The 72,089-nt window shown below is 35.9% G+C and overlaps 6 protein-coding genes and 1 pseudogene across 12 annotated transcripts; 4 read left to right on the top strand and 3 right to left on the bottom strand.

The window, feature by feature from the left end:
- Window positions 1-13,839: 13,839 nt before the first annotated feature.
- LOC149895268 (glutathione S-transferase theta-1-like) lies at window positions 13,840-36,946 on the bottom strand. The gene is made up of 5 exons (XM_090119249.1): window positions 36,800-36,946; window positions 36,625-36,712; window positions 36,390-36,540; window positions 21,664-21,844; window positions 13,840-14,437 (listed from the first exon to the last, which is right to left on the bottom strand). The coding sequence occupies exons 1-5, from the start codon at window positions 36,909-36,911 to the stop codon at window positions 14,292-14,294; spliced, it is 678 nt and encodes a 225-aa protein (XP_089975375.1). The 5' UTR covers window positions 36,912-36,946; the 3' UTR covers window positions 13,840-14,291.
- LOC149895269 (uncharacterized) lies at window positions 21,863-36,022 on the bottom strand. Of its 3 annotated transcripts, none has more exons than XR_016458507.1 (2): window positions 22,898-23,378; window positions 21,863-22,128 (listed from the first exon to the last, which is right to left on the bottom strand). XR_016458507.1 is itself a non-coding variant. In XM_090119246.1 (2 exons), exons 1-2 carry the CDS (start codon window positions 35,750-35,752, stop codon window positions 22,114-22,116), a joined length of 1,623 nt encoding a protein of 540 aa, XP_089975372.1. In that variant the 5' UTR covers window positions 35,753-36,022; the 3' UTR covers window positions 21,863-22,113. The 3 variants fall into 3 exon arrangements, 1 of the variants encoding a protein (XP_089975372.1); XR_016458508.1 differs by having other exon boundaries at window positions 23,109-23,378; XM_090119246.1 differs by lacking the exon at window positions 22,898-23,378 and adding an exon at window positions 34,145-36,022.
- Window positions 25,515-28,116, top strand: LOC149895272 (uncharacterized). Of its 2 annotated transcripts, XM_090119241.1 has the most exons (2): window positions 25,515-26,423; window positions 27,279-28,116. In XM_090119241.1, the coding sequence occupies exons 1-2, from the start codon at window positions 25,515-25,517 to the stop codon at window positions 27,978-27,980; spliced, it is 1,611 nt and encodes a 536-aa protein (XP_089975367.1). In that variant the 3' UTR covers window positions 27,981-28,116. The 2 variants fall into 2 exon arrangements, with proteins under 2 accessions (XP_089975367.1, XP_089975366.1); XM_090119240.1 differs by having other exon boundaries at window positions 25,515-28,116.
- On the top strand, window positions 28,132-30,733 carry LOC149895271 (uncharacterized). 2 transcript variants are annotated; one of them, XM_090119243.1, is made up of 2 exons: window positions 28,132-29,040; window positions 29,896-30,733. In XM_090119243.1, the coding sequence occupies exons 1-2, from the start codon at window positions 28,132-28,134 to the stop codon at window positions 30,595-30,597; spliced, it is 1,611 nt and encodes a 536-aa protein (XP_089975369.1). In that variant the 3' UTR covers window positions 30,598-30,733. The 2 variants fall into 2 exon arrangements, with proteins under 2 accessions (XP_089975369.1, XP_089975368.1); XM_090119242.1 differs by having other exon boundaries at window positions 28,132-30,733.
- LOC149895270 (uncharacterized) lies at window positions 30,749-33,350 on the top strand. Of its 2 annotated transcripts, XM_090119245.1 has the most exons (2): window positions 30,749-31,657; window positions 32,513-33,350. In XM_090119245.1, the coding sequence occupies exons 1-2, from the start codon at window positions 30,749-30,751 to the stop codon at window positions 33,212-33,214; spliced, it is 1,611 nt and encodes a 536-aa protein (XP_089975371.1). In that variant the 3' UTR covers window positions 33,215-33,350. The 2 variants fall into 2 exon arrangements, with proteins under 2 accessions (XP_089975371.1, XP_089975370.1); XM_090119244.1 differs by having other exon boundaries at window positions 30,749-33,350.
- Window positions 36,947-42,135: 5,189 nt separating the features above from the next.
- On the top strand, window positions 42,136-64,302 carry LOC149895267 (ubiquitin carboxyl-terminal hydrolase 5-like; the record flags this gene model as incomplete). Its single annotated transcript, XM_090119140.1, has 12 exons — window positions 42,136-42,174; window positions 45,296-45,421; window positions 45,698-45,883; window positions 46,071-46,177; window positions 46,542-46,707; window positions 53,957-54,124; window positions 54,402-54,563; window positions 55,688-55,783; window positions 58,914-59,064; window positions 60,084-60,293; window positions 63,020-63,129; window positions 63,794-64,302. Coding segments are annotated over 12 exons (1,584 nt in total), but the record flags the coding sequence as incomplete, so codon positions are not given.
- Window positions 64,303-65,395: 1,093 nt separating this feature from the next.
- Window positions 65,396-66,231, bottom strand: LOC149895266 (large ribosomal subunit protein mL66-like; annotated as a pseudogene). The gene is made up of 3 exons (XR_016458553.1): window positions 66,093-66,231; window positions 65,735-66,021; window positions 65,396-65,598 (listed from the first exon to the last, which is right to left on the bottom strand). The product of XR_016458553.1 is annotated as a large ribosomal subunit protein mL66-like (transcript).
- Between the last annotated feature and the right edge of the window lie 5,858 nt (window positions 66,232-72,089).

Genomic DNA, 72,089 nt, shown 5'->3' with positions numbered 1-72,089 from the left:
GACAGGTCGGTTGTTATAACTGCCAGATGTTATCAAATGACAATTACAAGAAGCAATGTACTGCATTGTTAACGATAAAGAGTAAATAGTCGCAAGCTAGTGATGTGATGTGTTAAAATTTTTCGATATCGTAATACGATGTTTTTTTGCGTAATATGACGACTGATGGAATAATTGGATTATATTTTAATTTGAATTCTATTTTATTTTTATAACTGATATATTATAACTTTTTAAACTAAGTACATCGATACAATCATTTTCGGACAATTTTACTGTCGATACAGAATCACATTAATTAAATATACAATAATGCCATAATGTAAAGGACATTCTTCGCTTAGGTTGACAAAACTATTTTACGTTAAATATATTCTTTGTAGATTTCCACAACGCCGTCCTGACATTAAGGACGAATGGATATCCGCGACTGGGAAAAGAAATTGGTTCCCTACAGGCTATAGTAGGATATGTTCAAAACATTTCAAAGAAGATAATTTCAATGTCACAACAAAAAGACGTACATTAAGTAATTGTTATAACTCTTATGACATTGTTATAACTCTTTGACGACGCGGTTGGCGCAGTGGTAAAGTAACTACCTACTGAGCCGACGGTCCCGGGTTCGATCCCCGGTCAGGGCAAATATTTGTGTGATGAACTCAATTATTTGTTCTTGGGTCTGGGTGTTATTATCTATATATGTATTTATTAAATATTATATTTATCGTCGCCTAGTACCCACAACACAAGCCTTAATTGAGCTTACTGTGGGACTAGGTCGATTTGTGTAATAATGTCCTATAATATTTAATGTCCTATAATATTTATAATTTTTGGTGGTCTGGCGCGGTTCTGCATCAGGTGTTCGAGATTTTCAAATTTAAACTCTCAGTTTCTAAACCCCCTCCAATTTTTTTAAATATATAATGTACAGACACTGTTTTATTATTTGTATATATAGATAAATAAATATTTAAGTACATAACATGTTTTTATTTCTTATACCTATATGTACAGTCTGCCGTGGGCCCACGAGATAAGCCTACCACTGTATTAAAATCAACAACTATATATATTTCTTATTTGTTAACTATCACATAACTATCGATAACAAGGCTGATGAAGTCTTACATCACTAAAGCGTTGAATGAACGTTAATGAAATTTCAACCTTATTTCTATGCGTTGAGGTTAAAAGTTATATCTATCAAAAATTAACGCCCTCTGTTGTCGAGTAGCCGAACTTTTTCGTATTTGAAGTTTCTAAGCAAAAGGAAACAAAACATCTTACGTACCTAGGGATGTTATACTAAAATAAACCGTAAAGTCGTGAGTTAGGGTACATATTAAAATGCGAAATTTATTATTTATGTTAGTTTTCATTAAAATGAAGCTGTCCAATAAAAGGCATAGTTTACTTGTGTGAACTGTCTAGATATCGTTTTAAATGTGTGGATTTTGGCGACAGTGGTTTTCATACTAATTATGACATTATAGCACTTCTATGTGTCTTGTTATTTAGATTTCTATGGTAAAAAATACTTATAAAATTCCAGGCGCATTTTTTTTTCAAATAGATGAATTCTTAAAACTCTATGTGTACAGTGTACACCCATAACAAGCAACCCGCCCGCCCAACTTTGCCACCAGCACGTGAGCTATCATTTAATATTATGTTTTCATAGACAAAATGCTCACATTAGAGAAGCGGTATATACCGGTTGCGCGAAGCTAGAGAAGAAAACATGGATATTCAGGAAATTAGCAAAAATTTTTTGACGTAATTTTGTTGTTTAAGTATTTTTTACGTGATCAGTAGGTATATGCAAAACTACAAGTCCCTTCGCGCTTAGTATACCAATAGTGGGATATAATATAAATAAAAATGCTTCACAATTTATTCCATATCCAAGTCCCCAAACATAATATCGTCTAGCCCAAATTCGTCAGCACTTTGTATCTGTGAAGTTATACCTTTTTTTCGAATTACTATTATTTTTGGCATATTTGTACCATAGTTTGTAATCGGTAGATGTAATAAGAGAAGTATCAATACTATAGATACGTTAAGAAACAGAGCAATTTGACGTTTATTTACATATGTATGAGGTATTGTTTTACACGCACACATTATAGAAGTGATTTATTTTTGAATTATAACTAATACTTTGGACCTGTTAACTCCAATTGAGATATATATATAGACGAAAAACTTAATTTAAGATCGCTGTATAATGATGCTCTTATTTTAAAATAAATTTAAAACCGCCATTTTCATATCCGGAGAGTGCTGTAAAGGTGCATGCAGACGTACCTTGCTATCTTGATGGAACGGGATTCACGCCTTCAAAAGTACCTGTAAATAAATAAATTAATTCTTAAACAAATATTCTTTACTCAAATGTAATCCATCTAATTTGCACTTGAATATCTTCTAGTGTTGATTGATTCTATCCAATTAATTGTATATGTCCCCTTAAAAAGTCTTTTAATCCATCAGTCCTCGGAATCACAGACACAATAGAAAATCTATTGTGTCGCGCCCCGATCGGGCCTTACGGTGGTCAATGGGTTAAATAAAAAAAATAAAAAAATTGTTTTTCGAAACTACCCACCTTAAATCGGTTTGTATTTGGCGCATTCTGGTTGCTCGAAATGATCATAGAAGTTGTCAGTCACGTACTGGCACATTAAGTAGGTGATGTACCGCTTGATGATGGTGATGAAGATGGAGGAAACGACGATATGGTAGTAGAAGCAGGCGAACTTTTTCATGTAGCTGAAGGTGATCGGCAGCTCGGGCATCTTGGTTAACTCTGTTTAAGATTGAGGGAGATTAATCATGGTTTTATAAAATGACCGAAATATTTTTCATCTAATTATAAAGTGCACGAAAATATTAAATCCTTAATTTCTCTCTCTGAATTAAATAAAACCGTTATTTAGCAAGAAAAGTACAAGTCCGATCTTATTGGCCAGGATTAAATCGTCGATCGATATTTAAATTTGTATCGTATCAGTTATTTAAAAAACATAAGTAAAGTTTTTTTTTTATCTGGCAGCATTGTAACTGTCAACATTTGAATCTATTATTTGAATATTAAAATTCGTATTAATAAATTATTTACTGGCGAATTAAATTTTCGTTAAATGATTAAATTATTCGCATCCTGAATCTTCTTCTTCTTCTTCTCTTAAATAATGGCTCCACCCAACATCCTGAATCTAAGTTAAGGGCATGCGCCCGCGCATGTAATATGCTTAATTCAAATTCAATCAATTGATTTGAAATACTTAAAAATCCTAAACTGTTGATATAATATAGGTAAAGTATAATAGGTAGGTATAGGTAGGTAAATATATAAACGCGTACCGTTAGTTATTAATTATTATTCTGTGGTAACGTTAACCACATGAAGTAAACAAATGAGTAGGTAATATTATAATTGTTAGCTATAGGTAATTTCGAATGTAAAAAAGGAAAAAATAACTATTATTAAAATTGCTAGATAAATTGGAAAAATGATTTAATAAAACCTTTATTTAAAAATTAATGGCGTATTCCTGCGCATACGCATGCGTACATTATAGACTCAGATAACAACTCAATTGCTAGCAACCGCTTCGAAACCGTTCTTTCTACCTGGCTGCGCACTGCTAAATTTTAAAACCGCTCCTTCAAAATTTTGTACTAAAATTTGTAGTAATTTTGCCAGCGAATTATGATTTCAAATTTTAGTGTCGGCAAATTATTCAGTTATTGGCACAAATCCAGGTAAAAGCTAAGCATGTGCACGCGCACATTATATAAAACTAGCTGTGCCCCGCGGTTTCACCCGCATTGCTCCGCTTCTGTTGGTCTTAGCGTGATGATATATAGCCTATAGCCTACCTCAATAAATGGGCTATCTAACACCGAAATAATTTTTCAAATCGGATCAGTAGTTTCTGAGATATAGTAGAGATATAGTAGATTAGAGTATAATATTAAGTATAGATTTAAAGTTAAAGTCGCGTATAATTGGAATACGTAGCCAACTGGCTACGCTAATCCACAATTGTCAATTAGTATTTGGTATACCTAAGCTGATAATTGATTTGCGATCTAAAAAAAATGAAAATTGCACTAATTGTATGTAGTGCCCATGTATCACGCATCATGAACCGCATGAAGAAATTTTAAAGTTTCTAGCTATAATTTAAATTGCGCACACGCATTTGTCAAATACAAAGAGGGGAGGAGGGAGGGGGAGTGGACAATTAAGCATTTTTTTTAAATGTAGATAAAAAAATATGAACGCGCGAGAAATCAATGTACCTAATGATTTGATTTCAATTAAATGTAATTTATCTATTAGTTGATACCAAAATAAATATGATTATCATCCTGTTCGGCGCTTGCTAATCAGCAGCGGGTGGGGGGCGTGGAGGAGAAACTTGGTAGGTATATGATCAACTTATGTAAGGAGGAGGGGGAGGAACACAACAAGCAAGGGGGAGGGGGGACCAACAAATTAAAACTTAGCGAATATTTCGCTTAGATTTTTTCAACCCACCAAAGGTCAAAAGGGTGTGGGGGGTAGAGTAGGTAGGTAGGTAGGTATACGATCGACTTATTCAAGGGGGAGGGGGAGGAACACATCATTCAAGGGGGTAGGGGGGACCAACATATTAAAACTTAGCGAATATTTCGCACTGATTTTTTTTTTAAGTCAGTGGGTGTTGTGGGGTGGGGGAATAGATAGGTACATATTTGACGTACTTATGTAAGCGGGAGGGGGAAGGATTACATAATGGAAAGGGGGAACGGGTATATTAAAAACTTAGTCGATTTTTCGCATAGATATTTCAAATGGAAAATTACAGCAGAAGATCGTAAAAGCCTTCATTTTATTTCATTTCATCAAATTAAAGATATAAAAATTAATAACAGAATAATTCTCTCAAAAGGGGAGTGGGCAAGGGGCAATCTCCCGTCACGTCAGAATTTATAATGTTGATTTGCTCTATTCTATACATTTCTTTCTGAGATCAAATTTTGGTCAAAATAATATAATAAATTAGAATTAAACGGTAGCGGAAAGCGCGAAAAAAATCATCGGTCTATATCTTATAATATAAAAATGAATCGCAAAATGTGTTGGTAAGCGCATAACTCGAGAACGGCTGAACCGATTTCGATAATTCTTTTTTTATTATATTCCTTGAAGTACGAGGATGGTTTTTATGTAGAGAAAACGTAAATATGTACCACGGGCGAAGCCGGGGCGGACCGCTAGTAATATATAAAAATTAAACCCGTTTTCCTTGGTCACGGCATCACGCGTGAACGGGTGGACCGATTTCGATTATTCTTTTTTTATTATGTTCCTTGAAGTACGAGGATGGTTCTTATGTAGAGAAAACGTAAATATGTACCACGGACGAAGCCGGGGCGGACCGCTAGTAATTCTATATTTCCTATATTTCACGGCATCAAAATTATGTAACGTTAATATTTTAGCATGAAAAATTAAAGCAGAATTTCACTTATTTCTTCTTTGTTCTTGACACAAAATGTAACGTAATTTTTTGAACCATAAAAAATTTAAGAAGAATTAGATACTAAATATCATATAAAATAAAAATAAATATATTTTTTAGAGAGCTTTTTACAATAATTTTCGGCGGAAAATATTGAAAATAACCTACAGTTCAAACTGATACTTCACGACGTGGTGGGCGTGGCGACTGACACGCCTTACCGCGTTTGACCTGTTGCCTGTTGAATCGGCTTAACTTTCGTAAACATGTTTATATGCGTAAAAACTTTTGTAATTTTTTCGAAAACGCGCTTACTGATATTTTTTTTTACACGGACGAATTTTAAATTAGAGAAAAAAAGTTTAAAAAAATTAAGGTAGGTACGTACGAAATTAAATTAAAATACGTAAAGTACAATTTAAAACTACGAAAGTTTCACAAAAATCGGAGAAATTATATTTTTGCTACAAAATTTGAACAAGAAATTTTTATGCATAAAAAAAAAGTTATTGCAACAAAACATCAAAAGAAAATTACTTATATATTTCAAATTTTATAAGACAAAAAATGGAATAAACAGAATAATTTAATTTTTCCTTCAAAAACGCTCTGAACAAAAATAAATAAAATTTTACAGAAAGAAAATTAAACAATTGAAAATATTAATGAAAATAACGGTAAAAATGAAAATAAAGTAATACTTACCAAATCCTGAAGAACCGGGAAAATTAGAATTTTAATGGACAAAAAACAATATTAAATTTAAATATTTCGCCACAAAAATCGGAGGTTTGCCGCTAAAAAATCGGCAGAAAAAGGAGCGCGAAAATTTAAAATGGAAAGAGAATTTCCGAAATAATGAGGAAAATCAGAAAAATCTGATGAAAATTCAGAAATAATGAAAGCACTGACTCTAGTTAAAATGAACAAGGGGCAGACTAGCAGAGTTTCTTCTTGATTTCAGTGATAACTCTTCGGCGACTAGTCCAGGACTGACGGAGGGCTAAAGCGCGGCGCTCTTATATAGCTGCATCCACCCGGGGGTGGTATGACGCAAGAGAACCCCCCCAACCTGTAGCTGTGTTGCACTCCAACTTTTGGGGAGGAAACCACCCCTGCACCCCTTCCACCCATCGAACTTACAAAGATTATAAAAACTAACAACTATCGCGGATATTTCACAACATATTTTGCATTTAAATTACGTTTAAACTTAAAAAAGTTTATTTTGAGTATTAGACTAGTTTTTCCTTCCGTAATTAGCCACTTATTTATAACTAACCGAGCATTTTAAAAAACTATGTAGGAAAAATTCTATAGTTTTAAAATATTACTACAGGTGATCGAAATCTTTAATTATATGGAAAATTCATTTAATTTAACATAAATTTAATTTAAATATGATATAAATAAAATATTACAACATTATCAAAAAGCTCCAAAAATATCATATAATATAAAAATATATCAAATATCCAATGACAGGTCAAGGTCAAATTGAATGTATAAGACACTCGGAACATTGTATTGATCCTTCGAGACGGAAAAACTTGGAACTTTTCGTGAAAGAATTAAATATTTCTTTATTTTATTATAATGTATGATATTAAAAGAACTTGGATATAGTTTTAGCTATGAACTAAGAAATTCAATAACTCAATTAAATTATTATTACTTTATATAAATTACATGAAGAAAAAATAACGAATATTATTATTTTTTATTTGTAAGGTTATTATACGTGTCCCAATTTTCACAATTATTTTTCTTTTGTAAATTCTTCCTTTAATAATATTTTTATTTATTATATAAAATTCATTTGGTGATATTTTGTGGCATACATTATAAAAAATATATGTACATGTACATGTACATACACATAATGTCTGATAAATTTTGCGCATTAATCTATGGTAAGTCCTTTTACAAATAAATTACAAAATCGATATGCATAACGTACATAATAATACGTTCTATACAAATATCAGTCCGATTTCTGGGAATTTTACAAAGCCCACACAATGAAGGAGGGCGGGCCACGCCCCCTCACAAGCCCCGCCCACCGTACGCCCCTTATCCCACCCGACTGAAATTATATTTTTTGGAATTAATCTCTCCTAGAAATTAATCGATTCGGCTTAGCACCTACGCTTTCGTACTTCCATTTTACACGTGTATTTTGTAAGTACTTTTCAGCGTGTAATCGACTTGTTCTAGTTGTTATAGGTATACGTTAAATTTGACTGTAAAATTAAATAAATGGACACTAAACTTGACCTACATTTGTTAAAAATGACATAACGTCAGCGGCTTTCATGAAATAGGGTAAAAAAATTTAAAGCGACCGCATTAATTATGTTACCTACTCTTACTTTCTGAACGAATACAGGAAAATGATTCAATTATTTATATCTCTAATTTAATTATTAGAGGATTGTTTCGTATTATCATTATAAGAATTATCGTCAGAACCTTTGTTGCTGAGGGTAAATTTAGCAAATTATTATCAGACAGCTTTTAAAAATCGATAGGCTTCGATGGAGAGTTTTAGTAGGTGTTATTTTAGTATATAAAACATTTCTTCAGCTTATTATTTTCCTTATATATAATTGTTATGATTAGTTATTTTTCTTCTGAAGGTCCTAGTTCCCCACAAAACCTTAGCAGGTACCTAAATTAAGTTAATTTTAAACCTATCACAATAGATTATCAAAACTGTAAATTTTTGGTAGGTAGGTAGGTACAATATAGGTAAATCTGTTACAATTAAGTTCCGACGGATTTGCCTTGGAAAACTTTTTAATTATTTTTTTACAATACAATGTCTTAACTCTTAGTTAAGTATCATCAACAATCAAATTTATGCGTAGATAAATCTTATGTTGTGAAGTACTTAGTAGGTAATTATATATCTAGCATAGGGACTGATAAATTTTAAAAAGAAAACTTTCCTGATGCATTAAAAAGTGTCTATTTTATGCAAACGTTCTTGCTTTGTTAAAACAACTGTGAATTTGTGCCTCTGTCTGTGAGTCTGTCTTACTAAAATCATATAATTAAATTGATTTATGTACCTATTTGAATTAAAATTTTCAAAACTCTACATCTTAACCTCAAAATTAACGACTGTTGCAATTTGAATAAACAATGGCTTTTTTCCTTTGCTATAATATTATCTGCCCCCCTAGTCAAGTGGCTTTCTGTTAGCGTAGCGTTCAATAGAATAGACTACGAATGTATGAAATTGACGTAAGCTGACGTTTATCTACAGCCTACGTCAATCTCATACATTCGTAGTCTATTCTATTGAACGCTACGCTAACAGAAAGCCACTTGACTAGGGGGGCTGTAGTTCCTAAACGTTTATTACTTCTGTAAAACAGGACAAAATGGAATAGGATTTTAATTACGGTCCAAAATATGTGGGTGTGGGTGGGTACCAGCTTTGAATATGGTTGTAATGACAACTGGGTCAGATATACCCATAATACTATTTTACCTATTTACCTTGTTTCAATTATGTGTCGTGATTGTCCATCCAAGCTAATTGGATGTGTGTGTATTTATCCCTGTGTGTATGAATGATACAAAATTAACGAGAATTTGTAACACACAAATTAGAACAGGCATTGTTTATGCAGAATGTACAGGATAAATTCAGATTCATGGAACTCTAACATTAATTATGGAGAATGTAATTAATTCATAGTGGATTTCGACACAAATAAATAAGTAGGTATAGATACCTACAACAAATTAAATACAAAAATAACTTTAAGCAAAATGATCTCCAACTCAAGACAGGCTCAAGTAACTAGTTCTATTTTAGCCACACGAAATCTTATATATAAAAATGAATCGAAAAATGTGTTGGTAAGCGCATAACTCGAGAACGGCTGAACCGATTTCGATAATTCTTTTTTTATTATATTCCTGGAAGTACGAGGATGGTTCTTATGTAGAGAAAACGTAAACATGTACCACGGGCGAAGCCGGGGCGGACCGCTAGTCTTATATATAAAAATGAATCGCAAAATCTGTTGGTAAGCGCATAACTCGAGAACGGCTGAACCGATATCGATAATTCTTTTCTTATTATATTCCTTGAAGTACGAGGATGGTTCTTATGTAGAGAAAACGTAAACATTTTTTCAAATGTAGATCGAAATCTAAAGGCTTACCTAGCAATATTAAATACAATAACAATTTACTCACATCCGGAAACAATATTTGTAATGCATTCTCAGAATATTTTTATTCTACATTCCTAGACAAAACTGACACAAATTTATCAAATTATGTATCTGAACTGGAATTAAGTAATTTTGAATCAAATTTTGACCTTTGTTCGATAAACATTGACTTGAAAACGATAAAAAAGGCATTATCCCAACTAGATCCTTCGAAATCTGCAGGTCCTGATGAAATCAGTCCACTGTTTCTTATAAAATGTGCCGACTCAATAGCCATTCCACTAGCCTATTTATTTAAGAAATCACTTACTCTTATGGAATTCCCCTCAATGTGGAAGAGGGCATTTGTTACACCTGTCCACAAAAAAGGTTCTAAGTTGGAAGTTGTCAATTATAGACCTATATCTAAATTGTGTATCATAGCCAAAGTCTTCGAAAGAATAGTATACGACCAGGTTTATGCAGTATTTAAAAACACATTCATGAGTTATCAGCATGGATTTCTTAAAGGTCGATCAACCGTGACTAACCTGGTGCTTCTGAATGATTACATTACTGATGCTATGGAGACAGGCCATCAGGTCGATGTAATCTACACGGACTACAGTAAATGTTTTGACCGCATAGATCACAAGATTCTCTTGCATAAATTATACATAATGGGCATTAGAGGTAATTTACTCAGATGGTTTTCCTCGTATATCAACAATAGATCTCAAGCAGTTGTAATAAGTAACTATATATCAAGTTGGGTGGTAATACCAAGTGGAGTACCTCAGGGCTCCCTTTTGGGTCCTCTTATGTTTTGCGTATTCATAAATGATATTCCAAATTGCTTCACACACTCAAATCTTCTTTGCTTTGCTGATGACATGAAGATATTTAGGACTATTAAATCTTCTGCTGATGCTGCTATGCTTCAAGATGACCTTAATAAATTAGACTACTATTGTACTCAAAATAAATTAGATCTCAATCCTGGTAAATGCACAGTCGTCTCATTTAGTCGTAAAAAACAAACACTGCGTTTCAACTATCGAATAAAAAATCAAGATCTTGGAACTAGCCCTGACATAAGAGATCTAGGAGTGATACATGACCCAAAACTCATGTTTGATAAACATATCGATTATATTCTAGCTAAAGCTTCTAAAGCTTTAGGCTTTATAATGAGAATTTCGTCAGATTTTAAAAAGGCGAAAACGTTTAAAATTCTGTTTTGTGCTTACGTACGTAGCATTCTAGAATATGCGTCGCCAATATGGAATCCGCGATACGATAAATATATAACTAGAATTGAACGAATACAGATGAAATTTTTGAAATTCCTATGTTACCGATTACACGTCCCGTACAAATCTGAGGATTATTACGAGGTCTGCAGCAAATTTCACTTCCTACCCCTAACATATCGCCGGGAGATTTCTGATATTTTATTACTTTTAGGCATTACATCCAATAAAATAGACTGCCCAGAACTACTAGCCAAAATTTCTTTATACACACCCTCAATTTTATCTCGTAAATTTAATCCTATCTTTACTTCCGCAGTCAGCACTAACTATCGTCAAAACTCGTTTATTCTACGCGTAAGCAATAATTTTAACAAGCTATCAAAACAGTTCGATTTTGACTTATTCTGCAGCAGTTCTTACTCCATTAAGCGTCAGTTAGCTAATGAGTTCTTCCGTCAGTTTGGTGGTCAAGTTGATATGTAATTTGATTAGTGTTACAATAGCACTGGTTTTAAGCATTTGATTCGTGTACGTAATCGCTCACATTTGTAATTGTTTTATATTAACATTATTCTAGCCGTGAGAATCTGTAAATGGCTTATTGTAAGTATTATATTATGTGACTATCTTTAAGGATACAGCTGTAGATTCTCCTAAAATATAAATAAATAAAATAAATAAATAAATAAACATGTACCACGGGCGAAGCCGGGGCGGACCGCTAGTTAAAAATAAAAATGAAATAATAAATCATGTACCTACACTAAACACCTACATAAAACAAACGAGAATAGTTATCACGATACAATAGTTCCTTAAAATCTACCTTTATATTATACAAAGAAAATAATTTAGTCTCTCAGTCAGTCTTTGTTTCTCGGAATACTACTACTACCTAATGGAAAAAATTAAAATCAAAATAGGGACAACAATTATTATTGTTAGAATTTATTTATTTTAAATATTATCTAGATATATGCTTATCAAAAAGCACTTATATTATGTTATATTACAAAGCACTGCATAGTACAAGGAGATAGTACAGGTATTTAGGTACCCTAATTTTAATTGCGATAGTCGATATCCATTGCCTATTAGGCTAATAGGGCTGCCAATTTGAATAGTTTGAACCTACCATAATGATGTGATGTGATGCTGCTCTATCTTGTTTGTATTACCTACCCTCATATTGTAATATCATTATTAATAGATCGGTAAACATGGATTTAAAGTTTATCTCAAAGTTAGTTACTGATTTTGAATCTCTTCAGACATGTTTATTACAATTTATAACTTTGAGCGCAGTTTCATGAAGTTTTAAATTACCCGTTAATACTTAAATACCTATTAAATATGAACAGCTTATTTTTACCCAGGTAATTGAAATTCCATGATACATACTTACCGACGGTGACTTACGCCAAAATTAGAAGTTTCTACAAACTTCTTCCTACCTATCAAAATGTTTAAAAATTTTAATAGGTAGGAAGAAGAAAATTAAAAAAATAACAACCTCATATTGCTTGTTGCAAAAGGTTTTCAAATATCGCTTCATTTGATCTATTTTAGGATGTATTGATTTAAGGATTAGCGGATTACCATCAGGTACCTAATATCGCTAATTGGCTAGTTCATAACAAGCTTTATAGAATATTTTTTCTTAAAGCTCTACCAGACCTTAACTACGGAAATTATTTTTAGCTACGGCTTATATCAGCTGAAAAATTTTTCTTGTTCGAGTTTTATTGTTGCTAACTCATTTAATATGTATCTATAATATAAAATGTATATGAATATAGTAGATATATGTAGTTTACCTACCTGTAAACCACTGTAAAAACTTTGTCAATTTGAAGGAACCTACCTACATAGTCTTTTCGACCATATAGGTAGGTACACTCGACATTATACTTAGATATATTCTACATTTAAGTGCCTTTTTATGCTTCCTAGATTAAATTGGCTTTTAATTTACATTTATGATATCAGAATATGGCATTCTTTGTTGAATCTATCTTAACATGTGCCTACCTACCATGCGATCTTTTTGAGAAAAAATTGTTATTTTTCCATTGCTACATTTCATAAGTATAATATATGTATATTATACACAGTTTAATACTCCCAAGTCCTTAGACATAACAATTTACAAGAATGGAATATTGTTATATTTTACGTTTGGTAGTCATAACAATTTTCCCTTAATACTTGCGTGGGTACTAAATAATTGCCCTTCTTATAGAATACGGCCCTGGAAAAACATCCCACTTATTTTCATAGAATTATTCTCAAATACGAATATTATAGCTTTTAATTATTGTTAAAGTCTTTAACAGAAACAATATTATAACTTTATGAATAAGCATAGATAACATAGAATATACTAGATAATAGCACAAAATAGAATTTTTTTTTTTTTTAAAGCTAAAAATTCTATACCAATTACCATAAAATACAGATTTCTTTTTTTAAGCATTGCCAAATTGCCCAATATTTAGGATTCGAATTACCTGCTTGGTTGATTTCGGGTTTCAGGTATTTGCGTTTCTTGTCGAATATCATTGTTGGAAGTCAGTTTAGACAATGTAGGTATTTTGACACGTCCGCGTTAAAATGTAGAAGCCCTTCTGGCTAACATTGAGACACCACACAAAAAAATAGGTATTTTGATTTCGAATGAATCGCTTGCATTCAATAAATTTTATTCGTTGAATTTGATATTTTTAGTTTCATTCTATTCTGCAAATAATTATAATTTCATTCGTTTTTAAGACAAGCCTCAATAAATTTGGTAGGTACCCGAAGATTCTTTTAACTTTTAAATAAAACACAATATTCTTTTTGTGATATAACAATAAAATTTATTATACAATTACATAACACCATTAACTATAAAAAAAGATTTTAACAAGCACCATTATCCTATAAAAATAATAGTTTACAATGAATTTACATAATATACTTCCTTCTACCAATAGTTTATCTTACATACGATTTTAATTTTACTTTACAATGCATTCACTTCTTCTTTTAAGTCTTTGGAATGCTCAGAAATTAATACTATCAAAATTATTCAATAACTATGTAATTTGAAAATCTCTTAAATAATACAAAATGCGAAAAACATTGTAACGTTGAATCAACTGCTTATTATCAAATTATCATCGTAAAAATTGTATCAAAATCATTCAAATCACAGTACATAATATAGTCTCGATAAAAGTTCATAATAAAATCTGATATAAAAACAATAACCTCTACACAAAGTTTATAAAACAATATGCCATTTTCATAATTAAAATAGTCATTGTCAACTGAACTAGTAAATCCTGCTTTGTCTACAATTTAGCAGATGAATTCTTTTTAACAATTTTGTTCAATATAACATGGGCTGCGTCATAATAAGGGTTGAAATGTTGTTTTACTTTCGGCCACCAAGCTGCTATGTTAGGAAACCTCTCAGCGGGATCAAAACCAGCCATTCCTGAAAAATAAAAAGTATTTAATTATCTGTATCTTAGTAATTGTAGGATATATAAAATACTAGCGGTCCGCCCCGGCTTCGCCCGTGGTACCTACATGTTTAAACTATCCTATTAGTCAGGGATACATCGCCCATTTTTGCAAGTGATTACTATCAAGCTAATTTTTCGTGAGTAGCTTTATTTTGATGAGATGCCCAATAATTTCATGTACGAAGCTCTCGATTGTGGTAGCTACCAGAGGAAACAAGGATAAAATATTTTGATTTGATGGTTCTCAAACATTAATTACTAACTGAATGTTTTTTTTTGCTCAATCTCAAGATAATTATCTAAATTATTCGAAAAAATATTTGTCCTACAAAATCTATGGTTTGATCAAAGAGTCCCCCTTTCCAATGTGTATCGATAACGAAGTCATCATAAATGATTACTAACCAGCTGATTTTTTTATTTTCACTTATTTAATACTTATATAATTCAACAGACATATTGTCCTACAAATTGCGTAATAAATATTTGAGAACCGTCAAATCAAAAATTTTTATCCTTGTTACCTCTGTAAGCTACCACTATCGAGAGTTTCGTACATGAAATTATTGGGCATCTCATCAAAATAAAGCTACTCACGAAAAATTAGCTTGATAGTAATCACTTGCAAAAATGGGCGATGTATCCCTGACTATATCTCTCAAGTTGGATCGAACTGCACATGGTGTGCGAATTTTATTATCGGTTAAGTGGTTTAGGAGTCCATTGAGGACAAACATTGTGACACGAGATTTATATATGTCGGAGACGGTCAATAGCGCGGATGTAAAACGACTCGAAGCACGAGTTCAGGGAGGTGGCAGCACAGTGAAGTTGGCGGCTTACTTCATGCTTGTACCGGGTCGAGCCGGTGAAGGCTCGCCCTCGGGACGGCACTTCACATTCGAACATCGAAGAGTTCGGACCTTCCACTACTAGGAACTGTTAACCTTTTCTTTGCTAGTGTTTAATTTAAATGTGTAACGTAACGGTTATTAAGTGATTGTATTTAAAGTGATTGTATTAAAACTGACATGATTAAAAAGAGCAACTATGGAGTTTCTTGCCGGTTCTTCTCTGTAGATACTGCTTTCCGAATCGGTGGTAAATAAAGAAATGATTGAGTTTGAGGTGTTTCTTTGCTCGATTACCCAATGCAACGCCCACAGCTTGAAAATAGATTCACAATCTACATCTTGCTCCGACATCAGAATTGGGATCAAATCGAGCAAATGAGAAAACACGTGGCGATAACCTCGATACGATATACGATAACCTGATTAAAAGTCAAAGCGCCGCAACCACGTGGCACTTCGATCCAGTTTCAACGGGAAGAAGCATCCTACAGATCTACGAGCATACGTGTCACTGAGCAGCCGGTGACAAAGGGAGAGCTCGTTATGTGCGGGCAGGGTGGCAACTTCGCCTCGCGCTGCGCGGATGCCACTGCCGCTCGAATCACCGCGTCGGAAGCCGTGTCATCATGTCGTGCACCGTGCCATCGCGTCGAGCGTCCGGCTTCGAGCATCATGCGTCGATCGTCGAGCATCATGCGTCGATCGTCGAGCATCATGCGTCGAGCGTCATGCGTGGCGCCATGTGGTGCATTACGCATCCATACTGAGCGCCGCGACACCAAGCTGGGCTCCGCGACACCACGCCAGGCGTTGCACATCCACGCCAGGCACCGCAATACCACGCCGGGCGTCGCGCTACCATCACTACCATCAACACGTCGGGCCTGAGATACCAGAACCAGAGCGACGTGTCGACGTGTCGTCCTTCAATCTCATACAAATCGGTCAGTAGATAACATTTCACTTTGAGTGTACAGTTAGGTAAAGTAGGTTTTCAAAATGTAGTAACTTATTTGAAAGAAAAAGAAAGTTATTGCCAAAAACGTTAGTTACAAAATTTATTTTAAAATTAATTGAGGTAAATGGTCACAGCCTCGGCAACATGCTGCACAAAAACAGCGCTAATTTACAGGCTGTACCGAATGTAATGATTACAGATTTTGTTAAAAGTTGTAACCTACAAGACCAGTGTATAGTTTAATCTTATTGCATTACATTTAACTCAACTTATTTACGCAGTGTTATTATTAGGTCGTGCGGTATTGCTTTACGGTTTTGTAGTTGGTTAAAACTTATTCCATTACATTCAGCCCATCTTAGTTACGCAGTGATAAATTAACAGTACCTATTTCACTTATTCAGGGACGGGTTTACTTTAGTAGGTAATTCACGTAATTTAAAAAAAATACTTTGTGGCGTAAGCACTGCCATCAAGATAAATTAAGTAACGAATTGCTTTAATGTTTGTTATTTTGTGAGCTAACACTAACAAAGAAAGCACATTAATTGGTACACTGCATCCAGATCCTTCAATCGAACGTAAACAATAAACATTCACTTGTCCGTGTATCAGAACAAAAACAGTATGCGAATTACTTTCAAATTAGTTTCTAACTACCCGCGTTAGTTTCTTGACTACCCGCATTAATTTCTTAAACTACCTGCGTTAGTTTTTATTTAGGCTATAACCCTTGACAAATAGCAATTAATTGCTACACAAAGACAGCCTTATTGCTATTCGATTAAAAACGAAAAATGTGTTAACTAGTGCGTTAGAGGTTTAAAAACTTTTCATAGGTTTTATTTACGGTGATAGTAATTTCTTAAAATAAAGTTGTGAACAATTCACAGTATAGTTTTACGATATGAAGTTTTATGAAATGTTGCAGATTTAGTTTTATCGAATAAAAGGTAAATCGAGGCATTTAGTTTTGAATTTTTACAGAGAATTTATTAGGTCCTTATTTAGGCAGTTCATAATACAATGTCACAGATAATTAGCGTGTGTTCAAATAAACATCTGGCGTGAGATAAATCTTATAATTGGATCTACATTTGGTTTTAGTACATTAGATTGCTTTAAAATTAAGAACTCTTTTAACTATCCCATCAACGTTAGGGTACGTTAAATGTTAAGATATTAAGACGGTTAAAGAAAAAAGAAAATGAAAATAATCTTAAGGTTAATAGCGCCTTTACAGTTTACATACTGTCGTCATATAATGTCTGTTTAATTGCATAGAGAAAAGAAAAACCCATCCAGGTTTTCTGAAGGTTTTTGAAGTGAAACTTCTTGTAACATTTTTTTCGTTACGCGTGACATTTTTCCGTTACGCACCATTTTTTTTTCTTATCCCTATCACGCGTGATTCGACATATTTCTGTAAAGTTGCATATAGTAAATTATTTTTTGAAAAATAAGGTCATAAAGAAGTTTCATTTCTTATGTGTGTACACGTACGCGTAGTACACGCACATATTTTTTGTTTTTTTTAGCTTCAAATAAGTCCTAAACGTATTCGATAGTACCTAATCGATTTACATCGATGGTACCTAATCGATTTACATCGATGGTACCTAATCGATTTACATCGATGGTACCTAATCGATTTACATCGATGGTACCTAATCTATTTACATCGATAGTACCTAATCGATTTACATTGTGTGCATTTAATGTAATTTCTTGATAATAGTTTTTGTGACTAGCTGCAGTTTAACATAAACTGAATACATCAATTAGGTAGTTGTACAGTAGTTGTTGAGCAGTTCAATCTTATTACGTTGAAACTAAAATTTAGCTCAGCCCTTTTGCCGTTCGATATTAGATTAACAGATGAGTTTAAGCCTACACTTATTGAGCTTTCAAAAGCAAACATACCGTTAAGGAATTTTGCCATATGTAAATTTGCCGATAAAAAAGGGTTTTGAAGTGTTTCTCGCGATTTTTATTTGTAAGCAGATATGTTAACACATGATTACTTTAAATTCAAGTTGGTAAATATTTAGTTGAGAATAAGCTTTAACCACTTTTGAGTGTTTTCTGCGGTTAAGTTACGAATTATTCGTTTTAAACTTTTTAAGGTGTTATTTTTGTGTTGTATTTTGTTTGTCAATGATCATAACAACAAAATAATTTGGAAAATCCAAAAGTGCACGCCTCATAATTTTTTTTTAATAAATATTTATTAATTATTATTTTTGTTTATTTAATAACAATTAAACCACATCGAATCAGACCCTGAAAAATGAAAGGGTTCTATTCCTGAGCATACTCAAGCGTAAGAGAAAAAAAAAGACTCGATTAGTAAAGTATTTCGGTCGCTATCGTGTTAACAAGAAAAAGGATCCGCACATACAGACACACGGACGTCCAAGACAGAACTTTTTTAAACTGTTTTTTAACTAGTTTAAATAACAAAAATGACATCAAAAATATCATGAACGTTAAAAATAGTGTTTTTTCTTAATATGTGTGTGTATGTATTATCTTACAAGTGCAATGTATGATACATAAAGACATTTTAAGTTTGAAAAATCAGATGTTTTGCGCGAAGTGACAGTAGTACCCACCTCAACGCTTCGCTTATGAGGCGTGCAATAAAACTGCTGTTAACATTTGAGCAAGCTGCATAGGCTGTCACTATGATAGGCTTGGGAGGTATAAGTTCAGTAGAGTTGTAGTGGAGTATAGTTGTAGCATACTGATGGTTGTGTTGTCTCGTACGTTGTGAAGTAAGTGTGTGTTGCGTGAAATAATATTGTGATGGTAATGTAGTTCATCGAAGGATTGTGGTGTTCTATCTGGCATGAGGTCCAGGATAGTAGATGTGTTCTGACCGGTCAGGAGGACCGGGGCAGTATGGTTACCCTGTAAGGTCAGTGTGGGCCGAGGCAGGATAGTATGTAGTTATTTTGGTATCCCGAGATGAATTACCGTAGTAATGTAGTGTGAGAAATGGCGTACGGGGACACATGATTGTCAGTATGGCTGTATAGGAGATAACTTGAGTTTATTAAAACGAAAAACGATTAAGAATATTGATTCTGTTGGAAGAGTAATATTCAGTTCAGGTTTCACTTTTTTTTACTGTTGAGCTATTGAATCCTGTAAACACCAATAATCACTTTGAAAAGACAGATTTTGTTTATACTATGTTCGGGTAACTTCACCTTGTTAATATATTGAGGATGCCTGGGGGCCAAGTACCACTTGAAGTTGATTAATGTTTGAAATTTGAGTTTGAGTTGAGTGATAGCGATGAATCTTAGTTCGGTTGGTCAGAGTGTGCCAGTAGTCATTTCGTAGCCGTAGTCCGTTGAAGTCGGTGTCTGCTATAAGGGGTTATGGCTGCTTATAGTAAACCGTGGATGCGCGGTTTTATCGTAGTCCGTTGAAGTGCTATTAGGCGTATCGATAGCTGCTTGTAGTAAACCGTGGATGCGCGGTATTACCGTAGTCCGTTGAAGTCGGTGTCTGCTATTAGGAGTTATGGCGGCTTATAGTAAACCGTGGATACGCGGTATTACCGTAGTCCGTTGAAGCCGGCGTCTGCTATTAGGAGTACAGATAGCTGCTTATAGTAAACCGTGGATGCGCGGTGCGCGGGTGACGCTGGCGGAGGTTGGGTCTTGTAGAGACCATTGGATATGGAATATGGAGTCCGTGGGACTCGGCATTCGGAGGAATGCGTGTGGAACAAACATGAGGTTTGTTGTGGGGCTTAGTGAAAAGCCAGAGTTTGCATTCGGAGGAATGCGTGTGTGTTGTTGGGCTTAGTGAAAAGCCAGAGTTGGCATTCGGTGGAATGCGTGTGTGATGATGGGCTTAGTGAAAAGCCAGAGTTGGCATTCGGTGGAATGCGTGTGTGATGATGGGCTTAGTGAAAAGCCACAGGCCTCGGATAAGATTCATGCTCTAGTTTTTTTGTGATACTTTAATAATGATCTTCTGATGACAATAGCAGTGAAAGTGGTGTTTGGTCGCTTATGCGTTACTTTCTTTTAGTAGTAATTTAATTGAAATGATCAGAATTCAATGTTTCATTGTTTTAATCAAAATGGTTAATTTCAAAGGGTTGAAGTTGGAAATTATTTTAGGATATTCAAATTAAAAAAAAAACCTGTTTTCATATGAACTTAAATTTTGTATTATGAGATTCTTTGCTATAGGACGTTTCTTGTACAAATTTCATGATTCTGTGTTCACAAGAAATATCCTGAAGGTATTGATTCCTCGTGTCCCCTGCGAATGTCTAAAACTGCTATCTTTTGATCGACTGTTATAACTTTTCAAAGCTTAACGGGACGATGGTATGCGATATGAATTTCAAAGGTCTTGATAAATAGACTGATAGACTTACGGACAACTAAGTGATCTTAAGGATTTAGTTTTTTTCAGTTTTGTGGTTTAAAAGCCTAAAAATTAAATATCAGAGTTTAATTGTAAAAATTTGTCAGGATTGGCCGAAGAGCATGTACTGTGCGAGATGTTTTCTGTGTTACAGCACCCACAAACACGAGGACGTGTTCAGCGCAGGATGGCCGTGTCGGAGACGGTCAATAGCGCGGATGTAAAACGACTCGAAGCACGAGTTCAGGGAGGTGGCAGCACAGTGAAGTTGGCGGCTTACTTCATGCTTGTACCGGGTCGAGCCGGTGAAGGCTCGCCCTCGGGACGGCACTTCACATTCGAACATCGAAGAGTTCGGACCTTCCACTACTAGGAACTGTTAACCTTTTCTTTGCTAGTGTTTAATTTAAATGTGTAACGTAACGGTTATTAAGTGATTGTATTTAAAGTGATTGTATTAAAACTGACATGATTAAAAAGAGCAACTATGGAGTTTCTTGCCGGTTCTTCTCTGTAGATACTGCTTTCCGAATCGGTGGTAAATAAAGAAATGATTGAGTTTGAGGTGTTTCTTTGCTCGATTACCCAACGCAACGCCCACAGCTTGAAAATAGATTCACAATCTACATCTTGCTCCGACATATATATTAAGATTAGTACAGCATACTTATTGACAATTAGATGAGGTGTGAATGTGGTTAATTTTTTTGACTGATAATTATTTTTTTTTATTTAAATAATAACATCATTATTTAAACTAACATTCTCAATATTATAACATTCATAATCAATGTAATGTATAAAACAAATATGCTTTCAGCTGTCTGTGTGTCTGTATGCTTAGATCTTTAAAATTATGCAACAGATTTTGATGTGTTTTTTTTTAAATAGATTGAGTGGTTCTTCAGGAATGTTTAAGCATATAACTTAAGTTTTATACAAAGCGGTCGAAGCCGCGCGCGTTGAGATAGTCAAATAGAACCCATACTTGGTTGTTCCAATTCGACTGCTGCTAACAAATCAGCCACAGTAATAGTGTTGCCAGTTACAAACTCATGTTTACCCAACCAAAGAGTATCAAACTCTTGTATTGCGTTAAACATTCTTCTTTCATAGCCTGCTAATTGCTTGGGATCGGCTGGCTCTCCTGTTGTTATTGGTGTTAAGTACTGAAATATGTATTTATTTATTGTGAAGCAATGGAGAAAATAAAATTGCAGCGTAACGACACACTTATTTATTTTGAAAGTTTTAACAAGAATGATCCACGTTTAGCAATGGCAAGCTAATATATAGGCTTATCCCCTCCGCGTGGCTGGCTGGTAGGCATGGCGGTGGCATGGCGACTGGCAGGAGGGGATGTCAACATGGCGGCTTGGCTTGACGGAGGTGACAGGCGACGTCACGTCCGTTACCACAGAACACATATTACTGTCCGTTACACTCGGCCATCCTGAAACAGTTGTTCCCACAGGAACAACAAAAATAATTAGCTCTCTAATAAATCAATAAGATCTTCGGTTTCCATTTGCTCATCCGAACTGCTAGCACTATCAGAAACTGTAACAATACTTTTATAGGGCCTCAACGAATCTGCAGCTACTAACCCACTAAAACTCTTATACCCACGTAAACCCTATATACTTCTAATTTGGTACCTATCATTGCCCAATACTTTCGTTACGACATAAGGACCGGAATGCAAGTCGTCAAGTTTAGTGTTAACTTTGGATGCTGAACAAGTAGGTGCTTGACGCGTTAGCAATAAATCACCCTTATATATGTGAGCGGATTTTCGTTTCCTATCGAAGTTACGTTTCATTCTAGCGCTCGCTTTTAGTATCCTGACATTGCACCATATAAAACCAATCCGCTACTTCGAGACGATTCACGTTCATAGTGTCTACTGGATGTCTACTTAACGCATCTACATTCTACATGTTTCATTCGTTCCCCCGGCCTATACTCTACGCTTATATCGCAATCTTGTATAGAAAGCCACCACCTTGCGATACGTGGTATAATGTCACGTTTAGTAAGCGTAGCGCGGACTGTTGTACAATCAGTAACAATCTTAACCTTTTTTTTCCTACTATATATACGCGAAAACGACGCAAGGATTCTACAACGGCAAGAGTTTCCAGTTTATAACCTGAACCTAATATACATGCTTTCCTCTTTACTTGTCACCCTACTAAAATATAAAACGGGTCGCAACGTACCATCAATCTGCTATTCCTAATTTACACGCGTCAGTATGTATTTCCGTACAAAGCACAGGATCGTACAAAGCTAACACAGGCTCGGAACACAAACACTTTTTTAATTGTTCGAAACTATTGTTTTGATCACTACTCCATATCCACGAAGCTTTCTTTTTAGTTAAATCGGTTAAAGGGCGGGCAATGATAGCAAAATTGTAAATAAACTTACGAAAATAACTACACAACTCGATAAATTGACGCACACTATGAACATTGGTCGGTGTTGGAAAACGAGACACCGCTAATAACTTTGAATCGCCCGGTTGAATACCCTTAGCCGATATTTTATGACCTAAATACGTTATTTCATTTTGCAAGAACGAACACTTACTCATGTTTAATTTTCAATTTTCTACTTCAAGTTTGACATTTGACAAGTACCGCTTGCAAAATATCTAAGCCTAACATAACGTCATTCGAGGGTAAGAGTAAATCGTCCAGAAATAGTATTTTCTGATGTTTGATTTTACGCGAGTATTATACATTTAGAAATTAAAGACTTTTTAACGGATTTTAAACGCGATTTATTCATTCTATTATTTTCCCGACGTTTCGAACACTTTACAGCGAGCGTGGTCACGGGGAGACTGAGATGTTATACGTCTTGACGGTCATTCAAAAATTGCTGTTTGTAAACTACCTCCACCTATTCCTCCGTAGTTGGTATGTGGAGTATTTTTCCGGATGTTGGCAGTATTGGCTGATCGTGTCTTCTAGTCTTTTGGTATGTTTGACATGGGGTTTTAAATTCTTAATAACAGGATCCCAGGTGTTAGAAAGTTTCAAACCATCTTCTCTATTGAAATTTGGGTGTTTTTTAATTTCAATAGCCTCGCGCACCAGTCTTGGAAAAAATTTATTTTCTCTGGCAAGGATTTGTGGTTGGTCGAATCTTATGAAGTGGTTGTTGTCCAGTGTGTGTTCACATACCGCAGACTTCTTGTGACGCCGATGCTTGATATCCGCGATGTGCTCCTTCAGTCGGTTGGCAATGCTTCTTTTTGTTTGGCCGATGTATGAGAGTCCACAGTCACAGTCTAACTTGTACACGCCTGCTTCTTGTAGAGGAATATTACTTTTAATCGGTCTCAAGAATTGGTTTATCTTCTTGTGCGGCTTATATATAGTTTTAATTGAAGCTCGTCTTAGGATTCGTCCAATTCTGTCAGTAACTCCCTTCACATATGGTAGGTAGGCCGGTTGTCTTTCAACTGTGTGTGGCTTCGTTCGACTCCTGTGATGCTGTGGAGGCGCCTGCAGCTTGTTGTTACGTAGTACTCGCTTGACATGCTGCAGTTCCCCGCTGAGGTGGGCAGCATCACAGAGGTGGCGGGCTCTCTGAAACAAAGATTTACCGACAGAAGCTAGTTGGCAAGGATGGTGGTGAGATTCACCATTGAGGTACCTATCAGTATGAGTGGCTTTCCTATACACTGTATGGTTGAGCATGCCATCCCGTCCCCTCATAATTAAAATGTCAAGAAAGGCTAGACGGTTGTTAGTTTCTAACTCCATAGTAAATTGGATGTTTTTGTGTATGGAGTTAAGATGATCTAAAAATGCAGGTATATGTTCAGTAGGGAGTATTGTGAAGGTGTCATCTACATAGCGTTTGTAAAGTCTCGGTTTGACTGGTGCTGTGGCCAAGGCTCTCTCCTCGAAGTCTTCCATAAAAACCACCATCCTTGCCAACTAGCTTCTGTCGGTAAATCTTTGTTTCAGAGAGCCCGCCACCTCTGTGATGCTGCCCACCTCAGCGGGGAACTGCAGCATGTCAAGCGAGTACTACGTAACAACAAGCTGCAGGCGCCTCCACAGCATCACAGGAGTCGAACGAAGCCACACACAGTTGAAAGACAACCGGCCTACCTACCATATGTGAAGGGAGTTACTGACAGAATTGGACGAATCCTAAGACGAGCTTCAATTAAAACTATATATAAGCCGCACAAGAAGATAAACCAATTCTTGAGACCGATTAAAAGTAATATTCCTCTACAAGAAGCAGGCGTGTACAAGTTAGACTGTGACTGTGGACTCTCATACATCGGCCAAACAAAAAGAAGCATTGCCAACCGACTGAAGGAGCACATCGCGGATATCAAGCATCGGCGTCACAAGAAGTCTGCGGTATGTGAACACACACTGGACAACAACCACTTCATAAGATTCGACCAACCACAAATCCTTGCCAGAGAAAATAAATTTTTTCCAAGACTGGTGCGCGAGGCTATTGAAATTAAAAAACACCCAAATTTCAATAGAGAAGATGGTTTGAAACTTTCTAACACCTGGGATCCTGTTATTAAGAATTTAAAACCCCATGTCAAACATACCAAAAGACTAGAAGACACGATCAGCCAATACTGCCAACATCCGGAAAAATACTCCACATACCAACTACGGAGGAATAGGTGGAGGTAGTTTACAAACAGCAATTTTTGAATGACCGTCAAGACGTATAACATCTCAGTCTCCCCGTGACCACGCTCGCTGTAAAGTGTTCGAAACGTCGGGAAAATAATAGAATGAATAAATCGCGTTTAAAATCCGTTAAAAAGTCTTTAATTTCTAAATGTATAATACTCGCGTAAAATCAAACATCAGAAAATACTATGTAGACCAGTACGGACTGGAAAATGCTAACAAAATTCGCCGTTTAGAAGAACTGAAGACAAAGCGCTCGAGGTTTTTGACATCCCTGAATTTCATGAAGCAATGTCGAGAACATAATATCATCCCAGTTTGTTGTCGAATAGCACCAAAAAAGGACATAGCTGGAAGCGCAAGTATTCTAAACAAGGCAAGTCAAAAATTGTTATCTAAAGTAATTGCTGGACACCGATCGGATATTGAAAGGCTCAACATTGAAATCCAAAATGTAGCAAGTAACTTAAAGAATTTTATGTTAGAAACAGATTGGCAACTGTGCTTGAACATCTTAGATAATCGTGCACATAGTAAATTCAAATACTGCACGGATAAACAAAAGCAAAAATTTGAAAGATTACTGGCCAAGAAGAATAACTCAATGTCATCTGAGTATCCAAACGTCACTGAATGTCAACCTCAAGTGACAGCAGTTGTCAATCTGTCAAAACAAATTCTTGATAACAAAACTATTGAGGTACTGAATAGAGGTTTAAACTTTGCCCCTGCGCCGCAAAAAATACCTTGCGAAGAAATAATAAGTCATGTGGAGGAAACTTTATTCAAAAACAACATTCTTAAAGAAGACGCAGAGGCGATTCGGCAAGACATATCTTGTGTACTACGCACTTGCAAACCGCCGAAACCTAACATCTCTCGCTCTGAGTCTATCGCTTTAAAACACCTGCGAAAGAATGAAGATATAATAGTACTCCGTGCTGACAAAGGAAACGCAACGGTTATAATGGATACGTCAGATTACAACAACAAAATGTCGGAAATACTGTCGGACGAAAACACCTACAAAAAAGTCGACAAGGACCCAACAAACAAGGTAATGAAACAAACAACTGACCTTATAAACAAACACAAAACGACATTAAATCTTGACACTAAGTATCTTATTCCATCTTGCGTGAAACCTCCTAAGATGTATGGCTTACCTAAAATACACAAAACTAATACTCCATTAAGACCTATTGTGAGTCAAATTGATACACCCACTCAAAAACTATCACAACACATGTCTAGGGTGCTCGCTCCCCTCAGAGGTAACACCAGTGCTTATGTTAAGGACTCATACCATTTTGTTGAGATATTAAAAGATCTAAATATCGCAAACAATGAAACCATGGTTAGCTTTGATGTGCAGTCTCTTTTTACTAATCTCCCAGTGACTGATTGCATCAATATTGTTAAGAAAAGGTTAGGGGAACACAATATGCCATTAGAATATGCAGAGATCTTAGAACATTGCCTTACATCTGGCTATTTATTGTGGAATGGTGAATTTTACATGCAGGTTGATGGGGTGGCCATGGGCTCTCCAGTATCACCCGTTGTCGCTGATATTTTTATGGAAGACTTCGAGGAGAGAGCCTTGGCCACAGCACCAGTCAAACCGAGACTTTACAAACGCTATGTAGATGACACCTTCACAATACTCCCTACTGAACATATACCTGCATTTTTAGATCATCTTAACTCCATACACAAAAACATCCAATTTACTATGGAGTTAGAAACTAACAACCGTCTAGCCTTTCTTGACATTTTAATTATGAGGGGACGGGATGGCATGCTCAACCATACAGTGTATAGGAAAGCCACTCATACTGATAGGTACCTCAATGGTGAATCTCACCACCATCCTTGCCAACTAGCTTCTGTCGGTAAATCTTTGTTTCAGAGAGCCCGCCACCTCTGTGATGCTGCCCACCTCAGCGGGGAACTGCAGCATGTCAAGCGAGTACTACGTAACAACAAGCTGCAGGCGCCTCCACAGCATCACAGGAGTCGAACGAAGCCACACACAGTTGAAAGACAACCGGCCTACCTACCATATGTGAAGGGAGTTACTGACAGAATTGGACGAATCCTAAGACGAGCTTCAATTAAAACTATATATAAGCCGCACAAGAAGATAAACCAATTCTTGAGACCGATTAAAAGTAATATTCCTCTACAAGAAGCAGGCGTGTACAAGTTAGACTGTGACTGTGGACTCTCATACATCGGCCAAACAAAAAGAAGCATTGCCAACCGACTGAAGGAGCACATCGCGGATATCAAGCATCGGCGTCACAAGAAGTCTGCGGTATGTGAACACACACTGGACAACAACCACTTCATAAGATTCGACCAACCACAAATCCTTGCCAGAGAAAATAAATTTTTTCCAAGACTGGTGCGCGAGGCTATTGAAATTAAAAAACACCCAAATTTCAATAGAGAAGATGGTTTGAAACTTTCTAACACCTGGGATCCTGTTATTAAGAATTTAAAACCCCATGTCAAACATACCAAAAGACTAGAAGACACGATCAGCCAATACTGCCAACATCCGGAAAAATACTCCACATACCAACTACGGAGGAATAGGTGGAGGTAGTTTACAAACAGCAATTTTTGAATGACCGTCAAGACGTATAACATCTCAGTCTCCCCGTGACCACGCTCGCTGTAAAGTGTTCGAAACGTCGGGAAAATAATAGAATGAATAAATCGCGTTTAAAATCCGTTAAAAAGTCTTTAATTTCTAAATGTATAATACTCGCGTAAAATCAAACATCAGAAAATACTATGTAGACCAGTACGGACTGGAAAATGCTAACAAAATTCGCCGTTTAGAAGAACTGAAGACAAAGCGCTCGAGGTTTTTGACATCCCTGAATTTCATGAAGCAATGTCGAGAACATAATATCATCCCAGTTTGTTGTCGAATAGCACCAAAAAAGGACATAGCTGGAAGCGCAAGTATTCTAAACAAGGCAAGTCAAAAATTGTTATCTAAAGTAATTGCTGGACACCGATCGGATATTGAAAGGCTCAACATTGAAATCCAAAATGTAGCAAGTAACTTAAAGAATTTTATGTTAGAAACAGATTGGCAACTGTGCTTGAACATCTTAGATAATCGTGCACATAGTAAATTCAAATACTGCACGGATAAACAAAAGCAAAAATTTGAAAGATTACTGGCCAAGAAGAATAACTCAATGTCATCTGAGTATCCAAACGTCACTGAATGTCAACCTCAAGTGACAGCAGTTGTCAATCTGTCAAAACAAATTCTTGATAACAAAACTATTGAGGTACTGAATAGAGGTTTAAACTTTGCCCCTGCGCCGCAAAAAATACCTTGCGAAGAAATAATAAGTCATGTGGAGGAAACTTTATTCAAAAACAACATTCTTAAAGAAGACGCAGAGGCGATTCGGCAAGACATATCTTGTGTACTACGCACTTGCAAACCGCCGAAACCTAACATCTCTCGCTCTGAGTCTATCGCTTTAAAACACCTGCGAAAGAATGAAGATATAATAGTACTCCGTGCTGACAAAGGAAACGCAACGGTTATAATGGATACGTCAGATTACAACAACAAAATGTCGGAAATACTGTCGGACGAAAACACCTACAAAAAAGTCGACAAGGACCCAACAAACAAGGTAATGAAACAAACAACTGACCTTATAAACAAACACAAAACGACATTAAATCTTGACACTAAGTATCTTATTCCATCTTGCGTGAAACCTCCTAAGATGTATGGCTTACCTAAAATACACAAAACTAATACTCCATTAAGACCTATTGTGAGTCAAATTGATACACCCACTCAAAAACTATCACAACACATGTCTAGGGTGCTCGCTCCCCTCAGAGGTAACACCAGTGCTTATGTTAAGGACTCATACCATTTTGTTGAGATATTAAAAGATCTAAATATCGCAAACAATGAAACCATGGTTAGCTTTGATGTGCAGTCTCTTTTTACTAATCTCCCAGTGACTGATTGCATCAATATTGTTAAGAAAAGGTTAGGGGAACACAATATGCCATTAGAATATGCAGAGATCTTAGAACATTGCCTTACATCTGGCTATTTATTGTGGAATGGTGAATTTTACATGCAGGTTGATGGGGTGGCCATGGGCTCTCCAGTATCACCCGTTGTCGCTGATATTTTTATGGAAGACTTCGAGGAGAGAGCCTTGGCCACAGCACCAGTCAAACCGAGACTTTACAAACGCTATGTAGATGACACCTTCACAATACTCCCTACTGAACATATACCTGCATTTTTAGATCATCTTAACTCCATACACAAAAACATCCAATTTACTATGGAGTTAGAAACTAACAACCGTCTAGCCTTTCTTGACATTTTAATTATGAGGGGACGGGATGGCATGCTCAACCATACAGTGTATAGGAAAGCCACTCATACTGATAGGTACCTCAATGGTGAATCTCACCACCATCCTTGCCAACTAGCTTCTGTCGGTAAATCTTTGTTTCAGAGAGCCCGCCACCTCTGTGATGCTGCCCACCTCAGCGGGGAACTGCAGCATGTCAAGCGAGTACTACGTAACAACAAGCTGCAGGCGCCTCCACAGCATCACAGGAGTCGAACGAAGCCACACACAGTTGAAAGACAACCGGCCTACCTACCATATGTGAAGGGAGTTACTGACAGAATTGGACGAATCCTAAGACGAGCTTCAATTAAAACTATATATAAGCCGCACAAGAAGATAAACCAATTCTTGAGACCGATTAAAAGTAATATTCCTCTACAAGAAGCAGGCGTGTACAAGTTAGACTGTGACTGTGGACTCTCATACATCGGCCAAACAAAAAGAAGCATTGCCAACCGACTGAAGGAGCACATCGCGGATATCAAGCATCGGCGTCACAAGAAGTCTGCGGTATGTGAACACACACTGGACAACAACCACTTCATAAGATTCGACCAACCACAAATCCTTGCCAGAGAAAATAAATTTTTTCCAAGACTGGTGCGCGAGGCTATTGAAATTAAAAAACACCCAAATTTCAATAGAGAAGATGGTTTGAAACTTTCTAACACCTGGGATCCTGTTATTAAGAATTTAAAACCCCATGTCAAACATACCAAAAGACTAGAAGACACGATCAGCCAATACTGCCAACATCCGGAAAAATACTCCACATACCAACTACGGAGGAATAGGTGGAGGTAGTTTACAAACAGCAATTTTTGAATGACCGTCAAGACGTATAACATCTCAGTCTCCCCGTGACCACGCTCGCTGTAAAGTGTTCGAAACGTCGGGAAAATAATAGAATGAATAAATCGCGTTTAAAATCCGTTAAAAAGTCTTTAATTTCTAAATGTATAATACTCGCGTAAAATCAAACATCAGAAAATACTATGTAGACCAGTACGGACTGGAAAATGCTAACAAAATTCGCCGTTTAGAAGAACTGAAGACAAAGCGCTCGAGGTTTTTGACATCCCTGAATTTCATGAAGCAATGTCGAGAACATAATATCATCCCAGTTTGTTGTCGAATAGCACCAAAAAAGGACATAGCTGGAAGCGCAAGTATTCTAAACAAGGCAAGTCAAAAATTGTTATCTAAAGTAATTGCTGGACACCGATCGGATATTGAAAGGCTCAACATTGAAATCCAAAATGTAGCAAGTAACTTAAAGAATTTTATGTTAGAAACAGATTGGCAACTGTGCTTGAACATCTTAGATAATCGTGCACATAGTAAATTCAAATACTGCACGGATAAACAAAAGCAAAAATTTGAAAGATTACTGGCCAAGAAGAATAACTCAATGTCATCTGAGTATCCAAACGTCACTGAATGTCAACCTCAAGTGACAGCAGTTGTCAATCTGTCAAAACAAATTCTTGATAACAAAACTATTGAGGTACTGAATAGAGGTTTAAACTTTGCCCCTGCGCCGCAAAAAATACCTTGCGAAGAAATAATAAGTCATGTGGAGGAAACTTTATTCAAAAACAACATTCTTAAAGAAGACGCAGAGGCGATTCGGCAAGACATATCTTGTGTACTACGCACTTGCAAACCGCCGAAACCTAACATCTCTCGCTCTGAGTCTATCGCTTTAAAACACCTGCGAAAGAATGAAGATATAATAGTACTCCGTGCTGACAAAGGAAACGCAACGGTTATAATGGATACGTCAGATTACAACAACAAAATGTCGGAAATACTGTCGGACGAAAACACCTACAAAAAAGTCGACAAGGACCCAACAAACAAGGTAATGAAACAAACAACTGACCTTATAAACAAACACAAAACGACATTAAATCTTGACACTAAGTATCTTATTCCATCTTGCGTGAAACCTCCTAAGATGTATGGCTTACCTAAAATACACAAAACTAATACTCCATTAAGACCTATTGTGAGTCAAATTGATACACCCACTCAAAAACTATCACAACACATGTCTAGGGTGCTCGCTCCCCTCAGAGGTAACACCAGTGCTTATGTTAAGGACTCATACCATTTTGTTGAGATATTAAAAGATCTAAATATCGCAAACAATGAAACCATGGTTAGCTTTGATGTGCAGTCTCTTTTTACTAATCTCCCAGTGACTGATTGCATCAATATTGTTAAGAAAAGGTTAGGGGAACACAATATGCCATTAGAATATGCAGAGATCTTAGAACATTGCCTTACATCTGGCTATTTATTGTGGAATGGTGAATTTTACATGCAGGTTGATGGGGTGGCCATGGGCTCTCCAGTATCACCCGTTGTCGCTGATATTTTTATGGAAGACTTCGAGGAGAGAGCCTTGGCCACAGCACCAGTCAAACCGAGACTTTACAAACGCTATGTAGATGACACCTTCACAATACTCCCTACTGAACATATACCTGCATTTTTAGATCATCTTAACTCCATACACAAAAACATCCAATTTACTATGGAGTTAGAAACTAACAACCGTCTAGCCTTTCTTGACATTTTAATTATGAGGGGACGGGATGGCATGCTCAACCATACAGTGTATAGGAAAGCCACTCATACTGATAGGTACCTCAATGGTGAATCTCACCACCATCCTTGCCAACTAGCTTCTGTCGGTAAATCTTTGTTTCAGAGAGCCCGCCACCTCTGTGATGCTGCCCACCTCAGCGGGGAACTGCAGCATGTCAAGCGAGTACTACGTAACAACAAGCTGCAGGCGCCTCCACAGCATCACAGGAGTCGAACGAAGCCACACACAGTTGAAAGACAACCGGCCTACCTACCATATGTGAAGGGAGTTACTGACAGAATTGGACGAATCCTAAGACGAGCTTCAATTAAAACTATATATAAGCCGCACAAGAAGATAAACCAATTCTTGAGACCGATTAAAAGTAATATTCCTCTACAAGAAGCAGGCGTGTACAAGTTAGACTGTGACTGTGGACTCTCATACATCGGCCAAACAAAAAGAAGCATTGCCAACCGACTGAAGGAGCACATCGCGGATATCAAGCATCGGCGTCACAAGAAGTCTGCGGTATGTGAACACACACTGGACAACAACCACTTCATAAGATTCGACCAACCACAAATCCTTGCCAGAGAAAATAAATTTTTTCCAAGACTGGTGCGCGAGGCTATTGAAATTAAAAAACACCCAAATTTCAATAGAGAAGATGGTTTGAAACTTTCTAACACCTGGGATCCTGTTATTAAGAATTTAAAACCCCATGTCAAACATACCAAAAGACTAGAAGACACGATCAGCCAATACTGCCAACATCCGGAAAAATACTCCACATACCAACTACGGAGGAATAGGTGGAGGTAGTTTACAAACAGCAATTTTTGAATGACCGTCAAGACGTATAACATCTCAGTCTCCCCGTGACCACGCTCGCTGTAAAGTGTTCGAAACGTCGGGAAAATAATAGAATGAATAAATCGCGTTTAAAATCCGTTAAAAAGTCGTCCAGAAATGCCAAAATTTCACGTTTACCATGTTTGTTTTTAACATTATTATTTTTAGTTCTACCTACAGATTCAACTATTTTATTTATCAACCGCATAAAAACGGATGGCGCGTTCGCTAAACCGAATGGAATACGAGTGTACTCGAAATGACCCTGAGGTGTTATGAATGCAGTTTTGTGTGTATCTTCATTACTAACACCACAGACTAATAATAATATACTACGTATACAACACGTAATTATTGATGATGGCCTTGAACCATATCTAAACTCGTAAAATATTAATTGTGGCCCGCTAATTTCGAAACCTGATCGTCTATGTTTGGCAATGGAAATCTATCTTTTACGGTAATAGCATTTAAGGCACGGTAATCAACACACATCCTACTGTCACCATTTTTCTTTTTGACTAAAATGACCAGAGATGCATAACTAGATTCAGACTCTTTGATAATACCGGCATCTAATAATTCACTTAGTTTAGACTGAACTACTGCTTGTTCGCTATGCGATAATCGATAAGGCTGGCTTGGCGGTAAATAGGCTGATCACTAGTAAGCTTTATTTTCATTTGCACTAAACCTGTGCACCCTAGATCTTTTGTACCATTAGCAAAACAATGTTTATATTGTACTAATAAACTGATAAGATCTGAATGTTGCTTATTATTTAACGGACCTATTTTTGTCGTTTAATTTTACACCTCCTATACATAAGTCAGTAGTTGAGGGTTGACCTATATTATTAGCATTATAATCGGCAAATCTATGGCAAGCAAGGGTAAGTACCTGGCTATTTGGCTGTAGTGGAGGCTCCTGGCAGCTTTCAGCCCTGGTTAGGACCTCTCCCGGCGGCCACACGATAACCTCGCAGCCCATGTTGATGACTTTGATGTACCCGTCTTCACCAGTGAGCAGGGTGGATGGAAGAGAGTAGGCCACTCCCTGCAGCTCATGATGCCGAGGCGGTGTAACCACACCGTTGCCGACCTTATTTCCGAGAACCCGCACTTGAATGATGGAAGAGCCAGGTGGAAGTCTCTCTTCGTTGACTGTGACGACTTTAAAGCGATCATGGTCTTCGATAGCCTCAATATCGCAAATGGGATTGGGATCTTGAGTACGATTAAATTTGATTATGCCTTTGCTAACTGTCAATGTCATACCTTCGCTGTTGATGACAGGCTGACCGATTAAAAGATTAACATCGGCCATTTTGATGCTAGACAAGTAGGCGTGGCATTTCATGGTTATACCGTCAATTTCTAATTGAAATTCGACTTCTCCACGACTCGTTGAGAGTCCACCGGAGAATCCTTTTAAAATGACACTCGTCGGTTTGACATCCAATGACAATGCGTTCGATACTTGATCGTTTAAAACGTTGACTTGACTGCCGGTATCAATGTATGCTTTCACGTGGATGCCATTGACTTTAACGACCTTTTTGTATATTTCATTATAAGGGCGTAGTACATTTACTTCTTTTATGTTGTCGGTTGAGATAGATCTTCTATTTTCCGTGGCAATTGTAGAACAACGTGCAGCAATGTGTCCCTTATTTCCACATTTATAACATGTACGTGTGTCAGGTAGGGAGCAATCACGCAGTAAATGACCAGTTTTCTTGCATCTCGGACACGGGTCTGTTTCGACATTGGGTGGCATTGACTTTTTATCCAGGTGAGATGGCCTACTCACCAAATTTTTATGAAACCTTGTGTCGATAGGTAAAGTACGATAGTCGTCAAGTGCACATAAAAATCCTTCGTAAAGCTCTCCTGGCGTGTGGCATTGGAAAGCTCGAGCGTTAGGTTGTAGCGATAGTGGCAGACCACGAATGATACAGGAAACGCTGGCGCTATCGGATAACTTGCATCGGAAGCACATGGCGATTTTATCTTGATAGTATTTTGTCATCGTCTCTGTAGGTTGCTTCTTCCTTTGTAGTAATTCTTCAAGCATATTTCCATAATCGCGATATCGAGGAAATGCTCGCAATAGCATATCCTTCCATTGTTCCCACGTGTAATCGTAGTTCTCTAGACGATTATACCACTTCTTTGCTTGACCTCGCAGCTTATCTTGTAGGTAAAATGATTTAGTTGTATCGTCCCATCCATTTATTTCCCCAATTTGGTCAATTTTACGAATCCATGCTTGTACCGTGCATTCCTCACTATCAGGGTCAAATTCCGGGATTAAAGATGCAGCACGATGGACTTTTGACTTATTTGGAGCTTGGGGGTCATCTTCCAGGTTGCGTAAAGCCTTTACTACTTCTTTTTCCAGCAGATTCTTGAGCAGCTTCCGTGCAGGCGGTGAAGAAGTACCCTCATCTTCCTCCGACATTGATTCGTCAGGAGGTCGATAAACTTGTGGCCGATGTCGTTTCATCCCGCTTCTGATTTGTGAAGCAATGGAGAAAATAAAATTGCAGCGTAACGACACACTTATTTATTTTGAAAGTTTTAACAAGAATGATCCACGTTTAGCAATGGCAAGCTAATATATAGGCTTATCCCCTCCGCGTGGCTGGCTGGTAGGCATGGCGGTGGCATGGCGGCTGGCAGGAGGGGATGTCAACATGGCGGCTTGGCTTGACGGAGGTGACAGGCGACGTCACGTCCGTTACCACAGAACACATATTACTGTCCGTTACATTATATTAAAGAAGTAGCAAAAATAGTCATTGTCAGGCTTGCTTTTGTTAATATAAAGAGGACTTAGTTTAGTTACTTTAAGCATTTGGTGAGTAAAATGAGATATAAAAAGTTTGAAACTATATAAGTATCATATAAATTAAATAGCTGTGCCCTGCGGTTTCGGCCGCACTGCTCCACTCCTGTTGGTCTTAGCGTGATGATATACAATATAGGTATAGCCTTCCTCGATAAATGGGCTATCTAACACTGAAATAATTTTTCAAATCAGACCAGTAGTTTGGGAGATTAGCGCGTTCAAACAAGCAAACAAACAAATTGTTCAGCTTTATAATATTAAGTATAGATTTGTAGTTTAAAATAATATATACCTTGACTCTGAAGTACATAGCGCAATGCAACCTGAGTCCGACATGTTGCCATTCTAGATATTCATCTACTCTTGCTTGTGCCTTAGATTCAATTGGATATAAACTCTTTGGTATTATGTTTTCGCGCGACAGAAATCTTATGATACCTATACTGAAAGTTAATGAAAATATTATAACAATGGAATTAAATTGTCTTTTTTGGATAGACAAAACTATATCGTAGTTATTTTATTACCTTTCTGTTAATATAAAACCATTATAGTCTATTACAGGAACTTTTTGAAACTTATTTATTGACGCGTATTCTTCCGTAAAGTGCTCCCCTGAAAAACAAAATATTATGACTAGAAACAATGAACAATACAATATCGTATTAAGTAGGAGATAAGGAATAACCCCAATTTTATTACCTCCTCGTAGATTCACTGGTTTTGGTTCAAAGTTATACTTAGCTGTTTTTAATAAAATATATAGAGCCCTGGAAGGTTGTGACATAAGGTCATAGTATAGTTTTAGGGCCATTTTAATTTGCGTACTAATTTACAGAATATTCTTCACTTTTTGTAGTTTTATACTTGATTTTTGAATTTTGACCTTAGACCTAAACTTTGAAACTGTACAACAAAACAACATCTGTCTTTGTATAAAATTGTTTAAACGGAGCCATTCTGTATAGAAATTTGTTTTCTGTATTAAAGTTTTTATAAAAGATGTGACTTTATGACCACCTCGCCACGCTTTAACTTGGCTTATCTTAACTGTAGTTTATAAGTATTAAGTTTTGACATTTTGAATGACATTACAACTTTGGTGTTAGAGGGTGCATATTCATTTTACATAATACAAATGATTCAAAATGTCCTGTGACGGATATTTTGTTGTCAATAAAAAAAATGGCATTCAATGTATTTAGACTTGATTTACCTCGTCTTATATAACAGCTAATTATTTTAATTTTCCACGCTCATTTTATTATAAAAAATTATATTTAAATTCAAATTAAATGTTGCGTGTAAGTCACTTAATGTTTATTGTGCTTTATATTGGGAATAATATAAGTCTGTTTTACTCTGTACCAAGAGAGTAGTATATTCTTTGCTCTGTACTGTATCATATAAAATGTGTAGTCTGTGGATAAGTCATTCGTTTTCATGAAAAATGAACGGTGAAAATTGCTAAAATTGCAAGCAAATTGTAATTATTTAGCGTTTTGTCTGAAAACAAAAATATCTTCATTAAATTGCATTGAGAACAGTAAACATGGCGTCTTTAGATCTTTTAACACCACATTTGGATAAAATCAAAATACCAACATCTCAGCAATGGAGAATGTTCACTAATTTTGATTATTAGCAATCCATATTCTCTGTAAAAAATAAATAATACTAGTGAAAAAATTACTTCGATACGTCAATTAGTTTCCGATTTAGAAGTAAAACAAGTTGTAAACGCCCGGTGATGGTGTGACGTCACACCACAACACGCTCAATCTGGCTCACTCAGTCCGCTAGCGATTTTTCGTATATGGGTGATTATACAAAAATGGGGTAACTCGATGTCATCAGCCAATTTAAACAAAGTCTTATTATATTTTATTCAGATAACAATCTATTTTAAAACAATGAAGCGTCCTTTATTTGGTCACTCAATTTCACTTCTTTATTTAAAATACAAATGAATAAAAAAAATAAATTAATACCTCAAACGTCAGTACTTTGGCATGTCACAACTCCGAAAACCAACAATCAAGTGACTATCGTTTAAACATTATCATCGATTTAAGAAAACTTACTAATTCACTACAATCTTTGATGTACATAGTATTATATACTACAACTTTCATAACGCAATGTTTTCCATTTTATTTAAAAAATAAAATTAAACTTTGTCATCGTTTTCACTAGTCAGTCCGTTGTGTGTTTTTTAAATTTGAAATTCTCGCTAAATATCACCAAGTCGAGGTCAAATCCCTGTCTAAGTATTAATGTTGGTAATGAAGTTACTTGTGCACCGCATATTTTGACGGCCGTCATAACTGTACCAGCGCTAGGGTTGTGTTTGTCCTCTAAAATCTTGCTGCGCCAGTCAACATTTCAGTCCTATGGTGAGTCGTTATTTTATTGTTAATCCGATTTTTATTTTCATTTATAAATGGTTAACTATGATTTGTAAAAATATAGTTTGTTGATATTAGAAATTAGGCAAAAAAACATAATTTGTGATTATAACCTCATATTAAGTCCCTTTTTATCAATCCGCTGGCATCAGTCCTTTGTCAGATATCGTGCCAGAGGACTGACGCGACCCCATAGTACTGATGATTCTGTCGTTTTTGAGAACTTTTATCTTGATTGCTATTGGTATAAGCATTTCTATTTTATATTTCAGTTTAAAACATCATGCGCCACGCTAAAAGAAACTGAATTTGACTAGGGAAGAAACATTTAAGAAACAGTAGCAAAGAAAAGAGCTATTGAAACAAACTACTAATAATTTTATTAAAAAGATCTTATTTTATTTTGATTATTGATTTTGATGCTTTCAGGGCATAGCTTTTTATATTTATCAGATAAATACGTATACGTATAATACTGTGAAGTAAAATTACCTCAAAATAACATAAAAGTTAATTAATATACTTGATAACATTATAAAAATGTCAAGGGGCTCTTATGAAAACTCAGATGAGACTTTCATTCGAGCCTTTGGTTTTTAATTTTACTATAATTAGTACTTTTAACATAAATATTGGTAGATTTTTAGGGCTCCGAACCTCAAAAGGAAAAAACAGAACCCTTATAGGATCACTTTGTTGTCCGTTTGTCTGTTAAGACGTTTTTTTTGGAACGCGTGGAGGAATCAATCTGAAATTTATATTGGATACTCAAGATTAAGAACCCTTGGGGCTGTAAAAAAATCAAACTTATAACGCAACGCAATCAAAAGATACCTACATCCGTTAATACTGCAAATTTTCGCAAAATTCAATATTCGCAAGGGAATAAAAAAACACACAGGATGCTTCCCGTGTATACAGTCTACTATAAACTGCTATATAGTTTACTTCTACTTGATAAATAGCAACGTCTTATAACACAGATAAAGGAAAAATTGCTAAAAGTGTAAATTTTTAGTTACAAACATAATAAAAAATGGGTTTGTTAGGACTCCAACTCGCACTTGGCCGTTTTTTTGTTTCTATTGTTTGTGAATTACTTGAAATATCAAGTAAAACTAAGTCAAAGTAGTAAAAGTTAAGTAAGAGAGTAAGAATATTCACGTAGCGTTAAATGTCAGAAGGCTGTTTTGAAACTTGAGACATTGTTTTTTCCCAGTATTACATATTATTAATTATCATTTTTAAACGTAACTAAGTGATTTTAATACTTAAAAGACATGTGCCAATATTAAAACTGAGAGATTTGTATTAATTTTCATTCAATTTCTTTAAGAATATTACAAAATTGTGTTTTTTATCAGTACCATGTTAGCCTCGTCAGTCCCCTGGAGGCCAATTCCAGAAAATTTAAAATATCTCACAATCTACTTAAAAAAGTGGCTGGCCCGATTTGGAACAATATATTCATTAGATTAGCTATCATATACACCCTAATTTGTAACAATCTGATGGTTACCTATCTTAATCTCGAATTTTAATATTCCGAATATCATAATCCAGAAAACGTTTGGACATTTTTTCATAACCCCGAATTTTAAAATTTCGAAGTTTTGTTTGCCATATAATCGCAACTCCGAATTTCATTTGCCCATTTCTTCATTTGTACGACGTTTTACAATCCAGACGAATGAGTTCCAGACATACGAAATCTAAATGCACAAAATCCAGATGACCGTAATCCATATGCACGAAAGCCAGATTTTTAAAACACAAATTTTTGAAATACAGTTGATTGATATCCAGACAAACAATGTCCAGATTTTTGAAATTCAAATAAACGATATCCAGAAAAACGAAATCCTTCCAGGGTGTCGCAGCACGAACCTAACCTAACCTTCTGAATAGATTTTAACACTTTAACCTTTCTGTAATGGGCAAGTGAAACAATAGCGGGTCGGTTCTGGTACTCGCCGGCCGCTGCCGCGGCACGCTCGCTTCGCTCGCTCGGCTCGTGCTTGGGAGGTCACAGTTCAAACCTAACCTAACCTACTGAGTCGAATTTGACACTTAAACCTTTCTGTAATGGGCAAGTGAAACAATAGCGAGTCGGTTCTGGCACTCGCCGGCCGCTGCCGCGGCACGCTCGCTTCGCTCGCTCGGCTCGTGCATGGGAGGTCACAGTTCAAACCTAACCTAACCTACTGAGTCGAATTTGACACTTAAACCTTTCTGTAATGGGCAAGTAAAACAATAGCGAGTCGGTTCTGGCACTCGCCGGCCGCTGCCGCGGCACGCTCGCTTCGCTCGCTCGGCTCGTGCGTGAGGGTCGCAGTTCAAACCTAACCTAACCTACTGAGTCGAATTTGACACTTAAACCTTTCTATAATGGGCAAGTAAAACAATTTACTTACTAGTAATGTTTATTTTCAGGCAATAGTAAAAGGTATAATCACGATTGTATGGGAACCAAATAAAGAGATTATGAAAATCTGGCAATGGTTTATCTGCTATACGATTATATGGGAACCAAATAAAAAGATTATGAAAAGTTGGTAATAGTTTATTTGGAAAATGGTACGATGGGAAACAAAAAAAAGTATTCTGAGAATCTGGTATAACTATATCTGGATTATGAGAATACGGGAAACAAAAAAATACTTTTTAAAAATCTGGTTTTGGTGTATCTGGAAATTGATTCATCTGGGAAATTAAAAAAGGAATTTTAAAAAGTTGTCATTCATAACATCTGTCTTTTAAAAGTTCTAACAACCGTTTTCGGGATTTTAAGATTCGGGTAATAGAAATTCGAGTTTTTAATAGGTTACCCAATCTGATATAAAAAATATAGTAAACAAAATATCCTCAAAAGTTACCCCATTTTTGTATAATCACCCATATGCGAATTTTCCGTGTTCTTACATAGTACTACATATTATAATATTTTGAGAACATTGCAGCTGTTTTGCGTTATCCTTTGTTTTCTATACAAGTTTTAATCTATACTAGAGCTAGACTGTGCTTCTGCTCTGCTCGTATGGGCTAAGTATAGGTAGGCTAGTAAGATTTTTTCTTGTTTTAAGTTGAGAATGATATGGAGAACTATACTGAAATATAAGTTGGTCGGGGGAAGAATTAAACAAAAACAGGGTATAGTTCCACACAAATTCAAATGTCAACAGGAAAATGAAGATAAACCTCAGAGATCAGCAGTGCAAAAACGCAATCGTATAGAATATTTTGAGAAACCATTAATCAATAAAGATGAAACTTTGGCATGACTGTTATTTTATTAAACGAATAATAATTAGTAATTACTATTATTGGACTATTAACGAAATTCGCGGATGAAAACCCATCAAAATACTGCGCAAGCTATAACACCTACTACAGCGCTGCCGACTTGATACTGCGCGGCCGCGCGGCCCGCGCGGTGCGTTGTGACGTGACGTCACAAGCGGTCACGTGACTATTAGCGGGACTCGATATTTTTCGAAACTTTGAATGCGTATAAAATCAAAACTACTTGGTATTTTTGACTACGACAAAAACTAGTGTATTTGTATACATACAGGCTTTACTGAGACACAATTTCAAGGGATTTGGCATACCTAGTAACATTCTTCATTGGTTTACAAAGATGAATGTGTATATTCGTTCGACAACCCGGTGAGTTGCATTTTGTTTGTAACCATAAAAATTTTCCAATTGAAAATGTTTCAACAGGAGGAAAATATTACCCAGTTTATAATTTTTTGAATCTTGTTTTCCGAAAATATTATATTCAAGTTTCAATGAAATCATCCGAGAGTCCAGAGATACCGCAATAATATGCCGACAAAGTATTTATTCAAGTTAATTACCTATGTATAACGAAGATATAAATAAAAAAAATAAACATGAACCCACACAAAGCAATGAGTAAAATCAATAAGAGATAGCTTGATTTATAAAATAATTTTATTTATATAAAAACTTCTGTATTGAAATATAACTGTGTTACATTCGCAATTATTTAGCTTATTCCCCTATTATATTTATTGTTGGCCTGTCTACGGTTTCTAATTTCTACACAAATGTACTTTGATGACTTTGATGTTTGGATAAATAGCAGATTACATTAACACTTCGCTACCAATTACCAATTATTACCAATAGGTAATTCCATGTTTCTTAAAATTGCATAAACATGTATATTAATTCAAACAGTAAGTTCCCAATATAGGGACACCATTAAAGACAATAATATGAAGTATAACAAAAATATAATAAATTTACTTGAAAGTGAAACTGGGGCCTTAGACAAAGTAACAATTAAAAAACGATAACGAAGATAGAAAAGGCAAAAATGTATGGGATTGACATACGCCGCGTTAGATCACGTGGTCTATCTAATGTCAATCCCATACATTTTTCCTTTTCTAACTTCGTTATCGTTTTTTAATTGTTACTTTGTCTACGGGCCCAGACCTTTTAATTTTAAATACCTATAGTTGTAAATTATAAAAGACACAGTAAATCAAATACAAATACTATTTTCTAAATATACAATAATTGAGGATAAAATTAAACAGGAACAACCATATTATCTTTAAAGTGCTTTGTGTTCATAAAATTCTTTACTGTTTGATACACATTTGCGATTACATTAAATAGTGATGTCCTGGTACTATGCATGGAGAAAGAACAAAGTATCAGTGATAAAAATGTGTCGAACATTACCGGAGACCAAAATAATACATTATATAAAACTTCTTTTGTTACGTATGACTTCACTCCAACTTTTTTCACACTCATGGTATGAATTTTAGTCAATATCGCAATTGAAATTGTGATCGGTACAAAAATACTTATGAATGCTAGTATAAACATATATAAGAGAACACTTTTGTTGTCCGTTATACAAGCTTTCATGCAATTATAAGCGAATTTAGGAGTTCTAGCTGTTTTCGACATTTGTGTGTAGGCAAATTCGGTATTATTACTATAGTTGCTTAGTATTTTAAAAACGTTATTTAATACAAAATTGATTTCAACAGTTTTATTATTATTATAGCCTTGTTCAAAAGTCTCTGTATAATTTATTTGTGAAGGTATGTACTTATGGAGTTCCATACTAGTATTAAATGAACACTTATTCTCTGTTAAATCCAACAGACTAATACAATTGTCACGGTAACTCCTCATTTCGGACATAGACACTTCTTGAACTTTCATTGGATATAGAAATAAAGACAAAACAATTGGAATAAACCACTGGAAAAATATAATTATGTATGAAGAATTTCGTTTCAAAAAGTCCACAACACTGTTCAATTTGATCTTTCTCTCAGATTGCACATTTTCACTCAAATCTTGAACAATATTTTCGTTGTCTTTGTTTTTTTCGTCTTTTAACATTTGGTAGTGCATATAGTTGTCTATTACGAGACTTAGAAAACTGTTCACCAAAGATAAAATTAATGGTCCATAACTGAGGAATAGAGATGAGAAACCACAAGTCATTGTGTGATCATGAGGCTTAGTTCGTAGCATTCTCTCTTCAATTTACTTGAAAGTGAAACTGGGGCCTTAGACAAAGTAACAATTAAAAAACGATAACGAAGATAGAAAAGGCAAAAATGTATGGGATTGACATACGCCGCGTTAGATCACGTGGTCTATCTAATGTCAATCCCATACATTTTTCCTTTTCTAACTTCGTTATCGTTTTTTAATTGTTACTTTGTCTACGGGCCCAGACCTTTTAATTTTAAATACCTATAGTTGTAAATTATAAAAGACACAGTAAATCAAATACAAATACTATTTTCTAAATATACAATAATTGAGGATAAAATTAAACAGGAACAACCATATTATCTTTAAAGTGCTTTGTGTTCATAAAATTCTTTACTGTTTGATACACATTTGCGATTACATTAAATAGTGAGACTTAGAAAACTGTTCACCAAAGATAAAATTAATGGTCCATAACTGAGGAATAGAGATGAGAAACCACAAGTCATTGTGTGATCATGAGGCTTAGTTCGTAGCATTCTCTCTTCAAATTCTTCCATGCTCATATTATTTGGGCCCAATGAATAGACGGCGCGTGATAGAAATGCGACTCCGATGCATATAAGAATAATATTCTCTGACAGCAAGACATGTGAGAATTTATTCTTGGCTCTCAAAACACTTCTTAAATTTAGCAAACCGATCAAAAATCCGCTTAAAATCAGGAATATTCCCAGATAGAAATCAACTGTTTCAAACATGTTGTTTCTTTGTTAGTTTCACTTTAAATGAGCAAACAGTTAGCCCCTATATATTGCAAAGCTTGTGTGATTATGATATCTGTTATCAATATGCAAATTATGGGGGCGCTTTTGAATCACTTATTAAACTTTTTAGTGGCATTGTACTGGGTTAATATTGTACATGTATGTACTTTAACATTTCTTCATGAAATAACTAATTGAATTCTGAATAAATCGATATTAAGGTATTTTTATGTAGATATCACACAAAACAAAATTTTAAATATCTATTTATACGCTTAATTAAATACTCCTGATATTTAATTAACATCCAATCACATCCAAACAATATTATTACCCCTATATTCCTGTTTTACACCATTATTTGTAATGTAAGGATAATTAAAAAAAAGAGAAAGTTGATCTTCCATTGTCAAAAATATTTTTTATAAAATCAATTCATAGATATATTTATATTTCCATGCATATTAGCTTCTATCCTTCCTGCTCTGATTTACCAATAATTTACATGTATCCTTTAATTTCAGGAATCTGAAACGGGTCTGTACGTGTCGCTGACATCATTCCTTGGTTTCGGCCGCAACTACGTCGAGCAGTACTTTCAAAAAACCGGTAATGCTGTGTTCTTGAACATTACCAGGGAGAAGAAACCAGTAAGATATTTTATTTAGTATAATTCTCTGAACATTATTATATTAATAGCCGATTTCAGAATCTTTGATTACAACTTGTATGGCAAACTCAAACTCAAAAATATTTGAATGTCACCAGCAAAATGTCGAAAATTACATATGTAATTGTATTTACATATTTGAAATTGTTGTTTAGTTGTACAATATAATTGATGATTGAAAAATGAGCCTGTTAACATTTTTTCCTAATGTCATATAAATAAATGAATTTATTTTCAAATTTAAAACTTATTTTAGATCCCAGAACCGGAACAAACCGGCGATGGGCCAGAGAAGAAGATCACGCGTTTGGCGATCGGCGTGGAGGGTGGATTTGATCCCGACTGCGGCAAGCCAAAGTACACCTACACAGATCACTACAATGTGGTCGTGTTGCCAGGCTTCCAGAGCTATCCGTGGCCCAATGATGCGTTGCCTGAAGTGGTAAGTGTTTTATTATTGAACAAAAATAGTTCACAATGTTTTGTAACATTAAAAAAAAAGTTTCTTTGAAGTACAAAATTTATCAAAAAATTCAATATTGACTTGTTGTATTTATATTAAAAACACAACATTTTTTTTTTTTAATACAACTTAGTGAAGAGAGCTCTATCAAAAATTATTTTCGCAGATAAAGAAGTCTGTGCAAGGAATATTAGATGCAGAATCGCCATTCAAAATAGCTGAAATGCAAGCATTACATGGCACTTGGGATGGTCAGAAGCGAGAAGTCTCTGTGTAAGAACTATATTATTACTCTATGTTATATCAATATTAACAACAAAGAAAAACACTAACAACGAATTTCATCAGTAGTTGATGACCCTATCTGATATATCATATTCATATACTAGCTGCGCTCAGCGGTTTCACCCGCGTGGCTCCGTTCCTATTGGTCTTAGCGTGATGATATTTATTTATTATAGCCTATAGTCTTCCATGATTAATGGGCTATCTAACACCGAAATAATTTTTCAAATCGGACCAGTAGTTCCTGAGATTAGCGCGTTCAAAAAAACAAGCAAACTCTTCAGCTTTATAATATTATTTAGTATAGATTTTTCTAATATGCGAAAATAATGAACATTTATTCATGTTTTAGCCACGCAGTGAATTTGCTTCAATTGGACAACGGAATAAAGATACCGCCCTCTGGATGGAAGTGCGAAAAGTGCGATCTCACCAACAACCTCTGGTTGAATCTCACGGATGGATCCATTCTGTGTGGACGTCGATTCTTTGATGGCTCCGGTGGTAATGACCATGCGGTGAGTAATCCTAATATACTATTATAAAGGCGAAAGTTTGTATGTATGGATTTTTGTTACTCTTTCATACTACTGAACCGATTACAATGAAATTAAGCACACATATAGAGGGTAACTTGGATTAACACATAGGATAGGTTTTATCCCGGAAATCCCACGGGAACGGGTTTTTCTTTGAAAACGCGGGTGAAGCCGCGGGCGGAAAGCTAGTGTAAACTAAAGTAAACATTCACAGTAAAATAATTAGAATAAATCTGTATATTATTATATCATTGATCTGCCATGGCGCACAGCAAGACTTTTTGCAAAAAAAATGGAATCAATGATATTGTGTCAATTTAAAATAAGTTATTTTCATTGATAAGCCACAACTTAATGCAAAAAGAAAATTCTAGCCAAATAATGGCTTTTATGACCCACAAAGTGCAACAATAAATAATTGTTATAAGAATTTATTTAGTAGTAGTTTTTTACTGATCAACCGATACCCAAAAAAATTATTAATCCGTATATATAATATCACTAGTGGTCCGCCCTGGCTTCGCCCGTGGTACCTACATGTTTAAACTATCCTATCTCTCAAGTTGGATCGAACTGCACATGGTGTGCGAATTTTATTATAATCGGTTAAGTGATTTAGGAGTCCATTGAGGACAAACATTGTGACACGAGATTTATATATGTCGGAGACGGTCAATAGCGCGGATGTAAAACGACTCTAAGCACGAGTTCCGGGAGGTGGCAGCACAGTGAAGTTGGCGGCTTACTTCATGCTTGTACCGGGTCGAGCCCGTGAAGGCTCGCCCTCGGGACGGCACTTCACATTCGAACATCGAAGAGTTCGGACCTTCCACTACTAGGAACTGTTAACCTTTTCTTTGCTAGTGTTTAATTTAAATGTGTAACGTAACGGTTATTAAGTGATTGTATTTAAAGTGATTGTATTAAAACTGACATGATTAAAAAGAGCAACTATGGAGTTTCTTGCCGGTTCTTCTCTGTAGATACTGCTTTCCGAATCGGTGGTAAATAAAGAAATGATTGAGTTTGAGGTGTTTCTTTGCTCGATTACCCAACGCAACGCCCACAGCTTGAAAATAGATTCACATTCTACACCTTGCTCCGACATCAGAATTGGGATCAAATCGAGCAAATGAGAAAACACGTGGCGATAACCTCGATACGATATACGATAACCTGATTAAAAGTCAAAGCGCCGCAACCACGTGGCACTTCGATCCAGTTTCAACGGGAAGAAGCATCCTACAGATCTACGAGCATACGTGTCACTGAGCAGCCAGTGACAAAGGGAGAGCTCGTTATGTGCGGGCAGGGTGGCAACTTCGCCTCGCGCTGCACGGATGACACTGCCGCTCGCATCACCGCGTCGGAAGCCGTATCACCGAGAGCAGCGCCATGTCATCATGTCGTGCACCGTGCCATTGCGTCGAGCGTCCGGCTTCGAGCATCATGCGTCGATCGTCGAGCATCATGCGTCGAGCATCATGCGTCGAGCGTCGAGCGTCATGCGTGGCGCCATGTGGTGCTGCATCCATACTGTGCGCCGCGGCACCAAGCTGGGCTCCGCGACACCACGCCAGGCGTTGCGCATCCACGCCAGGCGCCGCAATACCACGCCGGGCGTCGCGCTACCATCACTACCATCAACACGTCGAGCCTGAGATCACCGGAACCAGAGCGACGTGTCGACGTGTCGTGCAACTATCCTTCAATCTCATACAAAACCGGTCAGTAGATAACATTTCACTTTGAGTGTACAGTCAGATAAAGAAAATAGGATTTCAAAATGTAGTAACTTATTCGAAAGAAAAAGAAATTTATTGCCAAAAACATTAGTTACAAAATTTATTTTAAAATTAATTGAGGAAAATGGTCACAGCCTCGGCAAAATGCTGCACAAAAACAGTGCTGATTTACAGGTTGTACCGAATGTAACGATTAGATTTTGTTTTAAAAGTTGTAGCCTACAAGACCAGTGTATAGTTAAATCTGTTATTATTAGGTCATGCGATATTGCGTTACGGTTTTGTAGTTAGTTAAAACTTATTCCACTACATTCAGCCCATCTTAGTTACGCAGTGATAAATTAACAGTACCTATTTCACTTATTCAGGGACGGGTTTACTTTAGTAGGTAATTCACGTAATTTTAAAAATACTTTGTGGCGTAAGCACTGCCATCAAGATAAATTAAGTAACGAACTGCTTTAATGTTTGTTATTTTGTGAGCTAACACTAAAGAAAGAAAGCACATTAATTTGTACACTGCATCCAGATTCTTCAATCGAACGTAAACAATAAACATTCACTTGTCCGTGTATCAGAACAAAAACAGTATGCGAATTACTTTTAAATTAGTTTCTTAACTACCCGCGTTAGTTTCTTGACTACCCGCATTAATTTCTTAAACTACCTGCGTTACTTTTTATTTAGGCTAACCCTTGACAAATAGCAATTAATTGCTACACAAAGACAGCCTTATTGCTATTCGATTAAAAACGAAAAGTAATGCGTTAACTACTGCATTAGAGGTTTAAAAACTTTTCGTAGGTTTTATTTAAGGTGATATTTGAGGTAATTTCTTAAAATAAAGTTGTGAACAATTCACAGTATACAGTTTTTACGATATGAAGTTTTATGAAATGTTGCAGATTTAGTTTTATCGAATAAAAGGTAAATCGAGGCATTTAGTTTTGAATTTTTACAGAGAATTTATTAGGTCCTTATTTAGGCAGTTCATAATACAATGTCACAGATAATTAGCGTGTGTTCAAATAAACATCTGGCGTAAGATAAATCTTATAATTGGATCTACATTTGGTTTTAGTACATTAGATTGCTTTAAAATTAAGAACTCGTTAACTATCCCATCAACGTTAGGTTAGTTAAATGTTAAGATATTAAGACGGTTAAAAAAAAAAAAGAATATGAAAATAATCTTAAGGTTAATAGCGCCTTTACAGTTTACATACAATCGTCAGATAATGTCTGTTTAATTGAATAGAGAAAAGAAAAACCCATCCAGGTTTTCTGAAAGTTTTTGAAGTGAAACTTCTTTATCGGGGTTGGACAAAAATTTAGGGTAACATTTTTGCGTTACGCCGTACGCGTGACATTTTTGCGTTACGCCATACTCGTGACATTTTTAAGGTCATAAAGAAGTTTCACTTCTTACGTGTGTACTCTAGTACACGCATACATTTTTTTTCTTATCCCTATCACGCGTGATTTGACATATTTCTGTAAAGTTGCATATTGTAAATTATTTTTTGAAAAAATAAGGTCATAAAGAAGTTTCATTTCTTACGTGTGTACACGTACGCGTAGCACACGCACACATTTTTTTTTTTGGTTTTTAGCTTCAAATAAGTCCTAAACGTGGAGTATTCGATAGTACCTAATCGATTTACATTGTGTGCATTTAATGTAATTTCTTGATAATAGTTTTTGTGACTAGCTGCAGTTTGACGTCAACTGAATACATCAATTAGGTAGTTGTACAGTAGTTGTTGAGTAGTTCATTCTTATTACGTTGAAACTAAAATTTAGCTCAGCCCTTTTGCCGTTCGATATTAGATTCACAGATGAGTTTAAGCCTACACTTATTAATTGTTTTAAGTTTAGTTTTCAAAAGTAAACATAACGTTAAGGAATTTAGCCATATGCAAATTGGCCGATAAAAAAAAAAAAGTTTTGAAGGGTTTCTCGCGATTTTTTTTTTGTAGGCAGATATTATGTTATCACATGATTACTTTAAATTCAAGTTGGTAAATATTTAGTTGAGAATAAGCTTTCACCACTTTTTGAGTGTTTTCTGCGGTTCAGTTACGAATTATTCGTTTTAAACTTTTTAAGATGTTATTTTTGTGCTGTTGTCACATTTGTTTGTCAATGATCATAACAACAAAATAAAACTGCTGTTAACATTTGAGCAAGCTGCACAGGCTAGCACAATGATAGATTTGGGAGGTATAGTTCAGTAGAGTTCTAGTTGAGTAGGGTTGTAGCATACTGATAGTTGTGTTGTCTCGTACGTTGTGAAGTAAATGTGTGTTGCGTGAAATAATATTGTGATGGTAATGTAGTTCATCGAAGGATTGTGGTGTTCTATCTGGCATGAGGTCCAGGATAGTAGATGTGTGTTCTGACCGGTCAGGAGGACCGGGGCAGTATGGTAACCCTGTAAGGTCAGTGTGGGCCGAGGCAGGATGGTAGTTATTTTGGTATCCCGAGATGAATTACCGCAGTAATGTAGTGTGAGAAATGGCGTACGGGGACGCATGATTGTCAGTATGGCTGTATAGAAGATACCTAGAGTTTTAATATTCGGTTGGATGAGTAATATTCAGTTCAGATAAGATTTCACTTTTTTTTTAAACTGTTGAGCGATTGAAATACTAAACACCAATAATCACTTTGAAAAGACAGATGTTGTTTATACAATGTTCGGGTAACTTCACTTTGTTAATATACTGAGGATGCCTGAGGGCCAAGTACCACTTGAAGTTGATTAATGTTTGAAACTTGAGTTTGAGTTGAGTGATAGCGGTGAATCTTAGTTCGATTGGTCAGAGTGTGCCAGTAGTCATTTCGTAGCCGTAGTCCGTTGAAGTCGGTGTCTGCTATAAGGGGTTATGGCTGCTTATAGTAAACCGTGGATACGCGGTTTTATCGTAGTCCGTTGAAGTCGGCGTCTGCTATTAGGCGTATCGATAGCTGCTTGTAGTAAACCGTGGATACGCGGTATTACCGTAGTCCGTTGAAGTCGGTGTCTGCTATTAGGAGTTATGGCGGCTTATAGTAAACCGTGGATACGCGGTATTACCGTAGTCCGTTGAAGCCGGCGTCTGCTATTAGGAGTACAGATAGCTGCTTATAGTAAACCGTGGATACGCGGTGCGCGGGTGACGCTGGCGGAGGTTGGGTCTTGTAGAGACCATTGGAATATGGGAGTCCGTGGGACTCGGCATTCGGAGGAATGCGTGTGGAACAAACATGAGGTTTGTTGTGGGGCTTAGTGAAAAGCCAGAGTTTGCATTCGGAGGAATGCGTGTGTGTTGTTGGGCTTAGTGAAAAGCCAGAGTTTGCATTCGGAGGAATGCGCGTGTGTTGTTGGGCTTAGTGAAAAGCCAGAGTTGGCATTCGGTGGAATGCGTGTGTGTTGTTGGGCTTAGTGAAAAGCCAGAGTTGGCATTCGGTGGAATGCGTGTGTGATGATGGGCTTAGTGAAAAGCCACAGGCCTCGGATAAGATTCATGCTCTAGTTTTTTTTGTGATACTTTAATAATGATCTGCTGATGACAATAGCAGTGAAAGTGGTATTTGGTCGCTTATGCGTTATTTTCTTTTAGTAGTAGTTCATAAATTTAATTGAAATGATCAGAATTCAATGTTTCATTGTTTTAATCAAAATGGTTAATTTCAAAGGGTTGAAGTTGGAAATTATTTTAGGATATTCAAATTAAGAAAAAAACCTGTTTTCATATGAACTTAAATTTTGTTTTATGAGATTCTTTGCTATAGGACGTTTCTTGTACAAATTTCATGATTCTGTGTTCACAAGAAATATCCTGAAGGTTATTCCTTGTGTCCCCTGTGAATGTCGAAAACTGCTATCTTTTGATCGACTGTCATAACTTTTCAAAGCTTAACGGGACGATGGTATGCGATATGAATTTCAAAGGTCTTGATAGATAGACTGATAGACTTACGGACAACTAAGTGATCTTAAGGGTTTAGTTTTTTTTTAGTTTTGTGGTTTAAAAGCCTAAAAATTAAATATCAGAGTTTAATTGTAAAAATTTGTCAGGATTGGCCGAAGAGCATGTACTGTGCGAGATGTTTTCTATGTTACAGCACACACATACACGAGGACGTGTTCAGCGCAGGATGGCCGTGTCGGAGACGGTCAATAGCGCGGATGTAAAACGACTCTAAGCACGAGTTCCGGGAGGTGGCAGCACAGTGAAGTTGGCGGCTTACTTCATGCTTGTACCGGGTCGAGCCCGTGAAGGCTCGCCCTCGGGACGGCACTTCACATTCGAACATCGAAGAGTTCGGACCTTCCACTACTAGGAACTGTTAACCTTTTCTTTGCTAGTGTTTAATTTAAATGTGTAACGTAACGGTTATTAAGTGATTGTATTTAAAGTGATTGTATTAAAACTGACATGATTAAAAAGAGCAACTATGGAGTTTCTTGCCGGTTCTTCTCTGTAGATACTGCTTTCCGAATCGGTGGTAAATAAAGAAATGATTGAGTTTGAGGTGTTTCTTTGCTCGATTACCCAACGCAACGCCCACAGCTTGAAAATAGATTCACATTCTACACCTTGCTCCGACATATATATATTAAGATTTGGCGCAAAGAAATATGGGTACCGTCATTTTTAATCTAGTATTGATTTAAAAAAACTTAAATTTTGTCAATTATATCTATAAGGGCTGATTTTTCAATGCTTGGATAAAACTTATCCGATAAAGTATTACACAATAATATTAAAATGTCACGTAAACTGTCAAATACGGGCAATTAGAATACGTTTTTAAAATGGTAGTTTATACATTATTCGACGAATAACCAAGGATTGAAAAATCAGCCCTAAAGCGGCCTTTACATTTGGCTAAATTCAGTGCACTAAATGAAGACAGTGAGCGTGGCGTAAAAAGAGCTTGCTCTTTACACTTGACCTAATTAAGCTGGCTAAACTCAGTATAACCGCGAATTCCGAACTTGTCGTACGTACATAGAGCTCTTATGGGACCATCAAAATATCAAAGAATAGGGCTCGCCTTGGCTATGGTTGCGTCGAGCTCGATTTTAATTAATAAAAAAAGACGCAGGAAGTGTTGGGTGAAAAAATATTTGCTCTTAAGAGAAAAACTATCAACAACATATCCCAAATAGGGCATTTCCTTATACAAATCCAATAATTTTAATATTACTTCTTTTTCCTTCGACATTTCGACCTGTGATTTCGACGGCACTCCACCGCGAGTGGCAGTCGGCGGACAACTGAAGGCATTCTTTGACTAAATCGCTTTACACGTGGCTAAATTCAGCATGCTAACTGATTTAGATCGGCAGTGACGACTCTGATTGTCTAATTGTGTCTTACAGTCTGAATGTCTTTAGACTTGTCTAAATTTAGAGACTTTTTCATTTAGTGCACTGAATTTAGCCAAATGTAAAGGCCGCTTAAGTAAAACAATTTAATTTGTTCTTGCAGGTGGAACATTACCGCCAAACGGGCTACCCTCTAGCGGTAAAGTTGGGCACGATAACAGCGGAGGGCAAAGGCGACGTGTTCTCCTATGCCGAAGACGATATGGTTGAGGATCCGTTTTTGGCAGATCATTTGAAGCACTTTGGCATCAATGTGCAGCAGTTGCAGAAGGTGAGGTGCTTTTTAAATTGGCATAAGTAATAAATTTTTTTACATAAAACATTTGATCCTTTTAAGACTGCAAAAAGATAAGACATTATTACAATGCTTTTAACCTAAACATAAGTCAGTCTCGACAAAAAAAAAATGGCGTTTGTTAAATTTTTTTTTCATACTCACACAGCAAGTACAGAGTTTATTATAACAAGTTTTTGCGTTTACTTTGCATATATATGACATTAAATTTTCCACAAAAACTTCAATCTAAAAAATATATTATTATTCACAGACGGAAAAATCAATGGCCGAGTTGGAACTAGAGTTGAACCGTCGTACCAGTGAATGGAATACGCTACAAGAGAGTGGCAGTGAGTTGCGGCCCTTGCACGGCCCGGCGCTCACCGGCCTCAATAACTTGGGCAACTCGTGCTATATCAATAGTGTGCTGCAGGTTTGATACTGTTTATTAACTTCGAGCTGTGCCCCACGGTTTTACCTCCTGTTGTTCTTAGCGTGATGTTATATAGCCTATAGACACACCCCGGACACTCCATACAAAATTATCGTTTTGACAGTCACACTGTAGAGACTGCAAATGTGTGTGTTAACGCTTTATGGTTGGCACATTTGTGACTAGCGTAAAAAAAATTCGCGTTTTTCTGATGAAATACATCCGTAAACAGCACAATATCTAACCATTTTCAACGAAAAACGATAATCACAAATCCATAATAATAAATTACTTTAAGTCAATTTGATTAATGTTGTCAATCTTCGTTGCGTATCGTCCTTGCAGAAAAATGCGGACCATTTTTAGCCTGATCGTGCGGGGTGAGGTAAGTGTTTAATTTTGGCGGGAGGCGGAGAGTGTCCGTTCTGTAGCGTTTAGCTACTATTATGTATTCTGTGCTATAGACTTCCTCAATAAATGGACTATCAAACACTGATATATTTTTTCTAATCAGACTCATGGTTCTGAGACTATAGTGTTCGACCAAACTCTTCAGCATTATAATATTAGTATAGAGAATACTACTGCCATGTGCATTGTGCATGCTTATGGTAATTTAAAACACGGGCGAATGGAATATTATATTACGTGAGAGTGGCAGTGAGTTGCGGCCCTTGCACGGCCCGGCGCTCATTGGCCTTAATAACTTGGGCAACTCGTGCTATATCAATAGTGTGCTGCAGGTAAATGAGAAATAACGTTCTCGTAATTAAAAAAATAATAATAATTTAATAGTGCTATAAGATAGGATATTTGTTAAATCTCGTTATAATGGTTAAGGCCATCGTCATACATGCGATATATTATATTATACAAACCCAAAAACCTTAAATACTATACATAATTGATACTTTTTCAAAAATATTTTTTTTTTATAATTAATATACTACCCGCCCATATTTAAAAAAAAACATACCGGCCGAATTGATAACCTCCTCCTTTTTTTGGAAGTCGGTTAAAAATCGCGCGGAATTGCTTTAGCTCTTTCGCATATATATACTTGAAAAATATTTCAAGTAAGTACTTAGCGCGTTTATTATTGTTAAAAATATAAAAATTTGCAGGTGATGTTCCGAATGCCAGATTTCGTACGTCGTTTCGTCGAGGGTGCTCCTGAAATCTTCGCCACCTTCCCGGAAGACCCTGTCAATGATTTCAATGTACAAACGTAAGAAATAATTTCTAATTTCACAAATTATATTTGTGTAATTTCTTATTTTTTTTACTCTAACTAAGCCACTTGAAAATTTCAACATTCATTTAATTTAAAACCTTATTTCATTGCAGTAATGTTCAAACTCATATTATCTTAATATCCTACTAATATTATAAAGGCGAAAGTTTGTAAGTATGGATGTATGGATGTTTGTTACTCTTTCACGTAAAAACTACTGAATGGATTTGAATGAAACTTTACCACAATATAGCTTATACATCAGAATAACACATAGGATAGGTTTTATCCCGGAAATCCCACGGGAACGGTAACTATGCGGGTTTTCCTTTTATTCGCCTTGTCATTGGCTCAAGGACGTAAAATTGAATGATATTGTTAGACGTAACTTTTGATTTAATATTTTTGTGGATGAGTAGTTGTCAATATAGTTGTCACTGTTTCCTGTCCGAACATGCTTAGCTGTCGCATATACTATAAATTGCCGCGTTCCTTTGTCTCGTGGCGCATTCGTACGAATCGTGCCTAGGGGCTCGGACGCTGTTTATACGACGTTCGACCCAACTACCCTCACTTTGCTAATAGTCGTTGACTTGCTGCGTTTTGTTATCAACTACCTACATCAATTAGGTAGCTGTGTAGAATCGCAGTACATTCTTATTACATTCAAACTAATATTTAACCTTGCCTCGCTTGTTTTTTTCTTACAATATATTATTTTTTTTATAAAGTCAAAACCATTTTCTTTAAAACATAAATCAGATTATTGCTAGGGATAAGTATAAAATTAAATAGTAATGTTAGGATATCGAAACATTTTTGTATAGGCTAGAACGATATAATGGAAACGCGCTCTAAGATCTGAGTAATATACACACCTGACACCACTACATAATACATATGCAAAAATTTCTCGAGACTAATTTCACTGTACACTATTGTTTTTTTTTTTATCAAAACATGTATGTATTTGAGTAGTTAGCAGCATATAATATTCTGAATTTCTGATCCATGCCTATTCACTCAAAACTAATAACACTAATGATTTGTAACAGTAAATTATTTCAATAGGTATTTGAACATTTCATAACCAACAAGTAAGAATAATTCGTATACAAGATACAATAACAAATCTAAAACACTATTTATTATTTTATTATATTTCATTATGTGAAAATAACCAGGAAGGTGAAAAACATATTTACGAAAACAAAGTAACATATGGTTTTGCTATTAGCTATCAGGAAAAAAAATCGTATTGGAACAAAAGAAGGATTGTAACTGAATTAGGTAATTAGGTATGTTTGTTTCTGGGTGCACCGTTTTCGACGACGCGACGGCCGACGCGTGACGTAAACGGAGTAGTACCTACTTTGCTAAAACAAACTAAGTAATAAAATTGTGTGTCTGTCTGAAAATTCGCTAAAGCATATTTTACCAATGTTTGCAAGTTTGTGATTACTTTGATAGTTTATCGATTTATAATAATTGTATACTTATATCATTGTTTAAAAATATTCAAACACAATATGATATAGGTACTGATTTATCACTGGTTTCAGTGATGAACTGATGAGTCAATGTTAGCCACAATACTAATCACTTTCGTCATACATGTGTATGAACTATGATTGATGTGATTTGCAATGTGGTGAAATTTCATAAAAATCACGGGCCAATTTTTTTGTTTTGAATCCCACCGAAAATACATATACATATTACTAATTGCGTTATTAGAATAATTAATTACTATACCCACGATCAATTATTACAATTTACAATATAGTCTCAAATGCATACTAGAGAAATATTGCAATTTGAATCAATTAAAATGCATAGCATACAAAAAATCAAGAATGTAATTTTATATCAAGCCGACGACGACGCCGAACTAAAGTACCTACAGTACCATTTACCTTCAGTGTACAATACAGTTTACAGACCTACGACGGACGAACAATAATGAGTAATAGGTAAATTGTTTACAAAAAAAAACATAGTTTCTAAGGTCATTAGTTTTATTTTATTTTATTGTTATTTTCTTTGAACGATTGGAAATGAAATTACTCAATTATTACACATAGAACTTTGATTTATTAGAATTATGCGAATTATGTATAAGATAACGAACGCGAATGCACGACATCTAGCGCGTCAATGTCTAAACATCGCCATTCGTTTAGACATTGACGCGCTAGATCTGTAATAAGTATATAGTCTATGCGCTAGATGTCGTGCTTTATGTCGTGTTTCGCTTGGCAAAAGTCACGCACACTACTGTAGAAGTGTCAAATTTTGCCGGTATTTCACTGTTGTTTTTCTAAGTAAATAATGTAAGTTATTGATTAAAAAGGTCGAACGCGGACACATTTCATTGTAGAGAAGTGATAAAATGATTAGTTTTAAAGAAATAGTGTCTGTGTTAAGTGTTTAGTCGTCATCAAAAATGTATGGAGGGACGGTCGGAACATCCACCTTAAACGTTTTCTTTTTATTGATAATGTGTATTAGATATACTTTGTAATCTGCAAAAAGTTTGCTTATCTACGAATGCGTTTTGAAGTGAAACTTCTTTAGGCGCTTTTTTTTTTGTGTGGTGTCTCTCAATGTTAGCCAGAAGGGCTTCTACATTTTAACGCGGACGCGGGGGTGAACTGAAGGTTCACCCTGGTAGCGACATGCGCAAGGGCATGGCCAGAAGGGCCCTAATCTTTAGGCGCGTTGAGCGTAAAATTTCAAGGTCGCCTGATGACAATACCGTCACGTAAGGACGGAGTAAGGCGACGATTTTGGTATCTTTGAATATTGCCAAAGAAGTTTCACTTCTGACACGACGTGTGCTCGGCACTCTTTATTAAACACTAGCTGTGCCCCGCGGTTTCACCCGCATTGCTCCTGTTGGTCTTAGCGTGATGATATATAGCCTATAGCCTTCCTCAATACATGGGCTATCAAACACCGAAAGAATTTTTCAAATCGGACCAGTAGTTCCCGAGATTAGTGCGTTCAAACAAACAAACGAACATACAAAACTCTTCAGCTTTATAATATTATTAGCATAGATTCGCATTAGCATAGATTCTATTATTAGTTTTAATATAAATACTATATTCCAGTTGGACATGGGATTCCCGGTAGAGGCGTGCAAGAAGTCGCTGTACTACACGAACAACTCGAGCATGGAGGCGGCGTCCAACTGGCTGATGGAGCACATGACCGACTGGGACTTCGCCAACAAGTTCGAGCCGCCCGGCTCTAGGGCTTCCGGTGAGTTGTGCCAGTGATAGAGATACTATATCGAGAATTTGACCATAGCTTGAACCGTTTTTTGAAGCGAATTGATTGATTTTTTCTTGAAAATATACCCAACTAGCTTACCGCCCGCGGCTTCGCCCGCTTTGTTTAAAACCTAATAAATTATATACTAAAACCTTCCTCTTGAATAACTCTATCTATTAAAAAAACCGCATCAAAATCCGTTGCGTAGTTTTAAAGATTTTAGCATACAAAGGGACATAGGGACAGAGAAAGCGACTTTGTTTTATACTATGTAGTGATGATATCTACTTTAAAATGCCATTGCTAGTTTAGTTATGTTAACGGTCATTCTTGTAAACTGTTAAAGTAATAAAGATTAGAATACGTGAAAGAATTAAATACGTTAAGGCTTAAGCAATTGATGACTAACCAATTGAATTTAATCGCGTGCCTGTTGCGTTACTTCTGACGTCTGTAATCACTACATAGTATAAAACAAAGTCGCTTTCTCTGTCCCTATGTCCCTATGTATGCTTAAATTTTTAAAACTACGCAACGGATTTTGATGTGGTTTTTTTTTTAATAGATAGAGTAATTCAAGAGGAAGGTTTTAGTATTTATTATGTTTTAGACAAAACGGGCGAAGCCGCGGGCGGAAAGCTAGTTTTTCTATAAAAAACGAAATTTTTTTTTCTTGTTGAAGTGAAACTTCTTTATCGGGGTTGGAAAAAAATTTAGTGTAATATTTTTTCGTTTCGCGCCATCTTGTTTTTATCCCTACTATGCGTGATTTGACGTATTTCTGTAAAGTTGCATAAAGTAAATTATTTTTTGAAAAATAAGGTCATAAAGAAGTTTCACTTCTTACGTGTGTACACTAGTACACGCACACATTTTTTATTTAGCCTTACACAAGCCTTAATTGAGCTTACTGTGGGACTAGGTCGATTTGTGTAATAATGTCTTATAATATTTATTATTTATTTATTTATTTATTTATTTATTTAAATGTCATAATTATTTAACAGATGACGCATCCGTCGACGTGGACCCGGCCAGCGTGGAACAAATCACCAGCATGGGCTTCACCAACACACAAGCCGCTAAAGCACTGCGAGCCACAGGGGGTGATGTGGCCCGAGCACTCGACTGGATCTTCAGCAGAGCTGACCAATTGGATGAGCAGCCCGGGGCAGTGGACAATGAACGGTCGTTGGGGTGCAGGGATGGACAGGAGAGTGAGTATATAGGGGTGGAAACCAATAGAAAAGGGGGGGATTAGTGATTGACAGGAGAGTGAGTATGTAGGGGTGAAAACCAAATGGGAAAGGGGGGGATTTGTGATAGACAGGAGAGTGAGTATATAGGGGTGAAAACCAAAGGGGAAAGGGGGATTAGTTATAGACAGGAGAGTGAGTATATAGGGGTGAAAACCAAAGGGAAAAGGGGGGATTAGTGATAGACAGGAGAGTGAGTATATAGGGGTGAAAACCAAAGGGAAAAGGGGGGATTAGTGATAGACAGGAGAGTGAGTATATACGGGGTGGAAACCAAAGGGAAAAGGGGGGATTAGTTATAGAAATAGGTAGGTAGTAATAACAGAAGTGGGTGAAGCTGGCCAATGTGAGAAACATCACCAGCATATGCTTCACAGCTGTCAAAGACACAAAATTGTAGTGACGTCAGTTCTTTAAATCAGAAATTGTTTATTATGTTTAGAATGGTTTATCAGTAAAATTAAATCTTAAAATTACTTGTATCGATCATTATTATCATAAATATGTAATTGTAATTGAAACAAGTTAAGCAAATGTGCAGTTCTAACAAAATGAAATATCATGTTATTCCACAGAACATTAAAAACAAATAGAAGTGCTATAATGTCATAATTACTATGAAAACCAGTGTCGCCAAACCCACACATTTAGACCGATAGTTATACAGTACACTACAAGTAATCTATGCCTTTGATTGGACAGCTTAATTTGAGTAAAAACTGACTTAGGTTATAAATTCAGCATTTCAATATGTACCCTAACGCACCATGTTACGGTTTATTTTAGTATAACATCCCTAGGTATATAGCTGTTTTGTTTCTCATTGCACAGAAATTCCAAATTCGAAAACATCCAGCTACTCCACAACAGAGGGCGTTAGTTTTCGATAGATATAACTTTGAACCTCAACACATATAGATAAATTTGTGTCACTCAACATTAATGACATTACTTGATATTTATCTGATGCTATGCTCTGAGGGATGTCAAGCCTTGTTATCGATAATTCACAAATAAATATTTTTTGTGTATTTTTTTTTTTTTCTATTATATGAGTATTGTATAATGTATAAATACATTTTGGAGTATGTTTATTACTACTAAGTACGTCTTTTTATATTATTATTATTAAATAAAAAACGGAATAGAATAGTATTAATCTATATTTACAAAATACAAACAGAAAATATGCATCTTGGAACTGCCGTAGGTTTGCTGTATCGGTGGCCTTTGTTAGACCGCTTAGTGCTGTTCGGCATCCAGTTAACTCGTCACGTTGCATTTATCCATTTCTCTTTTAAATTAGCCTCTTTGGGAAATCTATAAATAAATTGGACAAATGAAAGCTAAGGAAAAATAAAATAAAATGTAATATTTATAATGTTTGTCTTTTCTAAAGTATCGATACTGTCGATATGCGCCACAAGCATCACTAAAGCGACATTCGTTTGTTTATTGCAATAATATTCCAGAAAGTCTTGTTTGCTGTTCAATCTATAATAGAACTAATTTCTTACGGGTTAAGGTTCATTTTGACTAGGTATTTGTATACATTTTTGACAAATTACAAGCGAAGTTATAACATAAAATATTATATGTAAAATAAATAAAAATAAGACTTACCGATGGTATGAAATGCCTCCATTGCTGATATTATTTCGTCTGCTATCATTTTTGCACTCTAATACTGAACAACACGTCCTAATTAATGAATAAATATGGAAAAAAGGTTTGACAGCTGACAACCGACTCGAATATTTTTTTGCGCACAACTGAGAGCAAGTTAGGTGATCTTACCTTACAAGTGACACGTGGGCCACGCCCACATCACACTTCTATCTACTTTACTGTTCTGTGTGTTATTCTATGTCGTCGTTACTAGGTTACGTTGTTGAATTTTGTTGAACTGTCAAATGTTGCCTATAAAAACCGGCCAAGTGCGAGTCGGGCTCGCGCACAAAGGGTTCCGTAGCAGCAAATATAATAAATTACAGTTAAATCAACCTATCTCAAAAACTATAAGAGATACTTTGATCAAACCAAAAATCGTTGAAAGAGTTAATTAGCATGCATCACCTCTATTTTTTTTAGAATTTTATACCCCGTAGTTATAAAAATAGAGGGGGGGGGACATACTTTTTACGACTTTGAGAGCTGATATCTCAAAAACCGTTCACTTTAAGAAAAATGTTTTTTAGAAAACTTTATATCATTTTAAAAGACCTTTCCATTGATACCCCACACGGGTATGTACATCGAAAAAAAAAATTTCATCCCTCAGTTACATGTATGGGGGGCCCCACCCCCAATTCTTTTTTTTACTATTTAGTGTCATATTTTTGTAGCGGTTCATACAACACATATTCCCATCAAATTTCATCACTGTAGTACTTATAGTTTCCGAGTAAATCGGCTGTGACAGACGGACAGACGGACAGACGGACAGACGGACATGACGAAACTATAAGGGTTCCGTTTTTGCCATTTTGGCTACGGAACCCTAAAAATGGCTCTTCTATAGATTATATTCTACCAAAAAAATGCGTTAATTGATGCACATAAATGTAACGCATTACAATTTATCTACAGTAATTAATCTTGCGGAATATATTATAATCTTTTTACAATTATACGTTGACTTACACTGTTTCATCATTCTTATATTAATTTATCCATATTATTTGCAGAGTACAAGTTGGTAGCGTTCATATCTCACATGGGCACATCGACGATGGTCGGCCATTACGTGTGCCACATCTTGCACGAGGGACGCTGGGTTATATTCAATGATAATAAGGTACTTTATTGTTAATTTATTTTATACTAGCTTTTCGCAAGCAAGCCGCTTCCGAAGTCAAAGAAAGCATAGTGCATAGTTCCCGTTCCCGTGGGATTTCCGGAATAAAACCTATCCTATGTCCTTCCTCAGGTCTCAAGCTATCTCTGTATCAAATTTGAAATAAATACATGCAGTACTTTTTGAGATTAACCTGAACATACATACAAACAAACAGACACAAATTCTAAAAACTATATTTTTGACTTCGGTATATATTATAAATCTCGCCCCAAGTATTCTTTCATAAACATTTGCAATGTACAGTTTTGAGTTTCCTACGATTTTATTATATGTATAGATTGATGAAAATATTTTTTTTCGACTATAAAGTTGTATAATAATAATAGCCTCGCCTTATCAACGTGGCCAAAACAGAGTTAAAAGAATATATGTATGTATATCACCTATCATTGAAGATCCTTATTTTTAAGCATCATCTAATGTAGCTTCTTCAGATAGAATAGTTATAAGATTTTGTTATGTTATTGTAACATTTAGTTTTTATTATTTGATAGTATTAAATGGATAAAAAACATACAAATGAATCAAATAATATTAGCTTCAAAGTACTTTAGTGTAAATGTTTTTCAATCATTTATAAATGTAATATTTATTTTCTCAGGTCGCGCTCTCAGAGAATCCCCCCAAGGACCTCGGCTACTTATACCTGTATGAGAGACTGTGATGCCAGGAACAAGGCGCGTCGCCTGACTTCGTCCGACAACTACAATGTCTTAGACTGCGTTAAATTCTCCACATGCAGATTTAACGGGAAGAAACACGGTTTAAAACCGTTAAAATTAGATTTAATACACTATTTGATTGTGACATTGGAATAGACTTAAGTTTTTTTTCGCTGTTTATTTATTTATGAATAATGAGATGTGTATGGATACTAATGTTTTTTAATACGCTTTTTATTATTTTTTGCCCAGTTCATGATAAATAGTAAGAAAATCTCATATTATATCGTACTAAATATTACATTTAAAGAATTCAGTAATTTACCAGTGAAAAAAAGAGTCAAGGCATTTATTCGATTCAATATTAATAAATCTTTATTATTCATCATCACAGGGATTTATTATATCCATAACAAAACTTCTATTGTAAATTAAAGTCAAATAAAAATATTCTTACCACAAAAAAACTTTAGACTGTGTTTAAATTTTTTTGTGGTAAGACCAATATAGTTTTAATCCGATATAACTCCATTAATCGCGGAGCTCTCTCATCGAACTAGGTAAGATATTGCTTTTATTATTAATTAAACTATTAAATTGGTCTCATTATCACAAAAGTGATATTTCACGTCAAAGCCTAAGGTATGTGTACCAAAGCTAAAAATAGCTAAAAATCTGAGATTCTATATGATAAGTATCATTTTATAGAAAAATACTTACTCGTATAAGATGTATAATAAATAATAAAGCTCATTAAATATTATATAGTTACAATTTTAACTATAAATACTTAAGGCATGCTTTTATTCACGAATATGGTAGTGATGTGAAAGTAGAAAACAAGTTCTTGTGACATACATTATTATACTTTTTTTGCAGACGCAATATTTTTATTTACCTAAAAGCTGTTGTTTTAAAGAACTGTCTTATAAGAAATAAGTAGTAGATATGTGTGAAATTTCAGATGTTTTATGTCAAAAATGTTAGATGAATTTCTATGTGTATAAACAACGAATAAATTATTGTATTAATTTTTTGTTTTATTTATCCTTCACTCCACTACAACTTTGTGTACTACCCAGATAACAAAAATGCAAATAAACTATTAATATGGATTAATTCAGAGATTGTTTACATCAGATTTGATCAGCCGTTTCTGTGAAACAAATAGTAACAAACTATCACTACAAAAATCCATCTTTACAATATTAATTGTAATATTAGAAGTGGGATATGCATCCCACTTAAGATTGCGTTTCGAGATTTGACAATAACATATCAGTTATTTTTTTAAAGTGAAACTTTTATTACATCGTCTCAAACTTTTTGGTCTGTGTAGCGCATGTCGCGTGTATCGCGTGTGACCGTCACGCGACATGCGCTACACAAAGCAGTGTTCGGAACCGTTCGAACAGTTTCACTTTTACCGTGGTTTCATAAAACCACACAACATTTTTGTACTTTTATAATATCTACAAATAAATAGTCAGGAGAAGTAATGATTGGGCTGAAAATTAGTATTGAATTACATAAAACAAACATAATTTTATTTAACTAATTTATTATCTAAATCAGAAATACATAATATTATAAATCTATATTTATCGCTTAAATTTATCCTTTTGATCTGGTATTCTCTTCATAAAGATAGTTGACTCATCAAAGTAAGTGTTGAACTTTTTGAATCCATATCTTTTCTTTGGATCCTTCTTACAAAATGATGGAGTTAGGTTAATCATGAGACCTGAAAATATATTATTAAATTAAAGTACTTAGATAAGAAAACATTATAACATATTAGTATCATTAATAAACTTGAATGAATCTTCAGAGGGATTAATATATATTATTACTTTATACAAACACTATTTAATACTAACCAGCTTTTTGTGCCATTGTTACCATTTTGCCAACTTTAAACTGTTGTCTCCTACATAGACCAGTGATACGACGTAGTAGCAGCCGTCTGATCGTACGAATTGACTCAATATCAAGACATCGGTATGCTTAACATCCAGCCCCAATTTACACATGTAACATAGCGGTTTCTCGGCTTCAGGTAAAGCCAAGCCGGGCACATTCTCCGCCTTTACTAACACTTCTGAACGCGGCGAAGGAATTGTTACACCTTCGACTACTAATTTATTTCCCTCTTTATATTCTCTCACTGAAAATATAGATTAATTATTTAAGGTTATGTTATGATCATTGTTTAAGAAATTTCTCGATGATGCTTACATTCCTTTATATTCAATTGTTGCGTTAGGGACAAAGCCCGTACAGATGTTGATGTTATCGCATTTTTAATTAAGGAAAATGTAGTTTTTGTAAGTAAGGCCATTTTCAGATAATAATTCTACTCATAATAATTTTCGTACAAGAGTCAAGAAGTTTTCGTACATACGTCATACACAATGACAGTTTGTCAAGTTTGTCAGTCACAACTCACAATATGGTAGAGTGCGTTTCACGAAAGAGTTCCCCTGCCGTTATGTTGGCTTATCTGACTGTCAAAAACGAAAATATTTTTTTTTAATCAAAAATGACAGAGAAAATATTCTCCTTTCTAGGCAGCCGACCCCGTAAGATACGGGATAAGGCTAGGAAGAAAGGAGAACATTTTCTCTGTCATTTTTGATTAAAAAAAAATATTTTCGTTTTTGACAGTCAGGTATGCCAACATAACGGCAGGGGAACTCTTTCGTGAAACGCACTCTACGGGAGCTATTAACGTTAAAAAAAAGTCATTTTAGTATAGTTGGTTTTTTGATATACTGTTCCTCTTGCTATTTCGGTTAGAGTCCGGGCTGTCTGGCTGGTCGCAGTGGTTGCGTTTTTTAGTGCGCATCTTATCTGCACAGGATAATTTCCTTAATTTTAAGTCATTTTTTAACGCGTAATTTTTAATATTTTGCCTTTAGATAGATCCATCAGACATAATTTTTTTATTGCAAGACGTTTTTTTCGTTGTTAAATAGGTGCCAGACGCAATTTTTTATTTCGTTTTTATAAAAAATTCAAATTATTTTAGAATGTCTGTAAATTTCATATTATGTTCTTCAAACATAATATAATCTAAAATTAATTAGCCAGACGCTAATTCGATTGTTAAGTATTAAATATGTACAAATAAAAACGTAGTGAAAGTAGGTAAGTATAACAATTTGGTGATTGTGTATATGGAGAGATAGTTTAAAGTGCAAGAGAGATAGAAAGGGTCGGCCGCGAAAATTAAATAACAATAAAAAATAACTTTTTTTTTTCGAAAATATACGATGCATAGAAATTGAATTGTTCCTACTCTAGGATTCCCTGTGTTGTGGGAACAAGTACCTTCCATTGGTACATTTTATTCCTTAGGCTAAAAAATAAACTATTAGGGTACATCAACAATCTTCTATACAAAACAATTTTTTTTATAACTAACTAGCGACCCGCCTGGCCCTGGCTTCGCACGGGTGCAATGCTGATATTAAATACACTACAGAAAAACTGTGAACGTTGAATATAAAAACATAGCGGCCCGCTCCGGCTTCGCACGGGTATAAAATAAATAGCCGGGCGGCCGGCCGGTACCGCCGCAAACGCTACGTCCCGCAATTTTTAAATCTGTAATATCTTCGAAAATATTCACTTAAATCATACGGTATAAAGGGCCATATAGATCTATATTAAATGAACAATGTATTCAAGGTCTTTAATTGGTTAAGGATTAATGCTGTACCTATTGGTTAAAATCGCTTCGAAAATTAGCCATTATTATTTGTCGTAAAAAGTAAATGACAAAAAAAGTCATTGTGGGTTATCCATAAGAGATAGACATATACCATCACGGACTTTTCTGTAGACCTTTTCAATGTGTACTATTATAGTTAGTACATTATTTTGATAAAACTCGTAGGGTTCAGCCTGCGTTTGCACTGTATGTGGAAAAAATGTAATTATTTACGACATCACATTAGAAACCTCAAAAATAACAGTACTTTTCCACTATTTAATGGGTGTTATCATATATATATAAAGCTACACTACCACTCACTCACTCACTCACTGACTGACATCGGTTTTCTCGGAAACTACGTGGAAAGTTGGGGGGATTTTGACGTGATCGTGTAGAGGTGCGCCGAGTGACCAGAGGAAAAATATAGCGATCTCGATCATCTTCGAAAACCGAGTGGACCCCTGGAGGTGCGCAAAAACGGTGATACCTGGAGGGGGGGTGTCTGAACAAAAAATGCTCAGAACTGGTGGCGATTACCAGGGGTGGTGGAAAAATGGGTATTTTCGCGAAAACAAGATGGCCGCCGTACTTTGCCAAAATCGCCGTTTATGAATCCTTACGTCTCAAATTTGGCACACGTGCTCTGTTCGAGCCGGCGAATCGATCGGTGTCCCGTTCGAGTGGCTCCGGGCCCCAGTTTCCAACTTCCATACAACGTAAAATCCAACGGCCTGCGGAAACGGTACGAGTTTGGTGGGGGGTCCCGGAACTAAAAATGATCACCACCCTGGGACGCTACCAGGGAGCCATAGTGGGTCGCTCGATTTTGGAATTTTTCCATTTTTGGCGCAAACATAAAAACGTAAATTTAGACGAGGTGGCGCAACGGAGAAACACACCAATGATGCATTCATACTCGCCCAGCTCCCAGGATATCCAGAAAAATCCGAAATTTTGAACTTTCTCACAGCCCGCGGAGACGGTCAACGGCCCGCGCAAACGGTAGCAGCTACATCTGGGGTGCTCAAACTAAATGTGTAGTAAACCTCGAGCAATTACCACAGATAGTGAAAAAAATTCAAAATGGCGGAAAAAATGGCCGCCGCCATACAAATGCTAAAACGGCCATCGCTGGTCCGATCGTAATGAAACTTGGCACAGGGGCTTTAATCGAGCCGCACATTAAATTGGCATGCTCATAATCGAGTTTCCACCGCTGGTTTCCGAGTTTCATACAACGCAAAATTCGACAGCTCTCTGAAACGGCGCCAGATAGGTGGGGGGTGTAGAACTAAAAAATGATCAGGAAGATGGGGCGCTACCAGGGCAATGGAGAAATTACAAATTGGACCCAATTTTTTTTTCAAAAATGGCCAATTTTTCAAAGCAAGATGGTGGCGCCGGTTACTTTATGATCGGTCTGAAAATTTACTTCTATGCTCTAATCGGCAAGATTTACAAAACTACATACTCAGAATTTCTCTCCGACCCTCGGTTTCCATTTTCCATACATCACGAAATTCAACGGCTCTCTGAACCGGTGGCAGGTAGGTCGGGGTCGCCGAAGCAAAAAATGCTTCTAAACCTGGTCCGCTTCCAGGCATATAAAAATTTTCGGTAAAAAGCGAAATTTTTTTTTTCGAAAATTTTGTATGGAAATTTTCATAGTAGGAAGGGTAATTGAATAGCAACGGCAAAAGACGGCGCCGCGGGCTGCTTGCTGCCCGCGCACCGCGCAGCCTCGAAGGTCGACAGCCTCCCGGAGTAGAAAATATTTATTAACTTTTGAACTACCGCACGAGCCAAGCGAGCGAAGCGAGCGAATCACGGCAGCGGCTGGCGTAAATATTCAAATTGGTAGCGAGGAGCGAAGCGACGAGCGAGTTAGATTAACTTTTGAACTACCGCACAAGCCAAGCGAGCGAAGCGAGCCAGTCACGTCAGCGGCCGGCGTAAATATTCAAAGAAGTAGCGAGGAGCGAAGCGACGAGCGAGTTAGGTTAACTTTTAAACTACTGCACTAGCCAAGCGAGCGAAGCGAGCAAGTCACGTCCGCGGCCGGCGTAAATATTCAAAGAAGTAGCGACGAGCGAAGCGACGAGCGAGTTATGTTAACTTTTGAACTACCGCACTAGCCAAGCGAGCGAAGCGAGCCAGTCACGTCAGCGGCCGGCGTAAATATTCAAAGAAGTAGCGAGGAGCGAAGCGACGAGCGAGTTAGGTTAACTTTTGAACTACCGCACAAGCCAAGCGAGCGAAGCGAGCAATTCACGTCTGCGGCCGGCGTAAATATTCAAATAGGTAGCGAGGAGCGAAGCGACGAGCGTGTTAAGTAAACTCTTGAACGACGAGCGACTTTAGAGCGATTCCCAGTCAAACAAAAAAACTACGTAAGTTAAAAACTATTAAAACTACATTAAAAAAACCGACTTCAAAAACGGAAAAGTAGGTTCTTATTTTTAGTGCCGAAAGCATATTGAATTTGATTTTAAACGAAGCTACAGGTAAATTAGCTTGGAGAAATTTTTGCATATGTAGTGGTGTGTATATTACTCAGATCTTAGAGCGCGTTTCCACTATATCGTTCTGGCCTATACAAAAATGTTTCGATATCCTAACATTACTATTTAACTTTATACTTATTCCTACCAACACTTTTGTTTTCAATAAAAACAAGTTTTTATTTGAAAGAAAATGGTTTTGACTTTATAAAAAAAAATATATCATTCAATTTTACGTCCTTGAGCAAACGACAAGGCGACTACCGTGAAACAATAAAATATCGTGTCCATAATAATTTGTTTCATAATTAATATTTGACCATAATAATTACGAAACAAAACAAATAAATAAATCGTCACTTGATAGTGGAAAGTGGAAACACGCACAAAACCAGAATAAACCAGTTTACGCTGTCCGCAGGTGCCACGTGCAGTCGTTTGGTAGCGTTAGAACATAAAGCACATTTCATTCAAAAATTATAATTATTATGTACGTAGTTTAATTGATAAATTTTGTATTTGTTGATTGTTGTTATTATTTGTTATTATTGTTATAATATTTGTTGAAGTGAATTACATGTCCCGCAGCCGGAGGCCCCAAATGAAAACTCAGATGTACTTAAAAACTACATTTAATAGCTAAAATGAGACTTTTACACCCATGTCTGCACGATGCAGACCGGAGTTAAAGAATGAATTTATACAGTTTAATAAATATAAAGACGTAAGCTTGGATGCTATAAGGGAAATCGCATCCACATTCTATTCCCGTGCGAACGGCGTATTCAGCAGTTTTGTATGAAGGCAGGGCCATAACTAGTGTTTAATTTGTGTGTAAGTGTTGTAACTTTATATTGTTAATTCAATATGGCTCCAGTGTTAAAACATGGTCGAGGCAAGCCTTTGACTTCTCAAACTAAAGAATTAAACTTTAAATGTCGTTTCTTTTTCAGGTTAGTAAATTTTTCATTTTAGTAACATTGTTAATGTAAAAGTTATATGTATGTTAAATGTGCAAATATTAAAATAAAGTCTCATCTTTTTCAGAGGAGAAACACATATAGTTTAATTTAAAATCCCTTATATATACAGGGTTACTTGTAAAACACCGGCAACCTCGCAGGACAAGATAGCTAACATCATAAGTAACAACATTTCGACTTTTGATAATTTGTTAGATTTTATTTTCATACAAAAATAAATATTCATTTAATTTTCCGTCTGAATATTATAAACTCTACGCCTCCCAAAAATTACGTAAACAAAAAGCGAACGAGAGGGGGAAGGGGGCGTCGCGTCGTCCATCCGATAATTAATAGAACATAGACTTACAAATGTAAGGAGAGTACAATAAAAGTTTAAAAAATCATTTAAAAATAATTTATTGCGTTATGCCAAAAGTCGTAGAACAAATGTTGTTATTTATGATGTTAGCTATCTTGTCCTGCGAGGTTGCTGGTGTTTTACAAGTAACCCTGTATAAAATAAAAACTAAAAATAAAATGTTGTTTTATTTTATTTGCTGACCATACACTACTACAAACGCAAAAATTTCTGCAAGCTAATTTACCTGTACTAATGAAGTTTTCAATACGTAATAATATACACATCTTCACACATTTATTGAGTGAATGAGATGATTTATAAGCGTAGGACTTACACCAAGAGTAGTGTAGTTTTTATATCGAAAATAGCCAATGTTTTGTATTGCGAATAATGTAATTGAATTGCAAGTAGGTAGTTCTTGTATCGAAATAATCGTAGTTCTTGTATCAAAAAATAGCGTAGTTGAATAAGTGCTTAGTGCTTGGCACCGACTTCAAACCTATATAGTGAATAACACAACTAAATAATATTTAGTAATTAATTATTTTTTACTTTTCCGTTTTTGAAGTAGGTTTTTTTAAGTAGTTATTTTTATAGTGTAACGATATTTTATTCCATACACCCTTTGACTGTAGTCCTATGGCTTTCACTTAGATATTTTTAGTGCCGAAAGCATAATGAATTTGA

This window comes from Colias eurytheme, chromosome 32 (assembly GCF_061535395.1).
Source record: "Colias eurytheme isolate Ceu_HAF_F1 chromosome 32, ilColEury1 Martin Lab GWU primary, whole genome shotgun sequence".
Taxonomy (NCBI): domain Eukaryota; kingdom Metazoa; phylum Arthropoda; class Insecta; order Lepidoptera; family Pieridae; genus Colias; species Colias eurytheme.
Note: the sequence above shows the minus strand (reverse complement) of the source record. Positions and strands in the feature narration are given on the sequence as shown.

Bases quoted from the DNA above. Each gene is read 5' to 3' on its own strand.
- LOC149895272 (XM_090119240.1), top strand. From the start codon at position 25,515: ATGTATAATACTCGCGTAAAATCAAACATCAGAAAATACTATGTAGAC.
- LOC149895271 (XM_090119242.1), top strand. From the start codon at position 28,132: ATGTATAATACTCGCGTAAAATCAAACATCAGAAAATACTATGTAGAC.
- LOC149895270 (XM_090119244.1), top strand. From the start codon at position 30,749: ATGTATAATACTCGCGTAAAATCAAACATCAGAAAATACTATGTAGAC.
- LOC149895269 (XM_090119246.1), bottom strand. From the start codon at position 35,752: ATGAAACGACATCGGCCACAAGTTTATCGACCTCCTGACGAATCAATG.
- LOC149895268 (XM_090119249.1), bottom strand. From the start codon at position 36,911: ATGGCCCTAAAACTATACTATGACCTTATGTCACAACCTTCCAGGGCT. The intron at 36,713-36,799 runs GTAATAAAATTG...TTTGTTTTTCAG, and splicing joins ACCAGTGAATCTACGAGGAG to GGGAGCACTTTACGGAAGAA. The intron at 21,845-36,389 runs GTATATATTATT...TACATATTTCAG, and splicing joins CTATGTACTTCAGAGTCAAG to TACTTAACACCAATAACAAC.